This window comes from Triticum dicoccoides, chromosome 5B, assembly GCF_002162155.2.
Source record: "Triticum dicoccoides isolate Atlit2015 ecotype Zavitan chromosome 5B, WEW_v2.0, whole genome shotgun sequence".
In the NCBI taxonomy this organism is placed as follows: Eukaryota; Viridiplantae; Streptophyta; class Magnoliopsida; order Poales; family Poaceae; genus Triticum; species Triticum dicoccoides.
This window is the reverse complement of record NC_041389.1, coordinates 132,511,012-132,571,830: the sequence shown is the minus strand read 5'-3', so window position 1 is coordinate 132,571,830 and position 60,819 is coordinate 132,511,012. Positions and strand designations below refer to the sequence as shown.

Genomic DNA, 60,819 nt, shown 5'->3' with positions numbered 1-60,819 from the left:
GAGCGGCTAAGCGATGCCCTGGTGACCACCGCCAGGACCAGAGAGCATGACCTTATAGGAACCACAGCAGGGAAGACAAAGCCGGAGTCAATGAGCCTAACGGGCTCCAGCTGGAGGTGGCGGTGGCGTCTAGGAAAAGCACTCCAGGCAAATCGCTCTGTCGGGGTCCATCTAAAGATGATGGTGCTACCAGCGCCTAGCTAGAGATGACGGTGCTGCCGGTGTTCAGTCGGAGTCCTCCTCATCGTCTTCGGACTTGATGACCGGATGCCCACTGCCGCCGTCTTCCTCATCGGTGTCCTCCTCGTCGCTGTCGCTCGAGGAGGAGCTTTCATCGACGCTAAAGCTTTCCACAGACCTCCCAATATGAGAGCCTGAAGGCCCGAAGATCTTGATGGAGAGCGTGTCAGACTCCACCAACTTCAAGAGGAAGACGTGCCCCTCCCCAAGATAGTGGGTGCGAGCGAAGGTTTTCCAACCATGCCTAAAGTGTCAGGACCCCGACTCAATGCCACATCGATCTAGCATGTAACACCTCATATCACTTTGCGGCCTCACGCACGGTATTCCCACGGGTGTCGCCTTACCTTTGCCCGGGACCGTTTGCGCCTTTTGGCACACGTATATGACAGTGTCGCTAGCATCCATATGATAAGGAGCCCGGGCTGACATGGCTAGTCGTAAACCCAAAGTGGCACAGACTTACAGGGACAGGCATCCATGACCCAGCATCGAACGTGTCGGTCATCAGCGAGTGAATCCAGGCTGTAGCACTGGGCTAGCAGGACTCCGGTGAACCGGGCTGTAGCGGGCTAACAGGACTCTGGTATTCATCGCGTGACATTTCCCCGAAGGGACAGACACAGGAACGAAGAAGGACACATGCCGGCCAGCCTAAGTGTTCCGGAGCAGTAGCAAGCTACCATGGCGCAGTGAAACACTAGGAGACATTTCCCCGTAAGAGAGGCTACTAAAGATAAACAACTAGATGGTCAGATCCCACACATACCAAGCATTTCAATAACATACACACAATATGCTCGATATGTGCAAATACAACATGGCATCACAACATGACTCTACGACTCAAGTATTTATTCAATAGGCTCCGAGGAGCGAGAAATTACAAACATGGGTCTCATGACCCAACACTCAGAGCATACAAGTCAAAGCACAAGCGGAAGCTATCATGTCTGGGTACAGACATCTATAAATGAAAAAGGCTGAGAAGCCTGACTATCTACCAGATCCTGCTGAGGCACAAGATCATAGCTGAGGTAACAAGCTAAACGTCGAAGTCCACGTGGAACTACTAGTGAGACCGAAGTCTCTCTGCAAAAACATAAAATAGGCAAACGTGAGTACAAATGTACCCAGCAAGACTTACATCAGAACTATCTACATATGCATCATTATCAACAAAGGGGATGGTGGGGTTTAACTGCAGCAAGCCAGCTTTGACTAGGTGGCTATCCTAAACTACGACTGCAAGCGACTCTTTTGAGGTGGCGCACACGAGTCCACATATTCACCATATCAATACACCACTATGGATCCGCTCCCGTCTCCCTACGAGAACGCCATCCATAGCACTCACGCTTATCTTGCGTATTTTAGAGTATCCACTTTCACTTGTCTATGAACTGATATAAGCAACCCAGAAGTCCTTTTCCGCGGACACGGCTATTCGAATAGATGATGTTAACCCTGCAGGGGTGTACTTCTTCACACATGCTCTCACCACTTACCGCCGTTTACACAACATGTACTCGGCAACCTTCAAGCGGAAGCCCAACATGGGTGTCGGCCACGGCCTGCCTAAACACTCAAGTCTCTAGTCCAGGTTTATCGCCTATTCGGGTTCCATCCATGAGGAGATCCGGCCGGAGTTTCGCTCACAGCCCCAAACGATGTGAACATGGTTCCGTGACACCAAACGGGCGCCCGGTTTACCCGGCCACGTGCCTACCGCATCACAGCCCACCCCTACGGTCAGCGTTGCACACGGCCTCCAGCATACTACAAACACCAGAAACTACTTGCAACTCCTGGACAGAGGACAATGGTGATTAAGAAGCCGAGAGGGTCCATTGGTTTCGGGCCCAATGCGTGGTAGTAGCTGAATCATGGATCACAAACACAGAACTCAGTTCCTGAGGACGACTGCAATGAGACAACCCACCATGTACTCCTACATGGCCTCTCACCGCTACCTTTACCAAATCGTGTTCACACGCTTAGCTCACACACCGTAGGACATGTTCACACACCTCTGATTCATCCCGGATGAATCAGACCTGACTCGACTCTAAGCAGTAGCAGGCATGACAAACAAGCATGAATGAGTAGGCACAACAGGGCTCAAACAACTCCTACTCATGCTAGTGGGTTTCATCTATTTACTGTGGCAATGACAGGTCATGCAAAGGACAAAGAGGTTTAGCTACCGCAGCAAGTAACAGATGAATCGATGTTGTCCTAATGCAGTAAAAGAGAGTAGGAGCGAGAGAGTGGGATTTTATCGGAATGAACAAGGGGGTTTGCTTGCCTGGCACTTCTGAAGATAACATTGAGTCTTCATCAGTGTCAATGATCACAACGTCGGAACATCGTCTATCGGGAGGGAACAGATACCGGCAACAAAGAAGAAATACAATCAATGCAATGCACAATATGATGCATGCTCATGACATGGCAATATGAATGTGTTTTGAGCTAATGCAACTAGCAACAGATTAAATGAAGTTGGTTTGAATACAAGATTCAAATTCAAACTCCATATGTGATTATTCAAATGCCATTTAATTGATTTGTGCTAAACAGCAGCTATAAGTTGTTCTAACATGCATGAAAGTGGTACAGATGGATTCCTTGAATTTTTCTGATAATTTTTCATATATAATTTATTTAATTTGGAGTTACGGTTAATTTTCTATGATTTTTAGAAGTTTTAGGCATTTTCTGGAATTTCCTGAATAATATTAAATCCAGAAATGATTATGGCGTCAGCACCACGTCACAGTGACGTCAGCAGGGTCAACTGGGCTGGCTCGGTCAAACCTGACGTGTGGGGGCCACACGTCAGTGACACAGGAGCTAATCCCGGTCAAACCCAGCGCTGACTGGGGTTTGACCAGGGGTGGGGCCCACTGTCAGTGGCTGTGGGGGTGTTTAGCGTGGTCATTAGTGCTAACTAAATCAGCGCCATGTCAGCTGCCGGTGTTTAACCGCCGGCAACCTCAGATCGCGGCGGCGTCCGCGTCGGGTTTGCGCTACAGGGCACCATTTTACTCGTGGTTTGCGGCTACGGCTAGCTGGCAAAGCAGCGCATCTAATGGAGCGAACGGGAGGAGCTGGCGTGGCCTGAGTCGACGGCGGCGAGCTCCAAGGCGGCGGCCGGAGTTCGGGCACCTGCGGGTTTGGCGTTGTGGTGCTCGGGAGGGGAAGCTGGTGGGTTCTACGTGCTCCTAGTGAGGTTTGGAGCACGGTGGTGTGCCCGGCTTTGAGCCACGGTGGCTCTGGCCACGACGGTGACGAGGCACGACGGCGGCGAGCTCTCGGGTCTGGCGGAAGCAATGGCTAGAGCGGCCAAATAGTATGGGAAGAAGAGGGGAACGGTTCAGCGGCTCACCGCGAGTCCAACGAGCGCGAGGGCGAGGCCGGGGACGCTCTGTGGGCGGCGAATCAAGCGACGACGGCCGTCGGTGCAGAGGAAGAAGATGGCATCGGTGACGGTGCTCCAGGGCGTCCGGCGTCTTGTGGCTCCGTGGTAGGGACGGGGACGTCACGGCGGAGCTCGGGGGCGCGTCGGAGAGGCGAGGGAGGACCTGTGGCCGCGGTGGTTCTAGTCGGCGGCGATGGCTGCGTTCGGGTTCGAGCGAGAGAGAGGGAGCAGAGGGGCGGGGCCTCAAGGAAGAGTGAGAGGGGTCCGAGGGGGTGGCGTGGCGCACCTAGCGACGTCCAGGAGCAAGCGGCAAGCATGAGGTGGCCGGCGCGTGCGCGCGCGCGTCGGGCACACGCCCTCCTGCCTACTGGCAGGAGGTTGAAGACGGTGGCGACTGCGGTGGGCTGGGCCGCACAGTGCTGGACCAGCACAGGAGCTGGGCCGGCTCTGGTGGGCTGCACGGGTGAGGCCAGGTAACTTCCTTCTCTCTCTCTCTTTTATTTCTATTTTAGTTCTGTTTTCTTTTATTTAATCTGTTTTGCCACTGTTTTGAATTTAAAAATAATTCAAACAATGCCAAAAACTCCTCTGAAAATATTTATGCTGCTTAATGGACTTTTCCAAAAGCACATAAAATGTTTCAGGGTATTTGGAAATATATTCTATACAAGTTATGAATATAGTTCCAAATGCAAATAAAGTAATGATTTAAATTTAGTGCTCAAAATATTCCTCAAAAATGTTCATTATTTTTGGTTTGGTGCAAAACCCTTGCCAAAATATAACCAACATTATTTAAGGCCATTTTGAAAACATTGAATGCATTTACCAGGGTTCTTTGCCCCTCTTTTATTTTAAGTTTTTGAGGCTTCCAAAATTCCTCAGTTCAAGTTTCAGAAATTTAAATATGATGCCTGGATGAAGATGCAACTATTTACAAACAATATTCTAGGGCTGTGACAACTCACCCCAACTAAACAAAAATCTCGTCCCGAGATTCAAGTGTAGGGTAAGGTGAAGGGGGAACGCAAACTAGCACAATCTTCACGATCCAGTTGCACTTCAAATGGACGTTGATTCGTTCACCATCATTGTCTCGAAGTCTTGCTCTGAGAACTCCAACTAACATGACAACGAGAGGAAAAGAGAGACCCTAAAAGAATGGTTCTTCTCGAAGGTCGAACAACTCAGGATTAACTCACGGAATGAGACATAGCAACATCTCTCGAGCTGAGAGGCGAAGCACACATCCATAGGAATGGAGTGAAGCAGATGACGAAGGTTCACTAGGTAGACAACAATTTCACGCTTAAGAAGGTGGTAATCGATTGTCAACGTAGCGAGGAGTTGAGTTGCCATGATACCACAACGAGGCATCTTAGGGATGGTGACTCGTAGATATATCCCCTTAAGTGGCAAGAAGAATTACCTTTGATTCAGAGATCATTGAAACTCTTTAAACCAGCCTAAGGCAATTCTCGAGCGATCATTTGGAGGGGGTCGGTAGAATGGCATACTCGGACTTGGATGATGTGGATTACCTTGTTGAAGACAACGTAATGGATGAATTTGCTTGCCACCGGAAATGGAAGAGACCCATGGTAGAATGGCACATTGGCGGTGCAAGCTAGGAACAAAATGCAAATGCTAGGAATGATTCTGGTAACTGGGGAAGAACCCAACAATAAAGAGTGAATTCACTGTTGGAGTGGTTATAGCATAACCGACGAGACTAGGAGCAATCCCGGTTAGTGCCGGCGATAATACCTAGCGCTTGTGCGTGCTCTCAAGAACTTGAGCAATTCCATAATCATCAAGGTTTTACCAACATCCGTGTCAAGGGTCCGGTAAGACAACTTACTACCATGATGAATGGTGATGGAGGATGCAGATGCAAAGGAAGATAACACCTTCTCAGATTTCACCCTTGGCGAGGCCAAGAAAACAAAATCTGGATGATCGACCGAGAGACACTTAGCACTCCGCTTCTAATGTTCTCCTTGATGTGCTAGTGTAACCCACTCATAGATATGGTTTGATATCTAGAACATCAAGTAAAAAGGTCGGACTTCGGGATCTCAGAAATCCATAGGGGCAACTAGGGAGTAAATCCTACGAAATCCCTATGGGGAGGTGGCCAACTTCCTCAAATCAAGATACTACAACAGGAGGTCTTCCGGTTGGGTGTGTTGGCCACGACATCCACTTTACCGGTTATCGCGAGACCAATATTATAGTTCTTGGGAAATGTTCCAACCATCACATCTGCCTGAGATTCAGATCTGGTTGGTGTCAGAATATTCCAGACTCATCAAGTCTAGAAAGAAAAATGAAAGTTTACAACACAAATCGACGAGACGGCGTTGTGAGATTCTCGGGAGATGAACTACGATAGCAAGCTCCAAAACATGAGCTGGTTCTGCCATAAACATGTGAACATGTTGTCCAAGACAAGCATGACCACAAGTAGTCTTATAATAAAACACTACCGAGTTCGGGTGGGGAACCATAATCGAGGATATCGAAGTCTTTACGCAAGTCCATGGATTAGATCCCAAGCATAGACTTCTTTTCCTTGAACAAGTCAATCAGTGGCTTGGTGTGCTAGGATATACATATAGAATGGAGGTTGCAAATCCCCAGACCATAGAATACTTCGCACGTATGCATGACTGACTTGGGATGATTCCAGAGGAAGCAAAACTAACTTTCTCAAATTCACGGCGGCAACTTTCACCAAATGCACGTGTATAAGAGGAAGTCACTCCTTTCATCAAACAAATACTTCATGAGCTAGCATGAAGAAAATGCTTTCAAAAGTTTCCAACACTAGCTTAATGTCCAACAAAATCATGGAGGAGATAAGGATATTGTCAATGGGCTCAACAACAATTCATCTGGGTTTCCTTTTAAAAGGAATTCCATAGTTAAGTGAACAAGTGATAGCATGGGTCAGACCCAAAAGATATAATGGTGTATACTCGAGGGATCAACCACGAGTAAGACAACATTACGAATATCGTTGGTTCTGGTCTGATTCGATGATAGCCCATACTCCAATCAAAGGTTGGATAAAATGATAGGTCCATTAACTGATCACGAGGTTCAGTCGATGAAAATATCAACTTTCTTCAACACACATACAAGGCATCCCTTATAATGAACTATATCGGACAAGCTTCTATCTTCCAACTCTCCAAGTTGATGCATAGCTTAACCAACTAGCTCAGGGGTATCCAACACGGATTCTTGGAGAAAGGGTGGTTTACGGAATAAACCAACTTGATCACGAGCTTAACATAACAGTCAGGCGACAACCTGGTGATACTTTCGAGAAGATATTCAGAAAATCACGAACCACCGATATGTTACTAAGATCGAGAACAATCTTGCTTTTCAGGGCAAGACGATATGATCAAATGAGTGAGGACTTGAAATAATTCCTAACTCATTGGTCGAGGAGTGCACCAGAAAGATGGACAAGGTAGCATGATCAATCTTAGAATGATGATTCACTAACCAACATGCTAAGAATGAAATTATTATCCTTTAACTACCAAGCAACAAGGTTGCTAGGAGTATTGATTTCACACGCCATGATTCATTTGTCGGCATTCCGGTTACAATAACACAGGAACCGAGGAATGAACAATGATGGCAAGAAGTATCACTGTACCAAGAGTTCATAGGATGGTGTGCAATTCCTATAACAATCTCGATATAAAATATGTAATACTCCAAGATAGAGCAGAACAAAAGCTGGATTAGCAATTTGATCTACGGAGCACAACTTCTTTGACCCAATCCTGGATAGGGAAGAGGTACTGGAGTTTGTTTCTCCTAGTCATTCCGCGATAGAATGGCTTGACGGACCACAAGAGTAATAGGCATCGATAAACGAACGCACGCATACTCTTGACTATCAATTGATAGGCGAGGGTCGGAAACAACTAAGATGGGACAACTCAAAAGAACATATGATTTTTTGAGTTGTGGATGCATGGATTAGCATGTCGAACGAAGTTCAACATATTTCTTCCGGATAACCCATGCAGAAAGGTAGAACTGGCAGAGCCACAATATATAATGGAGAACTCATCAAGAATAATCCTGTTGTGATATTTCAGTTCAACGAGGAACTTCTGCCATAAGTAGTTCATGGTATTTGGAAGAAGAAGATACCACGGACTTCAAGGACTATCGCAAAGGTTACTAATATACTAAAGGAACTAGCAACACTATCAACATGATGTAAGTAGGGTGAATATCGGGTTTAAGAACCCAGGAACAGAATACCTATTACTAAGTAGCATCACGGGATGCTTTCGAGAATGATGGCCAGAATCATCACACTGGGAACACAAATCATGGCTAAATTACTAGATGATTCCCTAAAACACCTAGGGTCATAATAATTATTCCAACATAAAGGTCGAGGCAGTAGAATACCTCAACTCAACAATTAGTGTGATTGAGCTGGCATAAAGGAGCATCGAAACCAGAGGGAAAGGATTTTGCAAATGCATCAGACTATTTAGAAACCTGGAATGACTCGGACAGCATAACGGTTGTAAATGCTCAGAAAAGATTTGAGACATTCACAAAAAATGGTGGCATAACCACTCAGAAGCACAATATCAAGGTTCCGAGATCAACAATTAACATACGGAAGTAGTAGGAACTGAACTGAGACTTAAATCCAACAATCTTATAAGTCTACTGATTAGTAACACGTGATCCTGATAGAAAGAAGAGATAGCCTAGTTCTTAATCCCCGCGGGAAAGATAAGATGACTCAAATCAGAAGGGAATGAGGTATAAGGAGTAAAAGAGCCTTACGTTCCATCCCACAATCAATTCCCCTACATATAACTAAAGAATTTCTAGACTCAACTTCGACCAGTTTGGCTTGGTAATCCTACAGGCAGTCAAGCTCTGATACCAACGCTGTCAGGACCCCGACTCAATGCCACATCGATCTAGCATGTAACACCTCATATCACTTTGCGGCCTCACGCACGGTATTCCCACGGGTGTCGCCTTACCTTTGCCCGGGACCGTTTGCGCCTTTTGGCACACGTATATGACAGTGTCGCTAGCATCCATATGATAAGGAGCCCGGGCTGACATGGCTAGTCGTAAACCCAAAGTGGCACAGACTTACAGGGACAGGCATCCATGACCCAGCATCGAACGTGTCGGTCATCAGCGAGTGAATCCAGGCTGTAGCACTGGGCTAGCAGGACTCCGGTGAACCGGGCTGTAGCGGGCTAACAGGACTCTGGTATTCATCGCGTGACATTTCCCCGAAGGGACAGACACAGGAACAAAGAAGGACACATGCCGGCCAGCCTAAGTGTTCCGGAGCAGTAGCAAGCTACCATGGCGCAGTGAAACACTAGGAGACATTTCCCCGTAAGAGAGGCTACTAAAGATAAACAACTAGATGGTCAGATCCCACACATACCAAGCATTTCAATAACATACACACAATATGCTCGATATGTGCAAATACAACATGGCATCACAACATGACTCTACGACTCAAGTATTTATTCAATAGGCTCCGAGGAGCGAGAAATTACAAACATGGGTCTCATGACCCAACACTCAGAGCATACAAGTCAAAGCACAAGCGGAAGCTATCATGTCTGGGTACAGACATCTATAAATGAAAAAGGCTGAGAAGCCTGACTATCTACCAGATCCTGCCGAGGCACAAGATCGTAGCTGAGGTAACAAGCTAAACGTCGAAGTCCATGTGGAACTACTAGTGAGACCGAAGTCTCTCTGCAAAAACATAAAATAGGCAAACGTGAGTACAAATGTACCCAGCAAGACTTACATCAGAACTATCTACATATGCATCATTATCAACAAAGGGGATGGTGGGGTTTAACTGCAGCAAGCCAGCTTTGACTAGGTGGCTATCCTAAACTACGACTGCAAGCGACTCTTTTGAGGTGGCGCACACGAGTCCACATATTCACCATATCAATACACCACTATGGATCCGCTCCCGTCTCCCTACGAGAACGCCATCCATAGCACTCACGCTTATCTTGCGTATTTTAGAGTATCCACTTTCACTTGTCTATGAACTGATATAAGCAACCCAGATGTCCTTTTCCGCGGACACGGCTATTCGAACAGATGATGTTAACCCTGCAGGGGTGTACTTCTTCACACACGCTCTCACCACTTACCGCCATTTACACGACATGTACTCGGCAACCTTCAAGCGGAAGCCCAACGTGGGTGTCGGCCACGGCCTGCCTAAACACTCAAGTCTCTAGTCCAGGTTTATCGCCTATTCGGGTTCCATCCATGAGGAGATCCGGCCGGAGTTTCGCTCACAGCCCCAAACGATGTGAACAAGGTTCCGTGACACCAAACGGGCGCCCGGTTTACCCGGCCACTTGCCTACCGCATCACAGCCCACCCCTACGGTCAGCGTTGCGCACGGCCTCCAGCATACTACAAACACCAGAAACTACTTGCAACTCCTGGACAGAGGACAAGGGTGATTAAGAAGCCGAGAGGGTCCATTGGTTTCGGGCCCAATGCGTGGTAGTAGCTGAATCATGGATCACAAACACAGAACTCAGTTCCTGAGGACGGCTGCAATGAGACAACCCACCATGTACTCCTACATGGCCTCTCACCGCTACCTTTACCAAATCGTGTTCACACGCTTAGCTCACACACCGTAGGACATGTTCACACACCTCTGATTCATCCCGGATGAATCAGACCTGACTCGACTCTAAGCAGTAGCAGGCATGACAAACAAGCATGAATGAGTAGGCACAACAGGGCTCAAACAACTCCTACTCATGCTAGTGGGTTTCATCTATTTACTGTGGCAATGACAGGTCATGCAAAGGACAAAGAGGTTTAGCTACCGCAGCAAGTAACAGATGAATCGATGTTGTCCTAATGCAGTAAAAGAGAGCAGGAGCGAGAGAGTGGGATTTTATCGGAATGAACAAGGGGGTTTGCTTGCCTGGCACTTCTGAAGATAACATTGAGTCTTCATCAGTGTCAATGATCACAACGTCGGAACATCGTCTATCGGGAGGGAACAGATACCGGCAACAAAGAAGAAATACAATCAATGCAATGCACAATATGATGCATGCTCATGACATGGCAATATGAATGTGTTTTGAGCTAATGCAACTAGCAACAGATTAAATGAAGTTGGTTTGAATACAAGATTCAAATTCAAACTCCATATGTGATTATTCAAATGCCATTTAATTGATTTGTGCTAAACAGCAGCTATAAGTTGTTCTAACATGCATGAAAGTGGTACAGATGGATTCCTTGAATTTTTCTGATAATTTTTCATATATAATTTATTTAATTTGGAGTTACGGTTAATTTTCTATGATTTTTAGAAGTTTTAGGCATTTTCTGGAATTTCCTGAATAATATTAAATCCAGAAATGATTATGGCGTCAGCACCACGTCACAGTGACGTCAGCAGGGTCAACTGGGCTGGCTCGGTCAAACCTGACGTGTGGGGGCCACACGTCAGTGACACAGGAGCTAATCCCGGTCAAACCCAGCGCTGACTGGGGTTTGACCAGGGGTGGGGCCCACTGTCAGTGGCTGTGGGGGTGTTTAGCGTGGTCATTAGTGCTAACTAAATCAGTGCCACGTTAGCTGCCGGCGTTTAACCGCCGGCAACCTCAGATCGCGGCGGCGTCCGCATCGGGTTTGCGCTACAGGGCACCGTTTTACTCGTGGTTTGCGGCTACGGCTAGCTGGCAAAGCAGCGCATCTAATGGAGCGAACGGGAGGAGCTGGGGTGGCCTGAGTCGACGGCGGCGAGCTCCAAGGCGGCGGCCGGAGTTCGGGCACCTGCGGGTTTGGCGTTGTGGTGCTCGGGAGGGGAAGCTGGTGGGTTCTACGTGCTCCTAGTGAGGTTTGGAGCATGGTGGTGTGCCCGACTTTGAGCCACGGTGGCTCTGGCCACGACGGTGATGAGGCACGACGGCGGCGAGCTCTCGGGTCCGGCGGAAGCAATGGCTAGAGCGGCCAAACGGCATGGGAAGAAGAGGGGAATGGTTCAGCGGCTCACCGCGAGTCCAACGAGCGCGAGGGCGAGGCCGGGGACGCTCTGTGGGCGGCGAATCAAGCGACGACGGCCGTCGGTGCAGAGGAAGAAGATGGCGTCGGTGACGGTGCTCCAGGGCGTCCGGCGTCTTGTGGCTCCGTGGTAGGGACGGGGACGTCACGGCGGAGCTCGGGGGCGCGTCGGAGAGGCGAGGGAGGACCTGTGGCCGCGGTGGTTCTAGTCGGCGGCGATGGCTGCGTTCGGGTTCGGGCGAGAGAGAGGGAGCAGAGGGGCGGGGCCTCGAGGAAGAGTGAGAGGGGTCCGAGGGGGTGGCGTGGCGCACCTAGCGACGTCCAGGAGCAAGCGGCAAGCATGAGGTGGCCGGCGCGTGCGCGCGCGCGTCGGGCACACGCCCTCCTGCCTACTGGCAGGAGGTTGAAGACGGTGGCGACTGCGGTGGGCTGGGCCGCACAGTGCTGGACCAGCACAGGAGCTGGGCCGGCTCTGGTGGGCTGCACGGGTGAGGCCAGGTAACTTCCTTCTCTCTCTCTCTCTTTTATTTCTATTTTAGTTCTGTTTTCTTTTATTTAATCTGTTTTGCCACTGTTTTGAATTTAAAAATAATTCAAACAATGCCAAAAACTCCTCTGAAAATATTTATGCTGCTTAATGGACTTTTCCAAAAGCACATAAAATGTTTCAGGGTATTTGGAAATATATTCTATACAAGTTATGAATATAGTTCCAAATGCAAATAAAGTAATGATTTAAATTCAGTGCTCAAAATATTCCTCAAAAATGTTCATTATTTTTGGTTTGGTGCAAAACCCTTGCCAAAATATAACCAACATTATTTAAGGCCATTTTGAAAACATTGAATGCATTTACCATGGTTCTTTGCCCCTCTTTTATTTTAAGTTTTTGAGGCTTCCAAAATTCCTCAGTTCAAGTTTCAGAAATTTAAATATGATGCCTGGATGAAGATGCAACTATTTACAAACAATATTCTAGGGCTGTGACATAAAGTACATGATTTGGGGCGTGGGAAACTCAATGTTCGCCCACACGGCGCCATTACACCAGCCGCTCCAGCGCAGCCACAGCCCGAGCGGCTGATCAACCTCCATCACCCTGGCAAAAGGGCAGGCGAGCTGCAGGCGACTACAGGGAGGATCAAGCAGCTCGACGATGAACTCGAGCATCATGTCCCCTATTTGACACTCTACCAGGGATGGAGTAGTCGGAGGAGAAACAACAAGCGTGCCGCTCCGCCCACCTCGACCACGGGCGCTGTGTCGACCCCGACCTCGCCCCGTCGGCCGGCATCATGCACTAGAACCGGCCTCTACAGCATGGTGTCAAGGAGAGGCTCTCGCCACTGTTGCCGAAGCTCGAGCCCGGCCTCTTCCTCTCGCCATGGTGGAAGCAAAGGCAAAGAAAGGAAGGAGAAGAAGGTGGATCAGCATCGCTGGCCTCACACCCCTCCTTTTATGATGGGGAGCGTGGGGGCTGGCTCTCCACTACCCAGGGGCAATCGTCCCACTCCACCAATCCAACCCCCTACATTCCTGTTTGGTGTATTTCTCCATCGACTGCCCAATTTCGCCAAGCCAACACTCTGGCTCTTCTGGTTAAAGCACTGCCACCATGACCGTCCTTCTGCACCAATCCCATGCCCCACGCATAATCGCGTCATGGGAAAGAGGGCAAGGCTGTGTTAAAGAAGGGAGTGATGGAAAAAATGACAGTTACCCCAAATTACGCACGGTCGCTCTAATGGCCTCCTGCATATGCTTGTGCCCCTGATTTTCGACGTAAATGGCCTGCATCAACCAAATGTCGAAGATACTTTGGTGAAGTTCGGGGCCGACTCATGTACATATTAATGAAGAAGCAAAGAAGATCTCAAAACACAATGCCATCTTCGGCAAGGTAAATGTGTGGGTCTGTGCATTATTGGGCCTTGCCCAACGATTCCCAACAGCACGTGTGATCTAGGCCTGGGGGCTCATGTCGGTGCAACAAACATGGGCATTTGCTACCCTGACTTATGCACAGACATATCATAGTTCCCCTGGCAAGTATCAAGTTCCATACAAAACCAAACTAGAGAAACCGCTCTTCGTCAGATCAAGGAGCACATTAAGAAGACCAAGGCTCGGAGCAAGCCACAAGATTCACAACAAAAGCAGCCGATCCCGGCAAGAACGGGCCAGCAAGATAAGATCCGGCAAGCTCATCAAGCAAGGACTCACCGCCAATCGCCAATGCTCCCCTCCCTGTCGAGCCCGCAGGTGATTAGGTGGAGGCAGCCCATGTGTGTCAGCTTGCTGGGAGGAGGATTACCTTTATTGACACCCGCCCTAATGGCGCGTCAAGCTAATAAGAGGTAGGTGGATAAATGGTGCATCACCCTTGCCGGGGTTCACCATCCACGCGACACCTAGCAGCGCATTTAATGCGTTTTGTCCTAACTAGCAGAGATAGGTATGATAGAGCTGCATCAATCTAATCACCTTGTAATGACCCTTTTGCCACTATGGTAACCCATTGAGCAATAAAAAGAGGGCCAAGGCAACCTATATAGGGGTTCGTACCCCCGCAATAGACACGCATAGATATCCATGCAACTGCCCTCTCCTAGCGACTTGCCGGGGGAAAGTGCTCCATGTATTTTCATCCATATCCACCCAATATACCAAAGTAGGTGTAGGGTTTAATGCTTCTCAGTGTCCCGAACCCTGGTAAACCATGGCGCCTCCTGTTGTGCTTGCTCTTCGCGCCAACTGACCCCTAGCCGAACCAACAAAGGAGCAGCCCTGCTCCATAGATCGCCGGCTACACGCCGACACATGAATATAACATTGGTTTAAGCCTCCCCCAAGCTTGTGCAATACTTTCTCCTTCACGAGGCCAAAAATTATATATGTATATATATATATAAAATTCCAATCACGATGAACTAGATGCATAGGATAAAACTTTTGATGAAATTCCAATTTCAATCGATTCCAGTACCAAGCTCCAATATCGTCACATAGCTTATACCATGTCAATGCTTTACCCCCAAAAGATAAAGGGAAAACCTTCTTATTAACCTCATCTCTGGGTAAACCTGCCAAATTATATAATCCACAAACTTTATCCACATAGATTAGGTGCATATTATGATGTAGTGTTCCATCTCCTGCATAAGGATTAGCTAGCAGTTTCTCTATCATACCCGAAGGAATCTCATAACCAATATTTTCAATACATGTAGTAGTTTGAGGAGCAACTCTTTGTGTTTCCCGTCGAGGTGAAGATACCCTGAACAAACCCCTCAATGGATGGTTTTCCATAGTAACAAGTGCAAGTAAATTTCAGCATGTAATATAAAATTTTCCTTACCAAATTCCACTTACCCCAAGGTGCTTTGCTCCCCGGCAATGGCGCCACATCAACTCTGCGTTAGAAGATACTCCAATGGAGATCCAAGGGGTGAGTGATGACCCACAAGTATATGTGATCCCTTTCGGTAAGTGAGAGTGTCGAACCCAACGAGGAGTAGAAGGAAATGACAAGCGGTTTTTAGCAAGGTAATTTCTGCAGGCACTGAAATTGTCGGTAACAGGTAGTTTGATAAGCAAGATAATTCATAACAAATAATATATAGCAATATAGTAAAATTAGGTGCATCAAGGTAGCCCAATCCTTTTTGTAGCAAAAGAGGGACCGGAACAGTCTCTTATAGTAAGCAAAATGATCTTGAGGACACACGGGTATTTCATCTAGTCACTTTCATCATGTTTGTTTGGTTTGCGTTCGCTACTTTGATAATATGATATGTGGGTGGACCAGTTCTTGGGTGTTGTTCATACTTGAACAAGCCTCCCACTGATGATTAACCCTCTTGCTAGCATCCGCAACTACGAAAGAAGAATTAAGATAAAATCTAACCATAGCATTAAACATATGGATCCAAATCTGCCCCTTACAGAATAACACATAAACTAGGGTTTCAGCTCCTGTCACTCTAGCAACCCATCATCTAATAACTACTCCACAATGCATTCCCTTAGCCCCAAAGATGGCGTTGTGTCATGTAGTCGACGTTTACATAACACCACTAAGGGAATCACAACATACATATCATCAAACTATCGAACGAATATCAAATTCACATGATTACTTGTAACAAGACTTCTCCCATGTCCCCAAGAACAAAAGTAACTACTCACAAAACATATTCATGCTCAAGATCAGAGGGGTATTAAATATCATAATAGATGTGAACATATAATCTTCCACCAAATAAACCATCTACCATCAACTACGAGATGTAATCAACACTACTAGTCACCCACATGTACCAATCCGAGGTTCGATACAAAGATTGAACACAAGAGATGAACTAGGGTTTTGAGATGAGATGGTGTTTTTGAAGATGTTGATGAAGATTGGCCCTCCCATGATGAGAGGGTTGTTGGTGATGACGATGGCTTCAATTTCCCCCTCCCGGAGGGAAGTATCCCCGGCGGAATCGCTGCGCCAGAGAGCAAACGTGCTCCTGCCCATGTTCCGCCTCAAGACGGCGGCGTTCCATCCCCAAAGTAATACCCTTATTTTTTTTCTAGGCCAAATGACATTATATACCAGAAGATAGGCACCCGAGGCTGGCCAGGGGGCCCACAACCCACCAGGGCGCTCCAGGGAGTAGGCGCGCCCTGGTGCCTAGTGGGCACCTAGCTGGCCCCCTCTGTTATTTATTTTCTCCAATATTATTTATATATTCCAAATAATTCTTCGTAAAATTTTAGCTCATTTGGAGATGTGTAGAGTAGGTATCTCTGACATAGCTTTTTTAGGTCCAGAATTCCAGCTACTTGCAATCTCCCTCTTTGTGGAAACCTAGCTTATTATGAGAGAAAAGGCATTAAATTACTCCACAAAGTGTTATATTGCATAAAAAACACTATAAATAACAGTAGGAAAACATGATGCAAAATGGACGTATCATTATCTATGAATAGTATAAGTCTCCAAGTAGTCCATCTTCACGAACGTGGTTATTCAAATAGATTCATAACCCTACATGGGTGTACTTCTTCACACACGTGTTCACTACTCACCACCATATACACATCATGTATTCAGAGACCTTCAAGCAGAAGCCTGGCAAGGGTGTCGGCCACAACCGTTAACCTCATAAGACTCTAATCCATATTTGTCACCTATATGAGGCTGAACCCACAATGGAAGTCCAGCCAAAGTTTCCATCACAACCCCAAACGATGTGTGCAGTGTTCCCAATCCCACCTTGCCGGATAGTACTACACTTGGTACACCGTGCCACGTGCGTAGCCATCCCTAGCCCACCCTGTCGGGTAGTGTCCGCTTGGTAAGACCAATAGCACAACCTAGAAACACCAGAAACTAGTTGCAACTCCTGGACAGAGATCGATGTACGTTAATAAGCTAAGAGGGGTCGAGCTACCGGAACCCAATGTGTGGTAGTAGCTAGTCTTGGATCACAAATACATAACTCAGTTCTGATGAGCAGTTTCAATGAGACAACCCACCATGCATGTACTCCTACATGGCCTCTCATCGCTACCTTTACAAAATTAGGTTCACACACTTGACTCTCATCATTAGGACATGAACACGACCATTCCAATTCATTGCCCAGATGGATCAGACCTGCCACAACTCTAAGCATAACAATCATAGCATGGATGCAGTCACAACATGGCTCAACCAACTCCTAATCATGATAGTAAGGTTTAGCTATTTACTATAACAATGATAGGTCATGTAAAGGTATGGGTTCAACTATCGAAACAAGTAACAGCTGAATCGTTCTTGTCCTAATGCAATAAAAGATCGCGAGAGCGAGAGAGTGGGATTGTATCAAAATGATCAAGGGGATTTGCTTGTCTGGAGGTCGAGAACGGAATACTGCTCCTCCAGTGGATACTCGAGCGTACCCTTAGGAACATGTCCTATCACGGGGAACAACACCGAAAAGGGTAAATCAATACACAAGAAGTGCAACAATATGATGCATGATTATGACATGGCAATATGCAGGTGTTTGAGCTAATGCAATTCGCACGGACGGTTCAATTAGCGAGCATGGGAAGGCTTGTGGAGGTTTAGCAATAAAAAGGGGATATATGCGTTCTCTCAAGCAGATAAGAACAAGACCCAGAGTTAAATGAAGTCCAATTGAACCAAAGGTCCAAATACGAGCTCCGTATGAAGCATTTAAATGTCATTTAGTTTATTTGACCTAAAATGTAGGTCTGAATTGCTCTAACATGCATGAAAATGTACAGATGAAGAGATTCAATTTTTCTGATAATTTTTCATATATAAACTATTTAATTCCGAGTTACGATTGATTTTATATGAATTTTTGAAGTTTACTTAAGAAAATTTCTGAAAATAAATAAATCATTTTAGATTTATTTAAAATTCAGAAAAGCTTCACGATATCAACATCATGTCAACTTTGCATCAGCAAGTCAACAAGGTCAAACCTGGCCGGTGGATCCCATTTGGTCATTGATACAGCGGCGAAAAATGTTTAAATGAAACCTAACCAAGGATTAACAGGGCCGGGACCCACTGTAAGTGACTCTCGATGTTAATTAAGGGTGAGTAGCGCCTAATTAAGCAGGGACATGTCGGTCTGCCGGGGTTTGCACGCCGCGACCAAAACCCGGAGCGGAGTCCTGCGCGGAGTGGCTCGGGCTTCACCTACAAGAGGCGGTTTGCAGGGTGTGGCTGGTCCCGTTGGAGCTGGCACTCGGCCGCATCCAACGGAGGGCGTGTCGTCGGAGGGTGCTTCTAGCGTCGTCGGAGTACGTGTGGAGGTGTGTCTTCGATGGATCTCGTGGAATTCAGTCAGTGTTTGTCTTCGGTGGATCCGATTGGATCCGGTCTTTATTTGTTTGATGATTGTGTGTAGGTTGGATCCTTCTGATCTACGCTTTTCTTCAACGACGCGGTTGTTGTTGTGGTGTGCTGGTCCTATGGGGTTTTAGCACGACGACTTCCCGACTGTCTACAACAACAATGTTTGTCTGGATCCGATGAGGTAGGGGCGATGACGGCGGTTCGTCTTCGGTTCGTTGAGTGCTTCATAGTCATTTAGAATCTGGATGTAATTTTTTTACTCCTGATGTTCATTGTACTGCCTTGAGATCGGAAGTTTTCTCGTAATCATTACAATGGGGACTAAACCCAAGTGAGGTAACAGAGATTTGGCCTACCATCAAATCATCAAAAAAGAAAGAAAAAAAAAAGAGATTAGGGAGTCCCGTGAGGACTTTGCCTCCAACCATGATTCCTTCCTAGATTTGGCATCCGAAGAATTAGGACGAGACGTATAGCTGTCGGAGTCCGGTTTTGACTTGCGTCTCTTTTCAATCTGGAATCGGGGAAAGCCCAGCCCCCTATATATATATACGTCACGCGACGCCCTGTTCTCGACAGATCCGTGGTTGGAGAGCCTTGTGCCGCTTGTCGTCGTCAACCAGTAAACGAAGCGATCTAGCCTTACGACCCAGGCCATGACTGACTTGGACTTGTCTACGCCTCTGTTGTCAGCGATGGATTTGGCCGAGGAGTCCAACGTGTCCGCGGCTTTCCCGCTGCTGGTGCTTGAGCCGCCGCCAGATTCAGATCGTTCGTCGTACAAGGTCTTCAGCTTGCCGGACCAGAAGCTTGAAGATGTCACTCCGTTCGTGTCGAGCAACAAAGCATTCTTGGAGACGCCGCAGGGCTGGGTATTGGTCCTGAGCTCCTCCGATTCCTCGTCAGAAGACGCAGGGACCCATCTCCTGAACCCTAAAGACGGATCAAGAATCGAGCTTCCGACTCTCAAAGACGACGAGGTCCCATGGACGTGCAGGTGCGTCTTGTCCAACGTCGTGGTAGCGCCTGGCTGCAGCGTCCTAGTCTTCGACCATGCGACCCCGGTGATGTGGTTCTGCCGCGTCGGCCAGGATCTCCGGTGGTCGCGCCACGGCTACGACATTGGCTGCTTGGACATCGCGGGCTCTCCTCCCACAAAGAGACACTTCGTCGACGTTGCCGCCGTTAATGGGAGGTTCTTCTTCTGCGAGTCCAATGACTCTCTCGGCACGCTCGACTTCCACGCCAACGACGCCTCGGAGAAGCCGGAGGTGCGGCTGGGCGCCATCGCCGTGCCCTGCGTCCACGTCCCGACGGGCTTTACGGCCACGTACGTCGTCGAGTCCTGCAACGACCTGTTCCTCGTCCATATCGCCTTCCACGGATTATGCGTCGACCGACCAGGGGAGCTCCGCGTCTATCGGATGGATTTCTCGGAGCCGCCGGCTTGGCGCAAGACGGACTGCATCGGGGATCGGGCTTTCATCCTCGGTAAATCCAATTTTGCAGCGTCCTGCTCTGCCAGCGGATGTGGACTCAAGCCCAACTGCGTCTACTGGTTGAATTGCCTCAGCTCAGAGAACAGTGATCTGCATGTCTTCGGCCTGAAGGACGGCTCATCAGAAATTGTCAAGCAGTTTGAGAATGTCGTGGGTCTCCGGAAATCCTGGTGGATCGTCCCTGTCGTTTCATAGTCGCTGCAATTTTCCATCATCTTTTTTTTTTCTGTTCATGTTGGTCATTTTTTGTTATTATTCTGTAAAAGTCTCCGCTGAAATAGAATGTGTTTTTTGTTTATAGTGTACCTATGTTACATTATACTTTGTTCTAAGAAATTCTATATTTTTTGTAATCTATAATAAATTTAATATATACAAAAGAATATTGTTTTGTTATTACAAAACCTAAATTCATTTGACACAAAGCAGCAGGAATAATGAATCAACTTCTAGATCACAGAGCCCCGCAAGAAAACTTGCAAATCATGGGAGATATAGCTAAACATGGAACAAAGAGAGGAAGATGCCGGAGAGGAACTTTTGGTCTATGTGTTTATATACATCCTATATGAAAAAGTAATTTAGTACTTAAATAAAATGTCCACAAATTCTGAAAATATTTTTGAAATAAACTTTTGACCTTTCATTGCATTGCTAAAAAAAATCCATAAAAAGAAAAAAAATATGTCTTTTCAAAAAAGACAAAAAATTCGGTCGAAATAGTGTGAATAGTAAACTATAGTAGCAAATAAAAAAAATTGGCCCTGAAGTCAACGCTGGTTTTCTATTCGTGAAAATTTACTAGCACAAATGCCCGTGCGTTGCAACGGGAGACGACTTGATCTGAATCGTAGTTCAGATCCAAATCGGTTCAGTGAGGGCGGTCGCGAAAGTCACCAAATGGGTTCAGACCGTCTTTTTCTAATCTTTTTTTGTCCCGCCAAAAAAGGCGTGAGAGGACGTTGCAGATGTCCAGGACTGCGGAGCTTTCCATCTCAAGGAGATCCCGGTTGTGGGAAACAACATTTCGAAAGAAAACGGATCCTCCCTCATTCTCCTGCAGATCTTGATAAGACGCTTGGAGAATAGTGAAAGAATCAGTTGCGTGAATATGGTCCAGATAGGAACGAAGCGCTTCATCGACCAAGTAGGGCTCGATCGGTAGATAAGGCCCTACTCTTTGATAAAGCACCACAAATTTACCTCTTTTATATGTTAGCGACTTTCTTCAGTTTCGTCCATGCAGTTTTCCGTCCACCTTTGTAATTGTTCACTACTTAATTAGCGCGTATAGGGCAACATATTCCTTTATTCTTTCCTTTAGCATTCTCTTCTTCTCGCGTCATCATCCTCATTCTCTGCTTATTGATTCACAAGCCAATTTATTGAGTCTATCGATAACCGGTAACTTCAAGACATATATAAATTGTTGGTTTTGGTTCTAATAAGGAGGCGAGGTGGCACTATTTATTTAATGATAATAGGAAGAGCCGACTTAGTAAGTTGTATTATTTTTCAGACACAACACAACTTACGTTATGTAATTGCAATCGATCTACTCGGAGCATATGTTACAAAGAAAACACCAAGTGTTTTGTGCATTTTTTCTACTGCCCAATCAAAAAATAAATTGTGACAGGCCATGGCCCAAAAGCATGCCCAGCCCAGTTGGTCTCCGGTGCGTAGCACGAGCACGCACGCATTCCACCACCGGCGGGTCATCACAAGGTTAATGTCGACGCTGCTATATGTAAACAACCTCCTGTCGGGGCCATAAATGCGGTTTGCCGGGATCAATCAGGAACTTTTGCTGGGTCAGCATCGGTGGTATTTCATGGCATGACCGATCTACATATACTGGAAGCTTTGGCATGCCGCGAGGCTATTGCATTAGCCAGGGACCTTGCACTTACTCATTTGGAGGTAGCTTCTGATTGCCTTGCGGTGGTCAAGGACATACATACTGGTACTATGGGTACAATCGCTCCAATTGTGGAGGAGATCATCGACTCGAGTAGGGAGTTTCAGTCTTGTTCTTTCGTCCATGAGAAACGTCTCTCTAATAAGGAGGCTCATGGCTTAGCTCGACATGCTTTACATTTAGGGGAGGGTCGCCATGTATGGCTGTTACACCCTCATGATACTGCTATTATTCCTGTAATTCGTTCTATTGAGCAATAAAGTAAAGCATGTTCTTCTCAAAAAAAATGAGCACGCACACATGCGGCTCCGTGGCCAGCGTTAACACACACTAGATGACCAATTGCACCACGCAAAGGCCGACAGCAAGCCAAGTATTGTAAGAGTGGTGATAGGAAAACTCAATCAAATAATGAACCTTATTGTCTGTTCAAGTGGAAGGTGGACGCTGCAGGTAGGGCATGCCTCTTCCTTGGTTAGCATATTTGTTGTTGGTGGTGAGTACTCGATGTTTGAAACAGAGAAAGTAGTAAAAACAAATAATTAGAGATAAGGATGGCATTATGCATATTAATAGATAGACGAGGAACAACAGCAGAGGTTATATAGGTAAAAACATAGGTGGTAGCTATTCAAAAGCAACAGATAGCATCATCAAAAAACAGGGGAAGGTTGCATCCTATTACAGAGCTTGATTAGTAGTCCTTAGAATGCTAAATGATATTTAGATACGACTTCCGTTGCTGTCGATGGTTCATCTAAACGCAATGCACGATGAGAACCAGGCGTTGCTTTGTGGTGACCTTGAAACGAAAAGCACAGATATCTCAACTCCTTCATGGATTTTTGCAAGGCGGCGGAACTTAGACCAGTTGGTTGTTACGGTGGCTCTCTTGCCGGTTCCTAGCATGATGCGACAATTGGCGTATAGATCACTGTTTGCAAGCCTGACCTTGAGTGTATCATAATCTGGGTCAATGTAATCTTTTAGTTTGCTTTCAGTGTAGTGGACCTGAAAATACTGATGAGGAAAAAGGAATTAATTGAATGGATTGGAGAGTGTCTTGTCACTGAGAAGGTTTAAATATAGATAGTGAGAACAATTATCAGTAAATAATGGCAGGAAGCAAAAGAAGGGTGCAGAGCATGCTACACTCCTTCCTATGTGGAGTATAAGATGTAAATTGGTGTTTTCGTATGTATGGTACTCTAGTGAAGGAGAACAAATATAGGAAGAAAGAAAACATGTACATCAGACTATATGAATATTAGTTTCTAAAGTTACACGTAGCAAGTTGATGAGAATTGTTGTGCTGGTGCTAATAGCAGTGTATACAATTTTTTAATATTTCGCAATAAAGTCAAATTGGTGAATCAAAAGCATATTGCAGGTTGTACTTTTGATGATTAGTCAGGTAAGTAGTTTAGTTGTGAGGCATAAGTAAAGATAATTCTTTTTTCAATGAAGTGGAAGGAAGGAGTTTACCATCCCTTGGCCTGGCTTTACGAATGTTTTGTTGATGGTGCAGACATAGTATTTGGTATTTGGATTTTTGCGGCCGAACATGGAAAACAACTTCTTCACATGGTGCTGATAGAGCTTCACTTGGTTGCCCTAGTGCCAGTACCTTTCAAGCTCTCCGCAGTATTGGATAGCAGGGGGTGACCCTGAATTTAGTTTCGTTTTGGTAAGATCGAAATGAAGCAGCACATGTAAGAAGGTTGAATACTATTTATTGTTAGGAGACTAAGCTTTCATCAAGAGAAAAGTAGAATTAAGCTTTTAAACCTATGGCGGGAAGAATATAGTAAGCAGGTTAGTTAAGTTGAGCATTATTGATTAGCCTGATATATGTTTTTTCGGTTCTAAGGCGGAAAATTGGCGTCGGAGAAGTATAGCAGATCATAAACACTATGAGGTCAATTTATTTTAAATGAAGAATATCAGAACAGGATAATAAGCATTATAGCCTGGCATTGGCTCACTGCAAATGATATACTCCGGATGCTCATATTCTTCACCCTGTATAAGTATCGTGAGAACTGTTAGTGCGAGAAATCAGAAACTTGTTTGCTGGCAATAGCAATTGTGGGCGTACAGTTAAATTATGCACTACCTAATGTAAATGACTGCATATCCTGGTTACCGTAAGCTGAGCGATCAAAGCTATCTATATGGTGCATCTCTGCCTATGTAGCTTTGCTTATCATGAACATATCTCATGCCTTTCTTTTGTCCTATGAACCTACCATGCAATGTAATATATAACGCTATGTATGAGCAGCATACCAAAATATCTATTCCCTTATGCTGCAAGGATTTTATGATCAGTCTCTAAATATTCTTATTTGCATGCTTTGAAAACATAGTTTTCTCTCGCCCTTTGCGCCATCGGTGCAACGAGTGCATCCCAGAATCCAAAGGTTCATTTTTACATGGCAGTGTTTAACATTTAGCTCCCTTTTTACCCGGCAGTCTGACAAATTTGCTTCTTTTTTAGCTCCATCTTATGATTCAAAATGCAAAGAAAAAAATGCCCAAAACATTGGAGGCATTGAGGCAATTGTTGTCTCATATCTAACAGCATATGCCAATTGGTCACAAGAGGTTTATAAGTTGAAACTACCTCAATCTAAATGGAGTAAATTAGCCTTTATAAAAGTGGTAAGAAGTAATTTGTGCTCTTTATAGCTTGGATCTTGTGCTTATACATCAAATATATCACAAATGAACCCCAGAAAAAACATAGCACTGATGAACACAGTGTGATGCATCTACAGAGTTTATACAACTACCTGAGATAAGGCAAGTTACGTTGCTTGATATTTCAAGTTTCTATAAGGGCATAATGTAGCAAAATCAAAACCTACCGATAGGCACCATTTGCATATATAGGGTTTATACAACTACAGAGAACTGAAATAAAGCAAGTTCGGATATTTGATTTTTCAAGTACAGCAAGGGCCAAATTTAGTAGAACCTTGCAGAACCAAAAGTATACGACAAAGCAACAGTCAATCAGTTGTGAGTAATGAACTAACTGACAGTTCATTTGCATATAAAGGGTTTATACAACTACAGAGAACATAAATAAAGCAAGTTCAGTTATTTGATTTTTCAAGTACAGCAAAGGCCAAATTTAGTAGAATCTAGTAGAACCAAAAGTATACGACAATGCAACAATCAATCAGTTATGAGTAATGAACTGACAACTCAATATATTCATCTAAAACGAAAGAAGGGTTTAGGGGAACCAATATTTAGGAAAAAGTGTCGTATTGTAAGGTTAGTCATATATTTTTGGAGAACGAAGATAAGTCGATTTCTTCTGAAACCATGTAATCAATAAAATTTGTCTCTAACCTTTTTGCACAAAGATAAAGATGCATACTTGCTGTTTAGAAGGTGGAGCGAATTATCGGTGATGAAGTTCGCAGTCTCTGGTTTTTCATGGGAAAACATCCTGCAGAGCCCCACAGTGTCGTCGATTGTGCGACAAAGAGACCATCCTCGAATGAGGTACCGTCAGACATGATGTCTACAGGGAAATCACATCGCACGTGCCTCTCGGTGTCCTTCTATCTATACAAACAGAGAAGACCATGGTGAATTAAGAAAAATACCAATGCATGTAGTTGGTTAAATGAAACTCACAACATTAGTAGTTATCAAAGGATCACCTATCCACAATTAGTTCTCTAAGCTCAAATTTTGTAAGTAAATTCTCAAAATATACCCTTAACGTCCCTGCCTTAAAGGAAGTCAATGCTCTGCTGGGAATTGTGATGATAGAATAGGCGATAAGAGAAAATTGGACATGAAGTGAAAAGAAGACAAGACATATCCAACTTAGACTATCCTCCCTGGTACCGTGGCACGCAACATTTCATCAACCTCTACAATGCGGTTTGCTACAGGTGAAGAATCAAGTGTCAATTCCGGAACTGCTTTCAATTGTTTTCGATTGTGATTGGTTTTGGGTGGATTCTTCTAATGAGAAAGTTTCACATCGATCTAACAACATCTGAATAAGCAGAGCAGACTGAAATAAATAATACTTTGATAGGCAGCAAAAGAAACTGTAATAAAAGTAGTGCTTACTAAGTGCTGACCGAAGATGAAAACATTCATATAACCAGTCGTTCCACACACAGGTAAATCTTCTGGTTGCGGAACGACTGGTTATATTAATGTTTGTTGAGCGAATCTGAGCCAGAACGGATGCTCCACCGCCCTGTATTTTTTTCCTGGCTGTACGTATCATAAAAGTTTTCAATCGTATATATGACCCCTTTTTGGAACTCATTTTCGTAGGTACACATCCTATATGTGGGGATCGTTCCTTCCATTGTGTTGCCCTGAAAAGTTGTACATAGACTGAATCATATAATCTGCTGCAATGAGATGTGAAATTGTAGTTCGGTTATGAACTTTACCTTGTGATCAACCATAAGGAAATTTGGACCATGTAACACAGTAGAATCCATATTAGAGTGTTCCCACATTCTCATGATACGAACGGTGAGCTTCATCTACTATAAGTGTCTGGCTATATATGATCCCTCCATGAGCAAGATTTGGCACCTATGTATAAAATAACTATCAGATACATAGTCAATGCACAATCTTTTATAGTTTTGATAAAAAATTACAGTACTGCAAGTTTGGTAAACCTAAGAAGATTTGAAAATGTAGGGCTCGAATTATTACTATAAATGGGCTTATAAATCAGCATAGTCAGCTCCTGGGTTGGCGAGGACCATCAGGGAACAAAGAAAACCGTAGTCACGGTGGGAGGAGGAGAAGGCGAGTACTTCTTGGGGTAGCCAGTGGCCACGATGTAGGAGGAGTCAGCGCTCTGGACCATACGCGGACATGATGCACAGAGCAGGCGCCATGATGGACCCCACGAAACCATATGCCTCCAAGGGCTTTGCATGGCAACGTCTTGTTGCTGCAGACTGACTTTGCGTTCAGCAAGATCCAAGCATGACCCCTGGATATGACCATAGTTTTTAAGGCGGTAAGGCGATCTAAGGCGCTGGGGGGCGCCTTATCGTCTAGGCGACGCCTAAGCGCCTAAGGCGGGCATATTTGTAAGGCGCTGGGGGGCACCTTATCGCCTAAGCGTCGCCTAAGCGTCCAAGGCAGGACGCCTTAAAAACAATGGATATGACTATGCTTGTAAACAGGAAAATCTTGGACAAATGCTAGATAGTCAAGCTGAAGTTACTCGTCTAATGGAACATGTCAATGTCCAGAGAGAATTAATTTCTGTCATCTGAAATGGGGCAAAACATACTTCTTAAATCCTGAAGAATACTTTTCAAGTGTTGATTCTGTATGTATTCTCATAGCTTACTGAAGATTCACTTTTTTTCTCTGATGTCGTAACCCTAATTCTTTTGTAATATGTTCAGGCATTTACTGAAAATCAAACTATCGATGATTTATAATACTTGCCCAAATAATTTGATGCCCCTTATGTGGCCTGAATTGTCCAGTGCCCTTGCTAAATCTGTTTCGTAAGTTATCTCACCCCATGCTGCATCATCACAAAATATCTTCAATAAAGAACAATGCCTCAGATTGAAAAATTCACGCTACTATTGCTCTTTACTACAATACACATTTTTGATTACTGTTCCGAGTACGAAATGCACTATTGATGAAATGTAAGCAGTGAGATATATAGTAGAAGGAGGATTTGCATTTGGCCATATCTATGACTGGATGAAAGCGAAACTTGGCTCAGCCTGAATAATTCTATTACTTATCGAAAGAACAGTACAAAGTTCCAACAAATACAAACTCCCTGGTGTTAGAGGGTTCCAAGATACGCCACCTAAAGAGGAACGGACAGTTGTACAGACTATAGAATGAGAAGAGAGAAAAAACCTATGAGCACTCAGGGAGCGGCCATACATGTAAAATTTAAGAGAAGACTGGTAAGTTCTCTAAATGTTCAGTTCTTGACAAAAAAAAGATGAAACAACATGTGATTCATAATGCTTACCCTAAGCTGGACCGGAAATAATAAACAGATCCACTATAAATAACAAAGTTCATAGAGATGGATCTAGTAAAACAACAAAGAGGCAGCCAGTAGTATGTGGGGCAGAAAAAACTATGCGGCACATGACAACCAGACCAGCAAAGAAGAAACATGGCTTATTCTCTTACCTATTCTGAATTTTTATCATCTCAAATCTGTAAAGAACACATTTTTTGAACTTCATGAACCACCATTGTAACCAATGACTACATGAGTCCTTCCATAATGCCATTAACTAAATTATGCCATGACGTGATGTATAATATATATAGGAGAAAAGGTATTCAGACTTGAACATTAATATGACTGAAACGGAAGAGGGATTAGTTAAAAATAGAAATCTAATTAAGCGATTTTTGTTGGCATGGCCACAACATACGTACTGACAGTGCAGATCGCGCCCAGGCAGAGGCGGAGGAAGAGCTCCTTTCAAAAGAATTGATTAAGGGCAAGAGCTAAATGTCAGGAATAAAAAGGAGCAGATAATCAAGCATAAATTAGTTGGTCCTCTAGTGATTGTCAAAAGCACAAAGATTACCATGCATACACTAATCATTTGAATTTATGCCTCAAAGATAAATAAAGAACAAAAGCTTAAGCACAACCATGATTTCTACCTCCTCCCCAAAACAAAGCATCTGAAGCTATATTAATCTGCAAGCCTAGATTTCCATGTACTTTGGTATGGTGAAAACAACCATATCAAAGATGAACCTGAATCATCATATTCCGTGGAAAAATATTACAGCTAGCTCATACAGAGGCATGCCCAACATCTTTTGTTCAGAAGACTAACACACACCAAAATGCAGGAACAAACATGATTGTATTCAAGATCTTCATACACAAATCTACTCCCTCCGTTCCTAAATATTTGTCTTTTTAGGATTTCAAATGGTTACCACATACGGATGTATATAGACATATTTTAGAGTGTAGATTCATTCATTTTGCTCCATATGTAGTCACTTATTGAAATCTCTAGAAAGACAAATATTTAGGAACGGAGGGAGTAGCTTTTGTTAGTAGTAAATAGGAGTACAAAATCATGCCATGTGCTCTATTACACAGAAAAAAATCAAACATCAAAATCCAGGAACAAACATGATTGAACTCAAGAGAGAGAGTGAACCCCCCCTGTTCTTCTTCATCAAAATTCTTTTTCTACTCTTCACAAGTAACCAGAAATTCAGAAATCACATAGATTAACAGAGAATCAGAAAATCATGGAGTAAAAAAATGGAAGAGGAAGATGCTGAGGACGGCAGGCTAGATTGGAGAGGAGGAGGGGAGAAGAGAAGGGAAGGAGGAGATACACGGCTGCTACCTCTCGATGTGCGCGGCTCCAGAGGGTCGCTCGCCTCCACCCCTCGCGTAGCTGTCATGACCCTGTCCAGATCGATTGAAGAAACTTTGATGGCCGCCATCTGCCCAATCGACGAGCGCCCCCAGCTTCTCCCGCGTGCACGAGCCTGGCGGGCCCTTCTCTTCCACGGAGGTCGCTCCCGTTCCGGTCGACGCCCCACAGGCCGCTACTGCCCTTCCATCCGCCACTACGCACGCCAGGCCCCCTTCGACGGCCACTGTCATCTGCATCTATGCCGTCAACACCTGCCTTGACCCGGCCCCTACTCTCGCCGCCGCTCGCCACTGCTGCGACCGTCCTGCTGGGCATGGATGGGACAGGGGAGCGCATGGGAGGAGGAGAGATGCGGATGGGAGATGGAGGGGGACGCGGGGCTCGAGGAAGGAGAGGATTTGGCCGGTGAGGGCGAGGCCCTGGCGACATCGAGGAAAGGAGAGGAGGAAGCGGCGGCGGCAGGAGAGGAGGCGGGGGTCGCGGGTTAGGTCACGAGCATCGCTACCTTTTGTCCTCCCTTTCCTCTCGCTACAGTGCTGCTCGCTCGCTCGCTTTTTCTCTCGCACGCGCAGGACGCAATGGGCCACAAAATCGGGCCCAGGCGTCATCAATAGAGGCTAGGCAGGGAACGAGGTGAAACCGGACGAGACTTGCCTACTCCCTTCCCATGCTCCCATCCGTGCTCCCGCGTACGTGGCTTGATTTGATTGGAAGAAAATAAGACCCGGCCCCACCCCCTGAAAATCAGGGGGAAGATGATTAGATTAGAAGAAAAAAAAGGAAAAAGGACAGCCATAGGATGAAGTGGGAGCACGGATGGGAGCATGGGAAGGGAGCAGGCAAGCCGGATCCGGTGAAACCGAACGCGATTTCCAATTGCTGGCCGCGTGGATGGCCTGAGAGGGGCTGCTATCCTAGCGTCCTTTATAAGGTAAACTAGGGGTTGGGGCGCCACCTGTGGCGCCTCTTGAGAGGAAGCTGGGCGTTGCCAGGTTGGAAAACGCCCATTCCACTTGTTTTCTTACTATCTTGTAATACATGGACATGGAGTAAGAAGTTAAAACTACAAATTTCAAAAGAGCCAAATAAATAATAGACAAACACAAAGAGATTAGGCCATGTGAAACACAAAACATTGGAAGGCATGAGATAGAACCAGAGGAGAGGGAGAGAGATCATACTGCTCATTTAGTAATGAATCAGTACAAACTGCAAGTTTATGCAGTGGTAAGAATTAAACATTCAATTGTGACATGAAGTGCTACACCAAAATGATAAGAACATAGTGACGGAAAGTTTAAAGGGTATTCAAGCCGAATGCTCAAATTGTAAAATCAACATGAAATATGTGACGAAAATGCCACCCAGTTCCATGAAGACCTTTGGCTACTAGTTCTTGGCATGGTGGATTCTGAGACATATCCTACAAAACAACCATACCATTCAACAAGCTAGAAATTGTGTACACATGCGTGAACATGGTGCTCATTGCCCCAGTCTCCTTCTACCTAATACACAAAGTGCCATACTCCTCCTCTTTTCTCCCGAAATTTGCAATGGCATGTACCACAAGTCTCTTCTGCCTAATAGGGAATGTTGCGCATGCCAGCAAATTTGAGGTGAATAATTCAGTGTTTTCTGCATAGTGTAGACATAAGTTCGCTAATCGTCCATCTGCATACTGCTGGAGCTGTTTTCAGGCACAACAAATAGTACAACTCCTCAGCGGTATTGCCAACTCTAACAACCAGATGCAAGTATGAGATTCCTAGGGAGGGCGCACACATACCTGAACTGTGGCCCATGCGTACGCCTCCACCGCCCGGCCTCACAGCGCTTGCAGCAACCGCTGAGCACCTTCATCTTGCCCACCCCAATGCCCCGAGACATCGTAAGAGCAGCAGCACAAATGAACTTGTTAATCTGGAGAATGTCATCCATTGGCACATTTTGGGGACACGGAGGGGTAGAACACCATCCCATCCTGCTCATTAATTAGAGTGGATGTGAGTATTACCCATCCTGCTAATTACAAACTTGGCCATCTGAAATACCATCAGGAGAAGTTTAAAACCTGCCAACAAAAGTTAACTAATGATGCAATGAGAATCTAATGGTGCGGCATGTTGGAGAACGTTGCAGAAAATTAAAATTTTTTCTACGGTTTCACCAAGATCCATCTATGAGTTCATCTAAGCAACGAGTCAAGGGAGTGAGTTCGCATCTACATACCACTTGTAGATCGAGTGCAGAAGCGTTCAAGGGGATGGTGATGATAGAGTCGTACTCGCCGTGATTCGGATCACCGATGACCAAGTGCTGAACGGACAGCACCTCCGCGTTCAACACACGTACGGGACGGACGACGTCTCCTCCGTGTTGATCCAGCAAGGAGGAAGGAGAGGTTGAGGAAGGCAGCTCCAACGATAGCACGACGGCGTGATGTAGTTGGTGCAACAGTACTCCGACAGGGCTTCGCCAAGCACGTACGGAGGAGGAGAGGTGTTGGGGAGGGGAGGGGCTGCGCCTTGAGTTGTGTCCTGCAGCCCTCCCCTCACCCCTCTATTTATAGGGGAAGGGGCAAGGGGGGCCAACCCCTCTAGATGGGATCTAGAGGGGGGGCGGCGGCCAGGGAGGGGAGGCTTGCCCCCCAAGCAAGGGAGGCGCCCCCTTTAGGGTTTCCCCCCCAACCCTAGGCGCATGGGCCCAAGGTGGGGGGCGCGACCAGCCCTCCAGGGGCTGGCTCCCTGCCCCTTGCGGCCCATGTGGCCCTCCGGGAGGGGTGGCCCCTCCCGGTGGACCCCCGGAACCCCTCCGGTGGCCCTGGTACAATACCGATAGGACCCCGAATTCTTCTGGTGTCCGTATGACAACTTCCCATATATAAAACTTCACCTCCGGACCATTCCGGAACTCCTCGTGACGTCCGGGATCTCATCCGGGACTCCGAACAACTTTCGGTAATCACATACAAGTCTTCCTAATAACCCTAGCGTCACCGAACCTTAAGTGTGTAGACCCTACGGGTTCGGGAGACATGCAGACATGACCGAGACTCTCCGGTCAATAACCAACAGCGGGATCTGGATACCCATGTTGGCTCCCACATGCTCCTCGATGATGTCATCGGATGAACCACGATGTCGAGGATTCGATCAAACCCCATATACAATTCCCTTTGTCAATCGGTACGTTACTTTCCCGAGACTCGATCGTCGGTATCCCAATACCTTGTTCAGTCTCGTTACCGGCAAGTCACTTTACTCGTACCGTAATGCATGATCCCGTGATCAACCACTTGGTCACTTTGAGCTCATTATGATGATGCATTACCGAGTGGGCCCAGAGATACCTCTCCGTCATACTGAGTGACAAATCCCAGTCTCGATCCGTGTCAACCGAACAGACACTTTCGGAGATACCTGTAGTGCACCTTTATAATCACCCAGTTATGTTGTGACATTTGATACAACCAAAGCACTCCTACGGTATCCGGGAGTTACACGATCTCATGGTCGAAGGAAGAGATACTTGACATTGGAAAAGCTCTAGCAAACAAACTAACCGACCTTTGTGCTATGCTTATGATTGGGTCTTGTCCATCACATCATTCTCCTAATGATGTGATCCCGTTATCAACGACATCCAATGTCCATAGCCAGGAAACCATGGCTATCTGTTGATCACAACGAGCTAGTCAACTAGAGGCTCACTAGGGACATATTGTGGTCTATGTACTCACACGTGTATTACGATTTCCGAATAATACAGTTATAACATGAATAAAAGACTATTATCATGAACAAAGAAATATGATAATAACACTTTTATTATTGCCTCTAGGGCATATTTCCAAAAGTCTCCCACTTGCACTAGAGTCAATGATCTAGTTACATTGTGATGAATCGAACACCCATAGAGTCCTGGTGCTGATCATGTTTTTCTCGCGAGAGAGGTTTAGTCAACGGATCTGCGACATTCAGATCCGTATGTACTTTGCAAATTTCTATGTCTCCATCTTGAACATTTTCACGGATGGAGTTGAAACGACGCTTGATGTGCCTGGTCTTCTTGTGAAATATGGGCTCCTTCACAAGGGAAATAGCTCCAGTATTGTCACAGAAAAGTTTGATCGGCCCCGACGCATTGGGTATGACTCCTAGGTCGGTGATGAACTCCTTCACCCAAATAGCTTCATGCGCTGCCTCCGAGGCTGCCATGTACTCCGCTTCACATGTAGATCCCGCCACAACGCTCTGCTTGCAGCTGCACCAGCTTACTGCTCCACCATTCAACATATACACGTATCCGGTTTGTGACTTAGAGTCATCCAGATCTGTGTCGAAGCTAGCGTCGACGTAACCCTTTACGACGAGCTCTTCGTCACCTCCATAAACGAGAAACATGTCCTTTGTCCTTTTCAGGTACTTCAGGATATTCTTGACCGCTGTCCAGTGTTCCTTGCCGGGATTACTTTGGTACCTACCTACCAAACTTACGGCAAGGTTTACATCAGGTCTGGTACACAGCATGGCATACATAATAGATCCTATGGCTGAAGCATAGGGGATGACACTCATCTCTTCTTTATCTTTTGCCGTGGTCGGGCATTGAGCCGAGCTCAATCTCACACCTTGCAATACAGGCAAGAACCCCTTCTTGGACTGATCCATTTTGAACTTCTTCAAAATCTTATCAAGGTATGTGCTTTGTGAAAGACCTATGAGGCGTCTTGATCTATCCCTATAGATCTTGATGCCTAATATATAAGCAGCTTCTCCAAGGTCCTTCATTGAAAAACACTTATTCAAGTAGGCCTTAATGCTGTCCAAAAGTTCTATATCATTTCCCATCAAGAGTATGTCATCTACATATAATATGAGAAATGCTACAGAGCTCCCACTCACTTTCTTGTAAACGCAGGCTTCTCCATAAGTCTGCATAAACCCAAACGCTTTGATTGTAACGCCCCAAGACCGACGCTCCAGAAGACTTCCATATTTTCGTGATCACCGTCTGTTTCATTTGTGCTTGCTCTTTTTTTTTGCTTTGCATCATGTCATCATGCCATCATGCCATTTAATTTTTAAAACTCAACTAAATAAATTGTATGGATTTTTCGATCCATTTAAACCGAGGGAACTCACATGGTGACTTCTCTTTATAACTTATCCTCCAATATTAGGGAGCTATATTAAATATTTCTTTATTTTGGAATCACCAAAACACACTTACAAATAATTTCGTTCCTTTTCTGCTTCAAGTTTGGTCTCCAACCTTGCCAATATTTATTTCATCATTTTCCGGAGCTCCACCAAAAATCCGAACATTTTGGACCTTCCTTTCATCAAGTCCTAGTTCAAACCCATTTGAATTTCAAATGAGTTTGAATTTAAATCTTTCGATCATGCCCACTTCTATTTTTTCCTGGATTGAGCTCATTTTTGTGAGTCCGGGAAAATTGTCTCCATGCGCAAATCCTTTCCCTAACCCTCTCTTTCCTTTTCTTCTCTTTAATTGTTTTCTGCTAAGAAAATATAAGAGAGAGAGAGAGAAGAGGGCCGCTTCCCCGCAGCCCATTTGACCCAAGGCTAAGCCGGCCCAAGGCCCAGCCACGCCCCCCTCTAACCCTAGCCCGACTCCCTCCTGTCGATCTCTCCCTCTGTGCCGCCGCCACACGCTCATCGATCGATTCCCTCTCCCCGCGCCCGAACTCTCCCTCCACCCGCAGCGCCCGAACCCATCGCCCCTCTCAGCCTCCTGCGCCCGTGCCCCTCCTCTGCCTCGTCTCTGTTTCCGGCCGTCGACAGCGAGCAGCTCCATCGGAGCTCGTCCCCAAGCGCGCCCAACCTCCTCCCTCGCCCGTGGCCTCCTCCTCGTCGCCTCTGCGTGCGACCCTGCTCCCGCGCGCCTCCTCGGCCGCGCGACTCCTCCACCAAGCAGCCTGCCGTGCCCCGTCGGTCGCCTGACCGCCCCTTCCCTCGCCCGTCTCCGTCTAGGTCCGAGGTCTAGGGACCGGGTCCTCCTCATCTCGGCCATCCCCGTTGTCTGCCCCGCGCGCCGCCCTGTGGCTTCGCCTCCCGCAACCCCGCGGCGTCGCCTCGCCCTTGTCCCGTGTTGCCTCGGCCAGCCCTGTGCTGCTGTTTGCATCCGCAAAGACCCGAGGCATGAGTGTGCTCCACTGCTACTTTCATGGACGAAGAGTACCTCTACGATGACCCTGGATGTCTACGAGCGTCAAGTACCACTACAACCCATGTTCGACTACGTGGATTCGCCAAGTACCACGACGACCATCGCTTGCCAAGATCGACTACACGGTGATGCGACAAGTACCTCTCTCGACGACCCTGGACGACTACAAAAACGTGTACCACTACCGTCAACCCTCGAAGACCCCGTGGACCCCGAACATCTACGGATCATGAACACCTACTTCCACTACGAGATGTACCTCTACCGACGCCGCGAACGACTACTTCCACGACGTCCCGTGAACGCCTACTTCCTCTACACCGCTCCGAAATCGAAGCGCTCCAAAAACGCACGCTTCAAAGGTATAACCCGAGACGACCGCGATGAGATGGCCTTGCATGTATGAGATGTACGATACGTTTGCACCGTGTTCGAATTGTCACTCATTTTCCATGCCACTAACCCGTGGGAACCCGGTAGTCGGGAGCACCCCACCATCTCCAGCATGTTCCGCACATCCGCACGCCTCCTTTTGCACCGGTATCTCCATGAGTTACCGGGACCGGAATGTTGCCGTGGCACCATTTTTGTTTCGCCGCCGTGGCACCCTTTTTGTTCCGCCATGGTGACCAAATGCTTCATAACATGCTCATGTCAACATTTTCTTAAAAAAAATTGCATAATACTTGTATATGTCATCCGCATCATGATAACAACATTTAAAATGTTTAAAATTGTTGCTCGCATTGAATTGCTAAATGATATGGGGATTCTCCGGAATTGTTGTTTGTTGCTTCCGGCCTCATTTAACCTTGACTAGATAGGTAGTTTTCATTTGCTTCACCCTCTTGCCATGCTTAACAACATTTAATATTGTTGGGTACATAAACGGGTTCAAACTAAATAACTTATCGTGGTGTTTCGTCAATATGCAGTTGCATATTGAGCTCAATTTAATTTGTAGGATTGTTTGTGCACTTTGCCATGCCATGCCTCATTAAACCGGACATGCATCATACTTGTTTGTGCATCATGACTTGTTTATGCTTGTGTGTTTACTATGTTGTTTGTTTCTTTCCGGTTTGCTTCTCTCGTTAGCTTCGGTTTTGTTCCGGAGTTGTGAGGATTCGTTCGTCTACGACCGTTTGTCTTCTTCTTGGACTCGTTCTTCTTCCTTGAGGGATCTCAGGCAAGATGACCATACCCTCGAAATCACTTCTATCTTTGCTTGCTTAGTTGCTCGCTCTTTTGCTTGCCTATGCTGCGATACCTACCACTTGCTTGTCATGCCTCCCATATTGTTGAACCAAGCCTCTAACCCACCATGTCCTAGAAAACCGTTGATTGGCTATGTTACCGCTTTGCTTAGCCCCTCTTATAGCGTTGTTAGTTGCAGGTGAAGATTGAAGTTTGCTCCTTGTTGGAACATGGAGATGTTGTTCCTTGTTGGAACATGTTTACTTGTTGGGATATCACAATATATCTTACTTAATTAATGCATCTATATACTTGGTAAAGGGTGGAAGGCTCGGCCTTATGCCTGGTGTTTTGTTCCACTCTTGCCGCCCTAGTTTCCGTCATATCGGTGTTATGTTCCCGGATTTTGCGTTCCTTACACGGTTGGGCTATAATGGGAACCCCTTGACAGTTCGCCTTAAGTAAAGCTCCTCCAGCAATGCCCAACATTGGTTTTACCATTTGCACTAACAACCTACCACCTTCCCTTGGGTTCTGCAGACTCAAGGGTCATCTTTATTCTAACCCCCCCGGGCCAGTGCTCCTCTGAGTGTTGGTCCGAACTGAGCTGCCTGCGGGGCCACCTTGGGGAAACTTGAGGGTTGGTTTTACTCGTAGCTAGTCTCATCTGAGTGTGCCCTGAGAAAGAGATATGTGCAGCTCCTATCGGGATTTGTCGGCACATTCGGGCGGTGTTGCTGGTTTAGTTTTACCCTGTCGAAATGTCTTGTTGTACCGGGATACCGAGTCTGATCGGAGTGTCTCGGGTGGAGGTCTATTCCTTCGTTGACCGTGAGAGCTTGTCATGGGCTAAGTTGGGACACCCCTGCAGGGTATTATCTTTCGAAAGCCGTGCCCGCGGTTATGTGGCAGATGGGAATTTGTTAATGTCCGGTTGTAGAAAACCCGAAGTTGACCTTAATTAAAATACATCAACCGTGTGTGTAACCGTGATGGTCTCTTTCCGGCGGAGTCCGGGAAGTGAACACGGTGTTGGAGTTATGTTTGACGTAGGTTGCTATAGGATCACTTCTTGATCATACTTTTATCGACCGTGCTTTGCCTTCTCTTCTCGCTCTCTTTTGCGATTGTAGCCACCATATATGCTAGTCGCTTGCTGCAGCTCCACCTCATTACTCCATCCTTCCTATAAGCTTAAATAGTCTTGATCTCGCGGGTGCGAGATTGCTGAGTCCCCGTGGCTCACAGATACTTCCAAAACCAGTTTGCAGGTGCCTATGTTACCGAGCAGGTGACGCAACCAAGCTTAAGGAGGAGCTCGATGAAGATCTTGCCCTTTGTGTTGTTTCGTTCTAGTTGGTCAGTAGTGGAGCCCAGTTGGGGTCGATCGGGGACCTTTGTCGCATCTGGGGTTCTTCTTTTATTTTGGTTCCGTAGTCGGACCTTGATTGTATCTGGATGATGTAATGCTTTATTCATGTAATTGTGTGAAGTGGCAATTGTAAGCCAACTATGTATCTCTTTCCCTTATGTATTACATGGGTTGTGTGAAGATTACCTCACTTGCGACATTGCTTTCAATGCGGTTATGCCTCTAAGTCGTGCTTCGACACGTGGGAGATATAGCCGCATCGAGGGCGTGACATTGATCATCTCATCAAAGCGAATATTCCAACTCCGAGATGCTTGCACCAGCCCATAAATGGATCGCTGGAGCTTGCATACTTTGTTAGCGTTCTTAGGATCGACAAAACCTTCCGGTTGCATCATATATAGTTCTTCCTTAAGATGCCCGTTAAGGAATGCCGTTTTGACGTCCATCTGCCATATCTCATAATCATAGTATGCGGCAATTGCTAACATGATTCGGACGGACTTCAGCTTCGCTACGGGAGAGAATGTCTCATCGTAGTCAATCCCTTGAACTTGCCGATAACCCTTAGCGACAAGTCGAGCTTTATAGATGGTGACATTACCATCCGCGTCAGTCTTCTTCTTACAGATCCACTTGTTTTCTATCGCTCGCCGATCATTGGGCAAGTCAGTCAAAGTCCATACTTTGTTTTCATACATGGATTCTATCTCGGATTTCATGGCTTCTAGCCATTTGTTGGAATCTGGGCCCGCCATCGCTTCTTCATAGTTCGAAGGTTCACCGTTGTCTAACAACATGATTTCCAGGACAGGGTTACCGTACCACTCTGGTGCGGAACGTGTCCTTGTGGACCTACGAAGTTCAGTAGCAACTTGATCCGAAGTACCTTGATCATCATCATTATTTTCCTCTTTAGTTGGATGTAGGATTTGTTAGTTTGGGTGAGATATTATGCTTCCCCTGTATCCCCAACACCTGATTGCATAACCGGAAAATTTCGGGAGTTTCATAGGTGGGAAATCAAGTAGCTCTTAGGATATCTTTCCGACCGATGTATGATATGAAATTGGGGTTCGACGTCTAGTGGTCCGCCTATTCACAGTTGGTTTACAGTGGTCTCGTTGTGTCTTAAAGAGTCCTTGGCTATGCCGACTCAGGGACGCTTCGTATGTCATATGCATTGCCTTGTACATGATGGTGCTGTACGATCGAGCCCGTGTAGGCCCCACCACGAAAACTTCGGACGAAATCTCTATCATATGTTTGTTCCGGCTTATTCTGCAAGCCAATCCTTTGTTTTGTTTTATTTGTGGTATTCGAGTTGCTTCGAAGTCAAATGTTGAATCCATACCTTTCCTAAATGGTGTTCTCATATTGCTATGTGAATACTAATCCTTCTTGATCATCGAGTTTGTCATGTCAATTCTTTCCAACCGGCGTGCTTCTTCAAGTGGATTCGATCATTTCAACTTCCGCAAGATCAATTATCACTTCTTCTCAATGGTGTTTGTTTCATCCGTCTCCAAGTTGCCTTTGTTTTTCCCGCCCTCCCACCCTTTTTCTTCAAGGACTCTTATATATTTCAATCAAGTATCCATTTATTCATGTGAAGTCTCTCCATTCTTTTCCTTCAATGTTCTTATCCGGTGATTCTCATGAAGTTTCTAACGGAGCTTCAAGTTCGTCATTCTTCTTTCTTTTCTTCTCCGGTGGATTCAAGTCAAGATTTGTCGATTATATCCCCTTTTCTCGTTTCAAATACCTTCTCTTGACGATGCTCCTCATATTCATTCACTTCTCGCTATTTGTTATTCCGGAGTGCTTAAGATATCTCGAAGATTCGTGTTTCCACTCTGCATTCGTTCAAGCTCTTTCGAGATTGGTATCTCATTCAAGTCATTTAATTCAACCGGTGCAACATCTCTTTTAAATCTTTTCAACGGTGTTCTTTTGAGTGGGCCCTAACCCACAGGTCTTTTCCCAGGATCTTACCTGACTCTTCTATTTTCCCAAAGCTATCCTAAATTCTTCTCCAAGTTTGACGTAAGAATGAGTTATCATTAGTCAAATGTTTTCTCCAAGATCTTTCAAATTCTCTTCACCGTTGGCTCAACCTCTTCGTTTGGATTCTTCCGGAGTGTCTAAATAATTCTTGGTGGTGTTTCTCATCGTCATTCTCAGATATTGAAGACCGATGAAGACTTTTCCTCCATATCTATCCGCTCTCTCAGAGATTCGTGATTCTAGCTTGTTGCCATCCTCTCATAATTATTTGCGATTGTGAGATATTATTTTTATCCATCCGGTGCAAATTCAGGAGTCTTTTCAGTTTGATTCTCTAAAGGCCATTATTTCGGGATTATTCATTCTCAGCTTTCAGTTATCACTCTCCGATTTTACCGGTGCATCAAGTGATCTCTAATCAGCTCGTGATCTCTGCGCTCTCATGTATCTAAATCCTCTCAAGCATCCTCGTTCATTTGCAAATTCTTCCGGTGATTCGTTATCTTTTATTCGTTCTTTTCAATTCTTCCTGTGGTTCGTTCAAGAGTTTTCTTCCTTCGTGTATCATATCTATGTATTTGTTATTTCAATTCTACCGGTGGTTCGTTGAAGACCTTCTCAAGTTTTGATATATCTCTTTTAATCCTTTCTACGAGAATAAGTAGTATGCCAAATCCGTTGATTGTCGTCAATTTAATTGGTGAAGGATAAGCATAACATAATTCTTATTCTTGTTCATCCAAGTGATTAATTCTTTATTCCGGAGGCCCTTAAAATTCTCGGTTTCATTTGTTTCATCTTCTCTTTTTCCCGGAGTTCCAAGCTCTAATTATCACGGAGATCCATCTAAATCATTGCAAGGATTCACCTTGTGTTTTCAATTTCTCTTTCTTTTCATTCCTTTTGTTTACCGGAGTTCTTCATGGAGGTTCTACATGATGGTTCATCAAGGATTTAATTCCCTTCTCAAAGTTTTCATCGAGATTCTTTCCTAAGGAGCTCAAGCTTTCTTCATATGGTAATCCGGAGTGCAATTCTTTCTACCATATTTTGGAGGTGGTATTATGTCATTCTTGATAATTTGAGTTCATGTTCCATGATTCACATGTTGTTAAGAATGAGTTATTTTTAGATCCATCAACCTCGTTGTTGGAGTTATCCTGTGTCATATTTCACCTAAAAGCCTTCCATTGGGAATGTTGCTATTTGTGGTGCTTGCCAATGATCCAAGTTATCTCTTATCATCTTGGTGGAAGAAGTTTTCATCTCTTCGTTGATCTCAAGCAAGCAATTGTTTCCGTTAGTGGCCGGTTGTCACCTCATAATTTTGAGATGTTTTCCATAAGCCCACTACAAGCTTGTGCTTTTCGTTGTTGATTTTCCAACAACTCCGTTCAATTCATCTTTGCAAGGATGCTTTCCAAACTCATTTGTGGCAGAAGTTGGCATTTTCTTCTCCATTCTGTTATTCCAATGATATATCTTCTATTATTTCTTTCGGAGGCATTGTGACGTTGCTCTTTTCACTCACCATCTCGATTCGTGAGGATCGTGTTCTTTTCTTGCTTATCCATTTAACCGGAGTGTCGTGTTTTCATTCGAGTTCTCTAATCTTATCAAGTTTTCCCTCCTTCCTCAACTGGAGAGCTGTCTGAAATCCTTCTTACCCATTGTGTCATTCTTTCAATAGTTCCGGAGGCAGTGTGTTGTTGATTTCATCAAGTAACATCCCATCTTCTCAAGTTCATGTTCTATTCCTTCCATGTTCAACCGGAGTACTGCCCGAATTCTTCCCCTCTCATCTTGTTGTAACCGGAGTGGTTTCGAATTCTATCTTGTCCATTAAACTCTTGATTCATGTCTTTGCAACCTTCAAGTTCTCGTAATGTTCCTTGTTCCTCTTTCTAACGGATTGTTTGCAATCTCGTTCATCTCCTTTGTATTCTTTCTTTCAATTTGTTCAACCTCTCAAGGTTCTTTGGTTTCACTCATTGGTCAAAGAAGCAACTTAGGTTTACCTCTTCTCTTCCTCTTCCGTTTCTCTCCGGTGCCATCCTAGATCTCGGGACGAGATCCTCTTGTAGTGGTGGAGTGTTGTAACGCCCCAAGACCGACGCTCCAGAAGACTTCCATATTTTTGTGATCACCATCTGTTTCATTTGTGCTTGCTCTTTTATTTTTATTTTTTTTCTTTGCATCATGTCATCATGCCATCATGCCATTTAATTTTTAAAACTCAACTAAATAAATTGTATGGATTTTTCGATCCATTTAAACCGAGGGAACTCACATGGTGACTTCTCTTTATAACTTATCCTCCAATATTAGGGAGCTATATTAAATATTTCTTTATTTTGGGATCACCAAAACACACTTACAAATAATTTCGTTCCTTTTCTGCTTCAAGTTTGGTCTCCAACCTTGCCAATATTTATTTCATCATTTTCCGGAGCTCCACCAAAAATCCGAACATTTTGGACCTTCCTTTCATCAAGTCCTAGTTCAAACCCATTTGAATTTCAAATGAGTTTGAATTTAAATCTTTCGATCATGCCCACTTCTATTTTTTCCTGGATCGAGCTCATTTTTGTGAGTCCGGGAAAATTGTCTCCATGCGCAAATCCTTTCCCTAACCCTCTCTTTCCTTTTCTTCTCTTTAATTGTTTTCTGCTAAGAAAATATAAGAGAGAGAGAGAAGAGGGCCGCTTCCCCGCAGCCCATTTGACCCAAGGCTAAGCCGGCCCAAGGCCCAGCCACGCCCCCCTCTAACCCTAGCCCGACTCCCTCCTGTCGATCTCTCCCTCTGTGCCGCCGCCACACGCTCATCGATCGATTCCCTCTCCCCGCGCCCGAACTCTCCCTCCACCCGCAGCGCCCGAACCCATCGCCCCTCTCAGCCTCCTGCGCCCGTGCCCCTCCTCTGCCTCGTCTCTGTTTCCGGCCGTCGACAGCGAGCAGCTCCGTCGGAGCTCGTCCCCGAGCGCGCCCAACCTCCTCCCTCGCCCGTGGCCTCCTCCTCGTCGCCTCTGCGTGCGACCCTGCTCCCGCGCGCCTCCTCGGCCGCGCGACTCCTCCACCAAGCAGCCTGCCGTGCCCCGTCGGTCGCCTGACCGCCCCTTCCCTCGCCCGTCTCCGGCTAGGTCCGAGGTCTAGGGACCGGGTCCTCCTCATCTCGGCCATCCCCGTCGTCTGCCCCGCGTGCCGCCCTGTGGCTTCGCCTCCCGCAACCCCGCGGCGTCGCCTCGCCCTTGTCCCGCGTTGCCTCGGCCAGCCCTGTGCTGTTGTTTGCATCCGCAAAGACCCGAGGCATGAGTGTGCTCCACTGCTACTTTCATGGACGAAGAGTACCTCTACGATGACCCTGGATGTCTACGAGCGTCAAGTACCACTACAACCCATGTTCGACTACGTGGATTCGCCAAGTACCACGACGACCATCGCTTGCCAAGATCGACTACACGGTGATGCGACAAGTACCTCTCTCGACGACCCTGGACGACTACAAAAACGTGTACCACTACCGTCGACCCTCGAAGACCCCGTGGACCCCGAACATCTACGGATCATGAACACCTACTTCCACTACGAGATGTACCTCTACCGACGCCGCGAACGACTACTTCCACGACGTCCCGTGAACGCCTACTTCCTCTACACCGCTCCGAAATCGAACCGCTCCAAAAACGCACGCTTCAAAGGTATAACCCGAGACGACCGCGATGAGATGGCCTTGCATGTATGAGATGTACGATACGTTTGCACCGTGTTTGAATTGTCACTCGTTTTCCATGCCACTAACCCATGGGAACCCGGTAGTCGGGAGCACCCCACCATCTCTAGCATGTTCCGCACATCCGCACGCCTCCTTTTGCACCGGTATCTCCATGAGTTACCGGGACCGGAATGTTGCCGTGGCACCATTTTTGTTTCACCGCCGTGGCACCCTTTTTGTTCCGCCATGGTGACCAAATGCTTCATAACATGCTCATGTCAACATTTTCTTAAAAAAAATTGCATAATACTTGTATATGTCATCCGCATCATGATAACAACATTTAAAATGTTTAAAATTGTTGCTCGCATTGAATTGCTAAATGATATGGGGATTCTCCGGAATTGTTGTTTGTTGCTTCCGGCCTCATTTAACCTTGACTAGATAGGTAGTTTTCATTTGCTTCACCCTCTTTCCATGCTTAACAACATTTAATATTGTTGGGTACATAAACGGGATCAAACTAAATAACTTATCGTGGTGTTTCGTCAATATGCAGTTGCATATTGAGCTCCATTTAATTTGTAGGATTGTTTGTGCACTTTGCCATGCCATGCCTCATTAAACCGGACATGCATCATACTTGTTTGTGCATCATGACTTGTTTATGCTTGTGTGTTTACTATGTTGTTTGTTTCTTTCCGGTTTGCTTCTCTCGTTAGCTTCGGTTTCGTTCCGGAGTTGTGAGGATTCGTTCGTCTACGACCGTTTGTCTTCTTCTTGGACTCGTTCTTCTTCCTTGCGGGATCTCAGGCAAGATGACCATACCCTCGAAATCACTTCTATCTTTGCTTGCTTAGTTGCTCGCTCTTTTGCTTGCCTATGCTGCGATACCTACCACTTGCTTGTCATGCCTCCCATATTGTTGAACCAAGCCTCTAACCCACCATGTCCTAGCAAACAGTTGATTGGCTTTGTTACCGCTTTGCTTAGCCCCTCTTATAGCGTTGTTAGTTGCAGGTGAAGATTGAAGTTTGCTCCTTGTTGGAACATGGAGATGTTGTTCCTTGTTGGAACATGTTTACTTGTTGGGATATCACAATATATCTTACTTAATTAATGCATCTATATACTTGGTAAAGGGTGGAAGGCTCGGCCTTATGCCTGGTGTTTTGTTCCACTCTTGCCGCCCTAGTTTCCGTCATATCGGTGTTATGTTCCCGGATTTTGCGTTCCTTACACGGTTGGGCTATAATGGGAACCCCTTGACAGTTCGCCTTAAGTAAAGCTCCTCCAGCAATGCCCAACATTGGTTTTACCATTTGCACTAACAACCTACCACCTTCCCTTGGGTTCTGCAGACTCAAGGGTCATCTTTATTCTAACCCCCCCGGGCCAGTGCTCCTCTGAGTGTTGGTCCGAACTGAGCTGCCTGCGGGGCCACCTCGGGGAAACTTGAGGGTTGGTTTTACTCGTAGCTAGTCCCATCTGAGTGTGCCCTGAGAAAGAGATATGTGCAGCTCCTATCGGGATTTGTCGGCACATTCGGGCGGTGTTGCTGGTTTAGTTTTACCCTGTCGAAATGTCTTGTTGTACCGGGATACCGAGTCTGATCGGAGTGTCTCGGGTGGAGGTCTATTCCTTCGTTGACCGTGAGAGCTTGTCATGGGCTAAGTTGGGACACCCCTGCAGGGTATTATCTTTCGAAAGCCGTGCCCGCGGTTATGTGGTAGATGGTAATTTTTTAACGTCCGGTTGTAGAAAACCCAAAGTTGACCTTAATTAAAATACATCAACCGTGTGTGTAACCGTGATGGTCTCTTTCCGGCGGAGTCCGGGAAGTGAACACGGTGTTGGAGTTATGTTTGACGTAGGTTGCTATAGGATCACTTCTTGATCATACTTTTATCGACCGTGCTTTGCCTTCTCTTCTCGCTCTCTTTTGCGATTTAAGCCACCATATATGCTAGTCGCTTGCTGCAGCTCCACCTCATTACTCCATCCTTCCTATAAGCTTAAATAGTCTTGATCTCGCGGGTGCGAGATTGCTGAGTCCCCGTGGCTCACAGATACTTCCAAAACCAGTTTGCAGGTGCCTATGTTACCGAGCAGGTGACACAACCAAGCTTAAGGAGGAGCTCAATGAAGATCTTGCCCTTTGTGTTGTTTCGTTCTAGTTGATCAGTAGTGGAGCCCAGTTGGGGTCGATCGGGGACCTTTGTCGCATCTGGGGTTCTTCTTTTATTTTGGTTCCGTAGTCGGACCTTGATTGTATCTGGATGATGTAATGCTTTATTCATGTAATTGTGTGAAGTGGCGATTGTAAGCCAACTATGTATCTCTTTCCCTTATGTATTACATGGGTTGTTTGAAGATTACCTCACTTGCGACATTGCTTTCAATGCGGTTATGCCTCTAAGTCGTGCTTCGACACGTGGGAGATATAGCCGCATCGAGGGCGTGACATTGATCATCTCATCAAAGCGAATATTCCAAGTCCGAGATGCTTGCACGAGCCCATAAATGGATCGCTGGAGCTTGCATACTTTTTTAGCGTTCTTAGGATCGACAAAACCTTCTGGTTGCATCATATACAGTTCTTCCTTAAGATGCCTGTTAAGGAATGCCGTTTTGACGTCCATCTGCCATATCTCATAATCATAGTATGCGGCAATTGCTAACATGATTCGGACGGACTTCAGCTTCGCTACAGGAGAGAATGTCTCATCGTAGTAAATCCCTTGAACTTGCCGATAACCCTTAGCGACAAGTCGAGCTTTATAGATGGTGACATTACCATCCGCGTCAGTCTTCTTCTTACAGATCCACTTGTTTTCTATCGCTCGCCGATCATTGGGCAAGTCAGTCAAAGTCCATACTTTGTTTTCATACATGGATTCTATCTCGGATTTCATGGCTTCTAGCCATTTGTTGGAATCTGGGCCCGCCATCGCTTCTTCATAGTTCGAAGGTTCACCGTTGTCTAACAACATGATTTCCAGGACAGGGTTACCGTACCACTCTGGTGCGGAACGTGTCCTTGTGGACCTACGAAGTTCAGTAGCAACTTGATCCGAAGTACCTTGATCATCATCATTATTTTCCTCTTTAGTTGGTGTAGGCATCACAGGAACATTTTCCTGAGCTGCACTACTTTCCCGTTCAAGAGGTAGTACTTCATCGAGTTCTACTTTCCTCCCACTTCTTTCGAGAGAAACTCTTTTTCCAGAAAGCATCCGTTCTTGGCAACAAAGATCTTGCCCTCGGATCTTAAGTAGAAGGTATACCCAACGGTTTCCTTAGGGTATCCTATGAAGACGCATTTTTCCGACTTGGGTTCGAGCTTTTCAGGTTGAAGTTTCTTGACATAAGCATCGCATCCCCAAATTTTTAGAAACGACAGCTTAGGTTTCTTCCCAAACCATAATTCATACGGTGTCGTCTCAACGGATTTAGACGGTGCCCTATTTAAAGTGAATGTAGCTGTCTCTAGAGCGTATCCCCAAAATGATAGCGGTAAATCGGTAAGAGACATCATAGACCGCACCATATCCAATAGAGTGCGATTACGACGTTTGGACACACCGTTACGCTGAGGTGTTCCAGGCGGCGTGAGTTGTGAAACGATTCCACATTTTCTTAAGTGTGTACCAAATTCGTGACTTAAGTATTCTCCTCCACGATCCGATCGTAGGAACTTTATCTTTCGGTCACATTGATTCTCTACCTCATTCTGAAATTCCTTGAACTTTTCAAAGGTCTCTGACTTGTGTTTCATTAAGTAGACATACCCATATCTACTCAAGTCATCAGTGAGAGTGAGAACATAACAATATCTCCCGCGAGCCTCAACGCTCATTGGACCGCACACATCGGTATGTATGATTTCCAACAAGTTGGTTGCTCGCTCCATTGTTCCGGAGAATGGAGTTTTGGTCATCTTGCCCATGAGGCATGGTTCACATGTGTCAAATGATTCATAATCTAGAGACTCCAAAAGTCCATCAGCATGGAGCTTCTTCATGCGCTTGACACCAATATGACCAAGGCGGCAGTGCCACAAGTATGTGGGACTATCGTTATCAACTTTACATCTTTTGGTATCCACACTATGAACATGTGTAGTATTACGCTCGAGATTCATTAAGAATAAACCATTGACCATCGGAGCATGACCATGAAACATATCTCTCATATAAATCGAACAACCATTATTCTCAGACTTAAATGAGTAGCCATCTCGTATTAAACGAGATCCAGATACAATGTTCATGCTCAAACTTGGCACTAAATAAAAATTATTAAGGTTCAAAACTAATCCCGTGGGTAAATGTAGAGGTAGCGTGCCGACGGCGATCACATCGACTCTGGAACCATTCCCGACGCGCATCGTCACCTCGTCCTTCGCCAGTCTCCGCTTATTCTGCAGCCCCTGCTGTGAGTTACAAATATGAGCAACGGCACCGGTATCAAATACCCAGGAGTTACTACGAGTACTGGTAAGGTACACATCAATTACATGTATATCGAATATACCTTTAGTGTTGTCGGCCTTCTTATCCGCTAAGTATTTGGGGCAGTTCCGCTTTCAGTGACCCTTCCCCTTGCAATAAAAGCACTCAGTCTCAGGTTTGGGTCCATTCTTTGACTTCTTCCCGGTAACTGGCTTACCAGGCGCGGCAACTTCCTTGCCATCCTTCTTGAAGTTCTTCTTACCCTTGCCCTTCTTGAACTTAGTGGTCTTATTGACCATCAACACTTGATGTTCTTTCTTGATTTCAACCTCTGCTCACTTCAGCATAGAAAATACTTCAGGAATGGTCTTTACCATCCCCTGCATATTGTAGTTCATCACAAAGCTCTTGTAGCTTGGTGGGAGCGACTGGAGAATTCTGTCAATGACCGCCTCATCAGGGAGGTTAATATTCAGCTGGGTCATACGGTTGTGCAACCCAGACATCTTGAGTATGTGCTCACTGACAGAACTATTTTCCTCCATCTTACAACTATAGAACTTGTCAGAGATGTCATATCTCTCGACCCGGGCATGAGCTTGAAAAACTAGTTTCAGCTCCTCGAACATCTCATATGCTCCGTGATGCTCAAAACGCTTTTGGAGCCCCGGTTCTAAGCTGTAAAGCATGCCGCACTGAACGAGGGAGTAATCATCAGCACGAGACTGCCAAGCATTCATGATGTCTTGGTTCTCTGGGACGGGAGCGTCACCTAGCGGTCCTTCTAGGACATATTGTTTCCTGGCAGCTATGAGGATGATCCTCAGGTTCCGGACCCAGTCCGTATAGTTGCTGCCATCATCTTTCAGCTTGGTTTTCTCTAGGAACGCGTTGAAGTTCATGTTGACATGAGCGTTGGCCATTTGATCTACAAGACATATTATGCAAAAGGTCTTAGACTAAGTTCATGATAATTAAGTTCATCTAATCAAATTATTTTAATGAACTCCCACTCAGATTAGACATCCCTCTAGTCATCTAAGTGTTACACGATCCGAGTCGACTAGGCCGTGTCCGATCATCACGTGAGACGGACTAGTCATCGTCGGTGAACATTCTCATGTTGATCGTATCTTCCATACGACTCGTGTTCGACCTTTCGGTCTCCGTGTTCCGAGGCCATGTCTGTACATGCTAGGCTCGTCAAGTTAACCCTAAGTGTTTTTGCATGTGTAAAACTGTCTTACACCCGTGGTATGTGAACGTAAGGATCTATCACACCCGATCATCACGTGGTGCTTCGAAACGACGAACTTTAGCAACGATGCACAGTTAGGGGGAACACTTTCTTGAAATTGTTATAAGGGATCATCTTATTTACTACCGTCGTTCTAAGTAAACAAGATGCATAAACATAATAAAATCACATGCAATTATATAAAGTAGTGACATGATATGGCCAATATCATATAGCTCCTTTGATCTTCATCTTCGGGGCTCCATGATCATCTTGTCACCGGCATGACACCATGATCTCCATCATCATGATCTCCATCATCGTGTCTTCATGAAGTTGTCACGCCAACGACCACTTCTACTTCTATGATTAACGCGTTTAGCAATAAAGTAAAGTAGTTTACATGGCGTTCTTCAATGACACACAGGTCATACAAAATAAAGACAACTCCTATGGCTCCTGCCGGTTGTCATACTCATCGACATGCAAGTCGTGATTCCTATTACAAGAACATGATCTCATACATCACAATATATCATTCATAATTCATCACAACTTCTGGCCATATCACATCACATGACAATTGCTGCAAAAACAAGTTAGACGTCCTCTAATTGTTGTTGCATCTTTTACGTGGCTGCAATTGGGTTCTAGCAAGAACGTTTTCTTACCTACGAATAAACACAACGTGATCTTGTCAACTTCTATTTACCCTTCATAAGGACCCTTTTCATCAAATCCACTTCAACTAAAGTGGGAGAGACAGACACCCGCCAGCCACCTTATGCAACTAGTGCATGTTAGTCGGTGGAACCGGTCTCACGTAAGCGTACGTGTAAGGTTGGTCCGGGCCGCTTCATCCCACAATACCGCTGAAGCAAGATAAGACTAGTAGCGGCAAGCAAGTTGACAAGATCTACGTCCACAACAAAATTGTGTTCTACTCGTGCAATAGAGAACTACGCATAAACCTGGCTCTGATACCACTGTTGGAGAACGTTGCAGAAAATTAAAATTTTTTCTACGGTTTCACCAAGATCCATCTATGAGTTCATTTAAGCAACAAGTCAAGGGAGTGAGTTTGCATCTACATACCACTTGTAGATCGAGTGCGGAAGCGTTCAAGGGGATGGTGATGATGGAGTCGTACTCGCCGTGATTCGGATCACCGATGACCAAGTGCTGAACGGACAGCACCTCCGCGTTCAACACACGTACGGGACGGACGACGTCTCCTCCGTCTTGATCCAGCAAGGAGGAAGGAGAGGTTGAGGAAGGCAGCTCCAACGGTAGCACGACGGCGTGGTGTAGTTGGTGCAACAGTACTCCGACAGGGCTTCGCCAAGCACGTACGGAGGAGGAGAGGTGTTGGGGAGGGGAGGGGCTGCGCCTTGAGTTGTGTCCTGCAGCCCTCCCCTCACCCCTCTATTTATAGGGGAAGGGCAAGGGGGGCCGACCCCTCTAGATGGGGTCTAGAGGGGGGGCGGCGGCCAGGGAGGGGAGGCTTGCCCCCCAAGCAAGGGGGCGCCCCCTTTAGGGTTTCCCCCCAACCCTAGGCGCATGGGCCCAAGGTGGGGGGCGTGCCCAGCCCTCCAGGGGCTGGCTCCCTGCCCCTTGCGGCCCATGTGGCCCTCCGGGAGGGGTGGCCCCTCCCGGTGGACCCCCGGAACCCCTCCGGTGGCCCTGGTACAATACCGATAGGACCCCGAATTCTTCCGGTGTCCGTATGACAACTTCCCATATATAAAACTTCACCTCCGGACCATTCCGGAACTCCTCGTGACGTCCGGGATCTCATCCGGGACTCCAAACAACTTTCGGTAATCACATACAAGTCTTCCTAATAACCCTAGCGTCACCGAACCTTAAGTGTGTAGACCCTACGGGTTCGAGAGACATGCAGACATGACCGAGACTCTCCGGTCAATAACCAACAGCGGGATCTGGATACCCATGTTGGCTCCCACATGCTCCTCGATGATGTCATCGGATGAACCACGATGTCGAGGATTCGATCAAACCCCATATACAATTCCCTTTGTCAATCGGTACGTTACTTGCCTGAGACTCGATCGTCGGTATCCCAATACCTTGTTCAGTCTCGTTACCGGCAAGTCACTTTACTCGTACCGTAATGCATGATCCCGTGATCATCCACTTGGTCACTTTGAGCTCATTATGATGATGCATTATCAAGTGGGCCCAGAGATACCTCTCCGTCATACGGAGTGACAAATCCCAGTCTCGATCCGTGTCAACCCAATAGACACTTTCGGAGATACCTGTAGTGCACCTTTATAATCACCCAGTTACGTTGTGACGTTTGATACACCCAAAGCACTCCTACGGTATCCGGGAGTTACACGATCTCATGGTCGAAGGAAGAGATACTTGACATTGGAAAAGCTCTAGCAAACGAACTAACCGACCTTTGTGCTATGCTTATGATTGGGTCTTGTCCATCACATCATTCTCCTAATGATGTGATCCCGTTATCAACGACATCCAATGTCCATAGCCAGGAAACCATGGCTATCTGTTGATCACAACGAGCTAGTCAACTAGAGGCTCACTAGGGACATATTGTGGTCTATGTATTCACACGTGTATTACGATTTCCGGATAATATAGTTATAGCATGAATAAAAGACTATTATCATGAACAAAGAAATATGATAATGACACTTTTATTATTGCCTCTAGGGCATATTTCCAACACGGCAATACAGCTGTACCTAAAAAAATATCTCTGTAAACTGTGCTTGCCCCAAAAAGAAAAGCATCCGGATCTGATGTGAAACAACCTTTCTGAAATAGCATAACAATAAATAAGTAACAGACATGAGTCACATGACCTTCAGGTTGTTAGGGGAGTACTGTACTTACGGAGAATGGGTTTCCTATCATTGGTTTCTACTAATTGTACTTCATTTTCAGCACACGTTGCTTCACAAATTCTTCGTGGCTGACTCCCGATCAAAATGTTTATGAAAAAATTAAATAAAATTCAGCAAATGTATAACTTAATTCTGAAGTTTTGATCCTTATCAATTTGATTCCTAGCTACTCTAGGCATTAACACAAACATGTGCAGTAGAAAAACATGTGTACATTTTTTTGTACAGGCTTTCTGTTCAATTATCCTTCCCATCCAATGGTTGACCTGAATCCAGCTAAACAAGCAACAAATTGGTTTGAAGAACCAAAGAACCAAGTAGATGCACACTTGGTACAAAGACCAGAACGCCTAGGAATTAATACAAAGCAACACAGTGTCGGCATGTCTCTTATCTTACCTGCTCCAATACATGAAACTGCATGCTTGCGGCAATGCATTCATAATATATATATGATACCGCATAAACTCACACAAACAAGACCGACTACTAGGGCCCTTGATAATCGATTCTGTCAGGAACAGAGGAACTCATTGTCCCTCTACTTGCAAAGGAATGGAGGAGCCAATTGTACTCTGCTCGTAACGCGGGTTTGTTCCATTTGTACAGAAGAAGGAGTGAGAAAATGAGTACAGGTCTAGTCAGTCCAATGCAAGCACGTATTTCACATTGCTGGAAACAAACTATGAACTTAATCAAGCAGGCATCCAGACACACACAACACGAGATCGATCGAGCCACAGTCCGTAAACCTGCTAATACCCCCCGCTCTTCAAAATAACTTGTCACTAACTTTCAACGTCTTAGCAAATACAGCAGGGAGGCGGGTCAGGCGCATCGTGCTTACCAGTGCATGCTGCGGCAATGAGCGGCGAGGCGTCGGCCAGACGCCCAGGTCGCCGGACGGGGGTATGGAGGGCGGCGGCACGGGGCCTGCGGGTGAGGAGGAAGAGACCCTACATCGTTGTACCTGTACTCTTACAAGATATGCTGAACTTCAGATGAGCAAAAAACCTACCACATCTCCCTGCTTTTCTACATTGTACCCCATGGACATTGCCCTACGCTCTGGATTCCAAGGCAAAAGGCACTCTTCTTCCTAGGACCCTAAATGCACTGTAAGCTTGACCTTTACGCCTCGGATCAAAATATGCGTGTGCACAAATAAGAATGCTGACTTACAAAAGAATTACTTTACACTGAATTTGGCATTAACTTATGTGCCATATCGTCAGATAAAAAATATAAGCGCATGCAATACTTCTGTAACGCAGGTTCAGTCTAGTTCGTCGGCAAAATTATGCATTCTAACTACTTCTTGTGCTTGTTTGACAGTTGAGTCTAAAATTTATGCAAAGTGACATAACTCTTCTGATGAAGGATGTGAGAAGCCAAGAAATGCCTATTCTTGCAAAATTCATGATCTAGCATGATATGTAATGCACTTACCATCAGGATGCCTAACACTTGAGATCAATTTCAGTCATGTGACGTAGGGCCGCCATGTCAACCAGCAACACAACAATTGTCAGCCAAACACGAAAAAAAAACAATGCAAAGATTTAGGTAAATAGCCAAACCTACTCTAACTGGAAGGAAATAGAACACTTCTCAAGTCCAAGTGATTTCAGAAAGCTGTCTAGTGGACTTTCAGCCTACAAGCGTTCCTAGAAGAAAAGATGTTAGAGCAGAGAGCAAAACAAGCCACAAAGTATATTTAAAAAATGGCATATCACATTCTCCAACTATGGAAGCTCACAAAGGAGCTCCATCATGTACATTTAAAGTTTTATATAACTTGTTCCACATTGAATACATAAGGCGAAGAATAAAATAACTCTGAAGATACAAAATACACACACAATCAGGAGCATGCAAGAGTAGGTTTTACCTGATTACATAAAAGCCATGAATTGCTATTACAAATTATTCTCATCTCATATCAAAACTTAAGATTCCAAAGGAAGATACTGATTGGTTGATCAAGGAACAAAGCTGTGCTTTGTGCTTCAATTTAAATCTCCACACAACTTGCTCCATATTATAACAGTCCAAAAGGAACCATTGCTGAAAAAATATTTTTTTTAGAAAAATGAAAGTAGACTCTTGGCAAGCTAGGTTGCATTGCTGGATCCTCATTAACAATGAACAGTTACAACCAGTCAACAATTAACCCATCAAAACATGGTTATATACTTAAAGTAATCACCTAATCAGATGATGTAAACAAAAGAATTTTATAAATTTATTAGAAGGTCTAAGGACAAAATTAATCGGATAACCTTAAGACACTTAGTCGGACAATCCCGCATTGAGTTTCAGCCAACATACACTCTCAGAGCATTCATCTCTAGGAAAGAACGGGGGGCAGGGGACAGGGGGCCGCTGCTGCAGAGGCCGAGCTCGTAGGCCGGAATGACGTTGTCGAGGCTGGGCCGCTGGGACAGGAAGGAGATGGCACGCAGGCGAGGGAGAGGAAGGGGACATGGGGAAGGCGGCGCACCTTTGGCACAGCTGGTGCACGATCTCCGCCGTCTTGCCGTCATTGCAGACCAACTGGCCGCCGATGCAGCGCCTCCGACCACTTCATCGTCCCGTCACCACTAGGCCTGGCCACTGCCGCCACTCCCTGGTCCTCTGTTAGATGGGCATGAAGACAGATCAAAAGTAGAGGGGAAGAAGGATAGAGATGCTGGTGGATTACTCACCGGCGTCGACCGTGGCCTGCAGATCCTGCTCGCCCCCTTGGCCCCATCCCGCTGCAGCCGCATTGCCGCAAGGCCCCCCCCTCGAAGGAAGAGGCGGAGGAGAGAAACGAGAAGAGGAGAGATTGCGTGTGGGGGTCGAGAGTTTGGGCTGCGGGCGTAAAAACGTACAGAGGATTCTTTACTTCCCTTGTAAGCTTTCTCGTTCGAGACATCAATTCGTCGCTTCAATTGGCCATCGCGAACAGTGAAACTGATGTCAACGTGGCACTCGCGAGCGGGCACCCTTGATGCACACCTTATTGTTTTTGATAACCTGCACGCAGCTCGTCCTCCCGCCCGTACGCTCGCCCGCCGTGCATGCCGCCGCATGCTCGCCAACACCCACACGCAGGACGCAGCTCGCCCTCCCACGCTCCTGGCGAGCTCCAGCACGGCGCAGGCTACGACTCCCGTGCGGTGTGCATGCGGCGTTTGACTTATTTCCACCTTTCGATAATTATAGTCCACCACACACCATCGACATACTATCTTATTATTTACTAGCACAAATGCCCATGCGTTGCAACGGTAAAGTAAATTAATATGTTTCCATGGAAAAGTTCACCAAAGTGGCACGAGGGCATCTTTAAATATTACTCTCTGTTACAATCCCATGAAATATTGTTTCTCAGACACAACCCACAATCCCATTTAAATATATATCCAGGTCCGTAGACCATCTAGCGTCGACTACAAGCACTGAAACAACAACTGCCGCCGATAAAGAAAAGCGTAGATTGAAAGAATTCAACTTATAGACACACCGACATAGACAAAGAAAGAGCGGACCCAAGTTGATCCACGAAAGACAAACATCGACCAAATCCCACGATATCCATCGAAGAAAAACCTACACACGTCCTTCGATGATGCTAGAAGCATCATCATGGCGGGGATCTTCAGGGAGCCGCCACCCCCTCGTCTTTCTAATTAGGACATGAACCCTATCAAAACGAAAAAATACCTAAAAACAAAGCCCTCCTGCCGGCAAGGACCGTGATCCATAGGAGACGAGGCGGCATGGCGGCTACACGGCAGGAGGCAGCGGAAACCCTAGGCTTTTTGTGCCCTCCTCTATTTATCTCATGCAGCCCCCAATCCAAGTTAATTCTTGCGGATTACTGTTTGTTTGTTGCTTCTCCAAGTGGCTGGTTGTTTGTACAAGCACCTCACGCAAGTATATAAATTGGTCAGATTTTGTGTTGAAAAGTGAGGTGGGACTATTTTATTAGCAAACAAACCTCTTTCTCGCATAGTCATCAGCTTATTTCTAGACAAGCATAATCGTCAGCTAGCTTTGGCTAGGTTGTTCTTTTGCTTGGTATAGTTAGTTTTTTTTCAGAAACGTTTGGCATAGTTAGATGGCCGTGAGATCGAACAACCATGCAAGCAGTAGTATTTTTTTTATATATTCTGAAAGACCACCCATATACTCGTAGCCCACAAGAGAAAAATTATTAGAAGGCCCACTTGCTTGCTTGGCTCCTGGCCCAGTACGTACCGATGGAGCGATCGATCTTAAAACAGCGATACGAAGTTACGAACCACCTCCTCGCCACCTCGTACATGACGTTAGTACCACCTCGCCACCTCGTACGTGACCAAAACTAACAGTAGAAAAAAACTAATCGCAGGACGAAACTAAGAATATCACCTTACTTTAACTTTAATAAATATAAATAAATAGTAAAAAAATAAAATAATAAAAGTATAGATATAGATATAGATATAGATATAGATTTATTGTTTAGTCCGTGATGCATGCACGCTCACCAGCCCCGTCTACGCCTCTCCGCACGGGTGTCATCTGGCCCGACGCACCGCTCTGTGTTGGCTCCATCCAACCTTATCTTCTCGGCCAGCACCACGCACCGCTTGTGTGTAGCTCATCCAACCTTATCTCTTCTCGGCCAGCACCGCTCATTCTCATCTCTCCCCCACTCGTTCTTCTCCATCCCACAACGCCCCCAGCTATGGATGCAGATGGCATCGAGGCCATCACCGAGCCTCCCGACTCCTCTTTCCTCCACGGGCTCAGCTCAGCGCCCGCCCAATTCCTCGCGCACGCCGCGACCCACACCGGCTCCAGCGCTTCTCCTTCTCCTTCTTCATGTCTCCTCCTCACCTTCTTAGCCTTTTTCCCTTGGTCATGCAGGAAGCACGCGCAAGGAGCCTTGCCACTGCAAGCGGATTCGGCTGCCCTCGACCGTCCCCGACCTCGTCTGCTCCTCCCCGTGGCGGGATTTGACGCGCCGCCGCCCGATCCGCCTCCATCGGACCGGACCAGGCTGCCCTCGACCGTCCCCTGGCCTCGTCTGCTCCTCCCCGTGGCCGGATTTGACGCGCCGCCGCCGGATCCGGCTGCCCTCGACCGTCCCCGGCCTCGTCTGTTCCTCCTGTCGAGGGATTTGATGTGCCGCCTCCGAATCTGCCTCCACCGGACCGGATCCGTCCGGATTCGACTGCCCTCGACCATCTCGGTTCCCCTTCTGATTAGCCTCACCTCTGTTTTCTGATTTTTGTGGTCGCTTGTTGAATAATCAATGTGTACCTATATGAACTGGTGTGATTAGGTGTAATTAAGTGATGTGGTATTATTACTTAGCCAAATCATATACGTAATTTTTTTCGGCATGATTCGAGCAAGGCAAAGAGAAAGCTCATAGCACATGAGGCCCATTACGGGAGGCGTGGAGGACGCGACACGAATCTGAAGTCCGAAACATTTTTTTTCACATATATACTGGACTACGGGTTAATTACTTGAAACCACAGGGGGCTTTTTGCAAAAAATACACGATGACGGACGACTTATAATTCTAGACTGCGGGTTAATTAGCATAAACTCCGGGGTGTTTTATGTAAACTACATGAAAACGGCTCGTTCTGTTTAGCCTATACTGCGGGATAATTATCGAAAAAGGCAGGGGTGTTTTTGCAAAATAACGCGACGGACAACCAGAAGCAGTCACTGCTTTATTAGTAGGTAGAGATAGAGATATACTAATGCAAAAGAAAGTCAAGTTTATTGTAATACAAACTTGCAAACTTTTTTTGACTTATTTAAGTTATTAATGTTTTTCCCATATGATTTGTATATACACCCAGGAACCAAAGGGTATTCCCAGAAGATGTCTTGATTTCTTCAGATCTTTTTTTCTCAAATACTCACGAGTGTACGTACTATACATTAAACAAGGGAATGGGATTAAAGAGTCCCTCCACCTTGATGTTACATACTCCCTCTGTTCGGAATTACTTGTCACAGAAATGAATAAAAGTGGGTGTATCTAGAACTAAAATGCATCAAAATACATGCATTTTTATGACAAGTATTTTCGGACGGAGGAAGTATTACAACATGAACACCAACTCCACCCCACGTACAATAACTAGGCTAAATAATTGTCCTAGCCTACTCTGCTAACTTTCAAAGAAAGTGCTAACGTCTTCCTTGTGCATTCCCGCTTGCTTCCACGGTGTGCCCTCGGCCAGTATGTTGAGTATAATGTGCCTCATGGAATGGGATGCGTCGTCAAACACAATGGCATTGCGATGCTTCCACAACTCCTAGAGCACGAGGGTTGAGACTATCCTAGTATCCTTCCGTGTTCTTCCTGATCAACCCTTCACGACACACCATTGTGCAATGTTTTCGCCCCTCCTTGGTGCCCAATCCAGCTTGCCCGCGGCAACAGTAACTGTCGTCCAATCTTCTTTGGCAAACACACAGTCCGGTAGCCAGTGGTTTATGGTTTCTTCCTCTTGGTTGCAGAATGGGCATTGCTCCAAATGGTCCAATCCGCATTGGGCCAGCCGGTCGGACGTCAAGCACCTGTTCTGAAAGGCGAGTGAAGCGAAGAAATGACATCGAAGTGGAGCTCTTGATCCCCAAGTGAACTGCGTTGTTGGTACCACCTTCCTGCCCCAGACGATCTTGTCGAGAAACGCCCGTCCTTTTCCCAGGACCATGCTATGGAGTCATTTGCGTTGGGGCTCAGCTGGACCCACGTTATCTTTGTCCACAAATTTCTTCAGATCTAACACCACATGAGCATTGACCATAACATGAATCACCAAATCCATACAAAACTAGTTAGTGCACTATTACACTCTTCCTTGTAGGCAGAAATCACTAATCTATTGTAAGGAAAGGAGAAGATACCATGTCAGAAATTTCAAAAATGAACACAACATAGACGCAGTCATCAAAACTAAACATCACTAGTAACTCTAAGAAGCTTTGAAAGGAAAAAAATTGTATCAACGCAAAGAAAAAGAAAAAGGCACAATACAAAAAGGTTTGCATGTATCGACTAAACTGCTGGGAAACGTTGCATGGAAAAACAAAAAAAATTCTACGCACAAGCAAAATCTATCCATGGAGATGCATAGCATCGAGAGGGGAGACTGTGTCTACGTACCTGCGTAGACCGTAAGCGGAAGTGTTTAGTAACGCGGTTGATGTATTCGAACTTCTTTGCGATCCAACCGATCGAGTACCGAACGTACGACACTATCACGCCTAATATGCGATACTATCCTAAAGAGACTCGAAGGTCCCACCAAGGATAGAACCGCATATTGATACACTTCTGCAAGGTGGATATCATTACATTAACATTATATAATAGACGGGGATACATACCAAAGGCATACAATGCCACACGAATACAACATCATCTTACATAAGAGCACCATCCGACTACGGATGAAACACAAACAGAAACTCGAACGACATCCACCCTGCTAGTCCAGGCTGCCGACCTGGAACCTATCCCCTAATCGAAGAAGAAGCAGAAGAAGAACTCCAAAACAAGTAAACATCGCTCTCGCGTCATGATTATCGCATAAACCTGTACCTGCAACTGTTGTTGTACTAATCTGTGAGCCACGAGGACTCAGCAATCCCATTACCATGGGTATCAAGACTAGCAAAGCTTAATGGGAAATGAAGGGGTAAAGTGGTGAGGTTGCAGCAGCGACTAAGCAAGTATGGTGGCTAACATACGCAAATAAGAGCGAGAAGAGAACAAGCGGAATGGTCCTGAAGCTAGCAATGATCAAGAGGTGATTCTGAACTCCTACTTACGTCAAACATAACCCAAAACCGTGTTCACTTCCCGGACTCCGCCGAAAGAGACCATCACGGTGACACACACGGTTGATGCGTTTTAATCCGAATTTGGTGTCAAGTTATCTACAACCGGACATTAACAAATTCCCATCTGCCACATAACCGCGGGCATGACTCTCGAAAGTTTATACCCTGCAAGGGTGTCCCAACTTAGCCCATGATAAGCTCTCGCGATCAACGAAGGATATTCCTTCTCCCAGGAAGACCCGATCAGTCTCGGAATCCCGGTTTACAAGACATTTCGACAATGGTAAAACAAGACCAGCAAAGCCGCCCGATGCGCCGACAATCCTGATAGGAGCTGCACATATCTCGTTCTCAGGGCAACACCGGATGAGACAGGCTATGAGTATAACCAGACCTCGAGTTTCCCCGAGGGGGCCCCGCAGGCGGCTCG

General features: G+C 45.9%; 1 long non-coding RNA gene across 2 annotated transcripts; it reads right to left on the bottom strand.

The window, feature by feature from the left end:
• Window positions 1-25,417: 25,417 nt before the first annotated feature.
• LOC119305288 lies at window positions 25,418-54,441 on the bottom strand. 2 transcript variants are annotated; one of them, XR_005148602.1, is made up of 6 exons: window positions 53,988-54,441; window positions 53,386-53,508; window positions 31,257-31,451; window positions 26,489-26,636; window positions 26,165-26,410; window positions 25,418-25,634 (listed from the first exon to the last, which is right to left on the bottom strand). It is a non-coding gene; the product is annotated as an uncharacterized LOC119305288 (long non-coding RNA). The 2 variants fall into 2 exon arrangements; XR_005148601.1 differs by having other exon boundaries at window positions 25,613-25,634; window positions 26,154-26,410.
• Between the last annotated feature and the right edge of the window lie 6,378 nt (window positions 54,442-60,819).